This window comes from Anas platyrhynchos, chromosome 4 (assembly GCF_047663525.1).
Source record: "Anas platyrhynchos isolate ZD024472 breed Pekin duck chromosome 4, IASCAAS_PekinDuck_T2T, whole genome shotgun sequence".
In the NCBI taxonomy this organism is placed as follows: Eukaryota; Metazoa; Chordata; class Aves; order Anseriformes; family Anatidae; genus Anas; species Anas platyrhynchos.
Genome location: NC_092590.1, coordinates 8,327,703 through 8,399,144, shown reverse-complemented (window position 1 = coordinate 8,399,144; position 71,442 = coordinate 8,327,703). Strand labels below are relative to the sequence as shown.

General features: G+C 40.5%; 2 protein-coding genes across 8 annotated transcripts; both read left to right on the top strand.

Moving 5' to 3' along the window:
* Positions 1-18,246: 18,246 nt before the first annotated feature.
* On the top strand, positions 18,247-60,234 carry SGMS2 (sphingomyelin synthase 2). Of its 7 annotated transcripts, none has more exons than XM_005019827.6 (6): positions 18,247-18,383; positions 43,491-44,147; positions 44,933-45,050; positions 45,936-46,089; positions 48,546-48,712; positions 49,538-60,234. In XM_005019827.6, exons 2-6 carry the CDS (start codon positions 43,693-43,695, stop codon positions 49,739-49,741), a joined length of 1,098 nt encoding a protein of 365 aa, XP_005019884.1. In that variant the 5' UTR covers positions 18,247-18,383; positions 43,491-43,692; the 3' UTR covers positions 49,742-60,234. The 7 variants fall into 7 exon arrangements, with proteins under 7 accessions (XP_005019884.1, XP_071893032.1, XP_005019881.1 ...); XM_072036931.1 differs by lacking the exon at positions 18,247-18,383 and adding an exon at positions 20,536-20,641; XM_005019824.5 differs by lacking the exon at positions 18,247-18,383 and adding an exon at positions 20,699-20,970.
* Positions 60,235-61,260: 1,026 nt separating this feature from the next.
* Positions 61,261-71,167, top strand: CYP2U1 (cytochrome P450 family 2 subfamily U member 1). Its single transcript, XM_013099877.4, has 5 exons — positions 61,261-61,813; positions 63,760-64,392; positions 66,358-66,519; positions 67,555-67,722; positions 68,149-71,167. Exons 1-5 carry the CDS (start codon positions 61,384-61,386, stop codon positions 68,325-68,327), a joined length of 1,572 nt encoding a protein of 523 aa, XP_012955331.3. The 5' UTR covers positions 61,261-61,383; the 3' UTR covers positions 68,328-71,167.
* Positions 71,168-71,442: the final 275 nt, after the last annotated feature.

The following is a 71,442-nucleotide window of genomic DNA, read 5'->3' as shown; positions in this document are numbered from 1 at the left end:
AATGAATGAGGCGAGCTCTGTGGAACCTGTCATTACAGCACTCAGCGAAAATTACACCAGATGAAAGCCTAGTGCAACTATTGTGGGAAACCACATCAAGAACCAGTCTGTGTATATTTACACAGCAGCCTATAAAGCTTTATTGTGATCTGACATATGACAATGTCCTCCATAATCTTCCTGTGTAATTGGAAATTGTAGAAGTACAGTTTAATGCAGCTTTTTTAGCTCAGAGAACACAATATTCTCAGAGAATTTTGTCGATTTCTTGGAAAATTTCCCAGAGATGTAACTAAGCAGGGACGGGCTCACCTGACATAAACAGAAGAAAAGTGAAGAGAAAGCCATGATAAGTAACTTACATGCTCGTCTTTTAAACATCTCTGTGACTGTTTAAGTGTATAGGGAGGTGTAGATATAGAAGCTGAACTTTTGTGTTCAGCCAAACTATAAAACCAGTCATTTCTTCCCTACAGACACCGTGTCATGAGAGGGCTCGAGGCACAATGTTGGCTGCCAGTTCTTTCCTACAGAACAATTTGTTTGACATGGAGAACACAAACAAACTTCTCACAGACTTTCCCACCTTCCCTGGCACTTCAAACAATACGAGCTTTTCATGCTGTTTACTCAGAAAAATGTAGCCGAGATCCAGCAGGTGGTTTTCCACAGCTTCACACAGGAGAGGAGTCGCAGCGCTGAGAACTAAAAGCGGGATGATCTTCTTCTGAGGCAGCAGAGCGACGTGTCTTCTGACTGAAGGAGACACAGTGATGGTCAGCAGTCCTGATCCAAAGTAGCTCACACACACTTCTCCACACTTGGTACTTTTTAGTACAAAATTCAGCAGGTTTGGATAATTTCCTTTGCTCCCCTCTTCGGCCTCGCCCTTTCCATCTAAGGCCACAATTTTCAGGCCATTAGCTTGAAAGACTCTATAGTAGACCTAACATTTACAGCATCCCTTGTGGTATATCTAGACAAGACAGCCCTCCCTTCAGAATCTGTAATCTCTCACTTCAGACCTTATATTTGAAGCCCTTGATTCACTGTGGTTAAAAAAAAAAAAAAAAAAAAAACATTGAAGCAAAATGAATTCTTTGGCAATATGGAAACCCACAGGCTTGTGGCCTTTTTGATCGGCCTAACTGATGCCCCTGGAAAGAGAGGCCTTCTCCTGCCTTAATAGGCATGTCCCTGAAATAGCAGACATTGACCATCTCTTCACATTTCAGGAGGAATTTAACCAAAAAACATCATCCGAGAGACATTGTTTTCAAAGATGTAGAATAAGTCACTGTATCTCCTTGAATACCGCTGTAAAGGAAGGCATCAGACAAGAAGAGCTTTCTTTGTGGGCCTTCTGGCTTCAGGAGAAACTGCTCCAAAGTACCTGGGGCCAAGGCTTTGACAGTCATGTCACGACAGTCATGGGAGAGTCAGAGCCTAGCGGGACATTAAGGCCTTCCATATTTCCAGATAAATGGTTGCTTCACAGCAATTTTACCTTGAAGTGCCTCCTTTACTAAGCAGAAATCAGATTCCCCTGAAGTCATTACGGGGAATGCTAAATGACTTCATTTACAGAGGATATAGCAAGGGAAAATCCAGTTCCTTTCTCAACGAGCAGGAGTTCAGTTTCCTTCTTGAAATTTTTGCTGTTCTCCTTCACAATCCCTTTCTCCAGCATAGGACAAACAACGAACTTATTGTTTCACTCTGGAATGGTATTTTCAAAATTAGCTTGGATATTGTGAAGATCTAAAGCCCAAGTTTTATATTGCACATAAAATACTAGATATGCAGGAGACAGTTTAAGATGCCCTAGAGATTTCAGTTCTCCGGTGCTATGCCAACACAGAAAAATTCAAGCCCAAATATCTGCTACATGGTAGGATTTGTACCATTCCTTATGGGAATGTCCTGATCTTTGTTTTTGCTTGTGCTCTTTGCAAATTCTGACAACAGTCTCCAGAAAGCTGTTCAGTAAAACACCGTGCAGCTGATGCATCTTTCCTGTCTTGTTTTGGGGTAGGTAATGGGAAAAAAACCCTCCCGTGTTAATTAGGAAATGTATCGGAGAAGGTCAAGATAATATAAACGACTGAAAAAAGTGACATCTTTTAAGAACATAGCATATGAAAGAGACAAATGACTCAAACTAAGCTGATTAGTAATTGTTATGGTAAATCACGGTGACCTCCAACAGCAAAGAAAACAAGCATTCAGGGCATTCAGCGATTAACTTAATTGAGATACAGTTACAGCAAGCCTCCTCTTTTTATTCCCTAGTTTAGATACAGCCCCAGTGGGTTTGCTGACCATTAGGCAAGCAGCCAAATGAGTCCTATTTATGTCCTTATTACCACTCACAGAGAGTAAACTTTCTACCATAACTAATTTTAAAAGAACACTTCTTTCCTAAGTTCCTTTCGGAAAGAAACAGTGTGCTTTAAATAAGGTAGAGGAGTTTCAGTCATTTTTAAACCATTTATGTCATTACCATTAAAGGCAGAGAGTCTGCCTTTAACCAAAATGTAAATGACTGTTTTTATAACTCAAAGTACATGTCTTCTCCAGCTTTTCTAATTTAATTTTGAAATTAATTCACCTTTTTTTAAAAAAAAAAAAAAAAAAAGGAACTAATTTAATAAAAAGAAGGTGAATCTCTTGGATCTCAGACTGCATACATGCTACTTTGAGAAGTATGGCAGAGAAGAAAGTGTTCTTGATGGATTTGTGCCATGTTAGTGATCAGTACCTGCTCACAAAGAGTCCAATGAGCACTAGGACAAGGACAAGAAAGGGACTAATAGAGCTTGGCTGTGAGCAGCTGGGTGGAAGGAGAGAAGACAGCATCAATGGGAAGAAGGAAAAAGGTGGAAGACAAAGCAAGACCTCCCCTGTTTGTAGATAGCAAGATGTTAGAGCAATTCAGTACTTGGGTTTAGTTGAAGCTGAACCAGCTAACCCATTACCATTCCTGTTTTCTGTGCAGTTTAATCATCTTCTGTGTTTTCATGTAGAAACAAGACAAACCAGCATGTGTTAATTCGAAAACATGTCTGAGAAAGATAAGATAATGCAAACAACAAAAAAGTGACATTTACTGAGACCCATCACTCATCGCTCTGCTCCTCCCTCTCTCCTGCCATGTGCACCTATGAGTGAGGTAATCTTTCCTCATGTATTAGCTGGCATAATTTGCTTATATAGTTGTTTCTTTAGGCAGCTCAGTTCTTCTCTTAATAGCATAGTACCACTTTCAGAGCTTATTTTTGGAATAACAATTAAAAAAAATCTGTTACAGTGTCTACTAGTGTTGCAGTGTCTTAAATAGTGAACTGAAAAGCAGAAGGCTGGTTAATAAAGCAAACAAGGCAAGTATTGTATAATATTACTAAAGATGAGCAAATATAGTATGGGAAGAGAAGAGGAAGTAACCCAGTAAACTACAAGAGTATTAAACAGACCTTGATAGTATACAGGGCTTTAAAACACAGCATAGGAAGGAATAATTAACATACCAATGAAAATGTATATTTAAAAAAAAAAAAAAAAAAGCGAAGACTAAGAAAAATCCTGTTATGGGAAGCAGACTGCATGAGAACTAACTAGCTGCCTTCTTTCAAACAAATACAAAACAGCTCTTTATTTTTCTAGTTAAAATAAAAAAAAAGTAGGCCTAACTTTGATGGACCTTGTTAAACCATTTGATATATTAGCCTATGAAAAATTAGCCTAGAATGGGAAAAAGCCTACTCTATAAGAGAAAATAAGAATTTAGAGGTGGGAAATGAACTGGAATCAGATCAAAATTGCAAAGAAAAACACAAATTCCATTGTTTTGGATAGTTTGTACTATCTTCGTTAGTAGGGCAAAACCGCAAAGATTCAACCTGTTGCATTAAAAAGGGAAGTGTATGTTTGGAGGCAAGTTACCAGCAGAGTTCTCTAGGATTAATATGGGGACTAAAAATAGTGGATAGTGTCATAGCTAATTTTGGCACAGCGTAAGTGTGTGCTTATGACATTTTCTGATGACAAAGTTTGGAGGCAATGTCAAACTAGAAAAGGCTTGGAATATCATAAAGGTCATTGAACTTCAGTTACAGCAAGAGGATGAGGTTAAAATGTACAAAGTGCAAGGTTGTACACTTTGGAATTACTAACAGGAATTTTTACCAGCTGCTAATAGTTCACGGTTTAGAAAAGAAACATAGGTGGCAAAAAAAAATTCCTCTGTTGAAGCTGAATTATGTACTACCATGGAGATTAAACTATGAATAAAATTAGCTTTTCCTACAGACAGGCAAGTGTGCAAGATATTATGTAAGAATTTGTTATGACCTTTTCTGAAATTATATAAAATAAATGACAATCTAGATAGAAGAGATTAAAAAGATATAACTTATTTAGCTTATTACCTTGTTTTTTTATTTAAGGAAAATCTGAGAAAAGGTGTATCATTGCTCTCCAAACACACTGGGAATAAAGGAAGATACAAAAAACATCAAAAGGAAAGCTGCTTAAAGAAGAACTCAAAATCAGGATACAGTCACCTGAATATATTGCCATGAAAATTTATTGTGGAAATTAGAAAAGTTTCAAATTGTTAGGGACATTAAGTACTGTAATAGCTTCACTAGAAGAGTATGGATGGAAGGAAGAAAAGAAAAAAAAAACTCTTTTAAGATGAAAGCTTGAAAAATTTATAAATGGGATTATATGACCTGTTTAAGTCTTTCAGGCAGGAGCTGGACTCCATACTCCATGATGCTGTGTGCTGTTTAGGAAAAAACAGACGAGCAGGCAACAATGAGAGTTCAGTCAAAATATAAAGGAATAAAATTTAAACGAAATGCAGCTGTGATCTGATCAACAGAGCCTAGGGTAGCCAGCAATAAACTTGAAATTCTGGAAAACTTTCCTATTCTGTTTCTTTTGCAGCATACCCAGCTGCTCTTACAAGTACTTCTGGGACATTTCCAAAGCTGCTGTGGGAGGTAGATCTGTGTCTTGTCTGTGCACTTCTACTTTTGTTTCTATTACAGCAAATGAGGTGATGATGGTTTTCACTATACCAAAAGACCAGAGCCGGAACCTCTTTTGGGAAGGCTCCTCTATACTACCCCAAAAACCATTTTGCTCCCTAGGGATATTCCCTCGGTAGCAACAGCTTTCAAGTCTTAGCCCAAGAGTTTTCAGCAGAACGGAGTTCTTGTCATTGATGTACCTGTGACACCTTTCTACAGCTGCACAAACTTGAAGGTTTTGTGTGCCCTGAAGCCTAGCTACTTTTGCCAATGGGAGCAGTTGGTCTAATAAAAGCTCATTCTCTTTATAAAACTTTGCTTTGAGCATCTTGCTTCTTTGCTTTGAGCCCCAGGGGTCACGGCAGAGCCAGCAGGGGGACCAGGAGCCGGGGACAGTCAGGCGTGGGGCCACCATGGCCTTGCAAGGAGGCCTGCAAGCTCTGGCTGGGAGCGGGCTGTGAGGGTGGCTTGCTCTGGTGCACTGGTGAGCCACGAAAAGTGTCAATCCCAGTGCCTTAGGATCAACTGATTGCTCATGTTTTATCCCTAGGCTGGAAAAACTCCCCATTTCCCTCTTCTTTCTGGTTAAATCTTCCTATTCAAAACAAAGTAGCCCCACTCTCCCCACAAAAATGGCCCAGTTTATCCATGACTCCTTTCTGCAGGTTCCTGAAGCTAACGCTCTTCCACAGTGATAGTTTGCCCTAGGTCATGACTTGTAAACTCTTCGGGTGGTCTCCTAAGGCAGCCAAACATGCAGGCTGTGCTTTTATTTTAAGGAGAAATGGGAAAAGCATTTGATTACAAAGGACGCACAAGCAGGCCTCTTTAATTTTGATTTCTTCCCACTTAAGGCTATAAATATAGCTGAAGATTACAAAGGGTTGTAAAGTAAATTTCAAAAGACAACATTTACAATTTTCCACACAGTTACACCCTAAACCAATAATATAAGGAAATCTGTCCAAAACTTTGAAGTGTTATTATAGTTTGTTACATGACAAAACACTGGAGTTTCTATGTATTTATTTAGCCAGCTACCACTCCTTCACCAAGTTTTTAAATGTGTTTGTTTGCTACATAGAAGTACATAAGGTTAAGGGGAGTTGTATTTTCAAGATATTTGTACTATAAAAACATTAAATGAAAGCAAATTCTTGTTAACAATGTATCTTAGACTTACATGATGAAATCAAGACCTGCTTTTAATCTTTTTTTTTTTTTTTTGGGGGGGTGGGGGGAAGGAAATCTTTGATCTCATATACCTATTTTCTCCTTAATTATTTTCCTCCCACTGAATGTTTTTCCTATGATTCTAGCAAGATTTAAAAAAATAATGGTTTTGACATTGGATCCCATTAAATAAACAAAACAAAACAAAAGAAGACAGATTAATATTGTTATTTGTGCTCATTAGGGAGTGCACAGAAAGCAGCTGTTGGTACAGATGATCTAATTTAGCCAAATGATATAACAAAGCAATACTTAGGATTAGGATGATTTCCTTATTTAAGTTTTCCATCATCTAAACATCTCATGCCTTCCAAAACCAGATTCTGTAACTGCAGCTGATGGAATTATTTCTGAAGACCTAATTTTATTTTATTTTATTTTATTTTATTTTATTTTATTTTATTTTATTTTATTTTATTTTGAGTTAGGAATCTGTCTGTTTCTATCGCTTGCCATGTGTTTTAACCTGTTTTTCCAAAATATATCTCTTCTGCACTTTTCTGTGATATTGCCACCCAAATCAAAGTTGCAGATAGACATACTACACTGATTTTTACTATGTAGTGCAGCTTCTCTTCTTTGCTACACTTACAAGAAAGCCATACAGCTTATACAAGGACGCTTGAACAGAATCCACTGAAGTCGTGTGTAGTTTGGCTGCTACGGTTTTGAGGAAAGCTAAAAGAAAACATTTGGTTTAACAACTGGATTGCAGTGGTGTGTTCTTGGAACAAGAACAAAAATATTTTGCCATTAAATGATAATATTTTAATTATGGTAGGAACCCAACTGGGTTGGCAATGCCTTCTTGAACCCTTGTCTCTACAGAAATGTGCTAACAGTGCATTTCAGGTGTTTCTATCAGGTGGATGCTATGTGGTGGATGGGATTCTTAGTGCATATAATTCTACAGTGCTATGTAATAATTTCTCCCTAATATTAATAGAAGCTAAGACATTTCATTTTAAACAGTTCTGGCAGTTGTTCATTAAAGCATTATGCACCTAAGAATTAGTCTTAATCCTAATGCATTATGGATAGGTGTGCAGCAGTATTGCAAGGTGTGTGCTCCAGGCATGCTGTATGAAGTGGGATAACTGAAGCTGAAAAGTGTCCTTTGTGTGAACACACCACAAACATTTTTTGAAAGTCAGTATTTATAGGCAAGCCAACCTGAATTCCAGTGCTTCTGCAATGGAAAGTTGCAGTTAGCAAAGAATACACAATTTGTCCCTTCTGTAATTTTAGACAAGAAGGGAGAAATGCTAAACCAGTTAAAACCACAAAGCCAACTACAGTTACTTGAGCAATTTACCAAGACTACCCAAGGGCATAAGTGTGGGTATTTGGGCCTTATACGTCCTATAGGATTCATCATACCCCTCAATGTTCTCACCTCTAAGGTTCAAAAGAAGAGCATGTAATAATTTTCCAATAGCATTGCTTTCCCTACACCACATATTAGACTCAAAACTGGCTTAATGGAATGATGGCATGTTACTAATGCAGCATGTCAGTTCACTGCCTAAAATTGTTGAAGAATATTTGAACTTTTATAATGGTAGCAATGAAGTTGGAAGAAATAAGATGCTCTATAAAGTAGAAAGAAAGGCTTCAGGAAAAAAAAAAAAAATCCTTATGTCTATGAATGTTCCTTGTTAGATGCCCAAATAAGGTGGCTTTTTTGGAATTTCACTTAATACTCCTCCAAAAACTACTGTCTAAAAGCTTCTTGACTTGGTCATCAGAGCAACCAAAACATTAAGTGGTGTATACGTGTGGGCTTCACCACTTGAATAACACTCAAGAGAAAGGCTTTGCATTGGTTCTTCAAAAAACACCATTGACAGCAATCCAGATCATAGGTCTCCTCCCAAAATGTACCAAAAATTGAGTGAGTGCTACAGATTAGGAAGGAAAAATCTCACTAAATATGAAGTGAAAATTTGTTTGTTACTGTTCACTAATTTCAGGGTCAGACTATTTTAACTTCAAGCTGTACCTCATTGCCTCTTTCAGGACACAGAAAATAAACTACCTTTAACATGTTCTTCAGAGAACTCCATATGGTCTAATAGGGTCAGATTCATCTCATTTAATTTTAGTTGTTTATACATGAGAACTAAGTGGTCTAGTCTTCTACAGCTATAAAGAAGAGAAGTGATTTATCAAAACTGTTTTTTTTGTTGTTGTTGTTTGTTTGTTTTTGGTTAGTATGTTAATTTCTGTCTTTAGATCAGCTAAAGAAAGTCTACATGATATATATAAATTACCAACCAAAGTTTTAAAAAAGCTAAACCAATCAAAATGAATTTCATCATCTGAAACTTGTCTGCACCTCTGTCATACAAAGATTAACAATTTTGGAACACAGCTTTAAAAATAACTTAGTCCTTTAGAGTTTATGGGAAAACAGAAAACAGTTGGGTTTCTATTGTATTCATGGAGATAGGTTTTATTAGTCTCCTCTTTACAGGTCTTTTCAGACATGCTTCACTGAAACGGAGGCTGAGTAAATATATCTGGATTTGGTACAGAGTAGCAATCTGAAGTCAAACAGTCTAAACTGAACTCCATTTTCCAGTATCTAATCAATGTACTGATTCAACAGCACACCTTTACTTGTAGCAGCCTGATTTGTAATGTGTTAAATGTAGGAAGGGTTATGCTAGACCTGGAGAAATTCATGACAAGAATGTGCATTAAAAACAAAACAAAACAAAACAAAACCAAACCCACAGGTTTTACTTGCAGACTCTAACCTCTGAAAGACTCCCACAACTGAAAACCTTGGAATGCCTGGAGTGTTTCCTGAGAAGTTAATGGAGTTAAGGCATCTTGAAAAGCACCTTTAAATCCAGCTGGCTTTATATGCTTCAGCATGTGATCCCTCCACAGTTGTCATGGAGCAATTGTGTTTTATATGCAAAGTTTGATATGCATAGCCAAATCCTCCAATATTTTATACACTATGGAAGGTAAACAGAAGTATCTGTATGTGTATATATATTGGTAGCTCAAGCCATAGGCTATCTGTGGTGTTTTGAAGAGAAACAAGAGCTACATTCAAATGAACTAGCTCAGCTACTGGAAGCATTGTAGCCATGGCAGCATGCAGTTCAGCGTCAGCTGTAAAATCTGCCTGTTAAGGTAAGTAAATATTTGGACAACTTGCTGGCAGCGTTCTTGTGCTACAGCAGTTCTACTAGTTAGCTAGCTCATGTGCCACTCGGGAAGGCCTCAGCCTAAGACAGCAGCGCTGTGCCTGTTGGCTGCTTGGTGCCTTGCATGACAGGCTGAGAAGAACTCATGAAACAAAAAAAAAATAAAGAAAAAGAAATGAAAAACTATACTAGTTATTTATAAGCATGTGTGTGGTAATCTCTTAGTCAAAAGTGTGAGACTGTAACAGTTGCTTACGCCCGTCCTCGAGCTCTCAGTTACTTTTCCTCCCCACTACTCTAGTCATAACCAGTGTATCCAGGGAATATTACTTGTAGGTATATGTTTTCCATAAACAAGATGTTTACATATTCATCCAGTTATTCAGTTACATCCATTATTCAGTTAAATGAGTTACAAACTCATTTTAGTTTCTGCACTGATACACTAAGGAGTCCAAGAAGAATTGTGGCTTTGGCAGGATTGTTTCAGGGTGTTCACCGAAGGCCTGACCCCATTCCTCTTGAAAACTGCAAACCTGGAGCATGTCAGGAAGTTGCTTTATAGCATAGACCCAGTTCAGGGGAATATCTATGTGGTAAGATGCTATACCATGTGCTGAAGTGTGCTAGTATCAAACATCTAGGATTGGTCATTTAATATTCACATGGCTTTGTTTCCTGCCCTGGAGCAATAGGAACAGGCCAGCATTTCTGGGGCAAACAGATATCCCACTGAAGTGCCTTCTGAGGCCTGTTACCTAAACTTACTTTTCACCAGTGCTTTTATATGTAGTGTCTGAGGGTATTTTTTACATGGTGATTAAGGTATTATTAGCAATCGAATGATTGTTAGAAATCACTGCAGCTAAGCCAGCTGACTTTAGAGTTCTGCTGCCCTTAAAATGGATTTCGGTAGAGCTTTTTTTTTCCAGCATCTAATTTGTTTTAGATATGAATAATTTACAGACTTCTTTTATGAGACACTATAAAGGATCGATACAGATATAAAACATACCCACTACTGTATATGCCAGCTACTGCAAAATGCCATGCTGTTCTTTTCACAGAACAAATTGCAAACATAAACACTGATTCAATACAGATTATTTTCTTTAAATCATACAAGCTATCCATTAATTTGGTAGGTAAGAGTGATTCTTAGTTCTTTTACATTTCTTCTAATTACAAAGTCAGATACCCCGAAAAGAAAACAAAACCAAAAACAGCTAAAAAAAACCACAAGTGTTGCTTTTCAGTGCTCAGCATAGGTAACAATAATAGGTATCCTTTTCTCAGGATTCATTTCTATTTTAAATGCGTACAAAATCTCTAACTGCTGAAAGTTTCTGCTGGGAAAAAATAGGATAAGCTAAAATAAGGAGCAACGTTGATAGTTAGAACCTGTGTATCCAAGATGGGGGCAGCAGGGTGTTTGATATTTTATCACATTTTAGCATATTTCTGCTTTTAGGAACTTATTATGCACAAATAAAAATCAGACATCAGGAAGTGCTGTTATTTAGTTGGCTTATGCTCGTTCGGCTCTACGATTTCTAGTAGAAATGCATTTGTCTGTGAACATCTAATTTCTGCAAAATACAAATCAGTCTTCATGCTGTTATAGGTAAGCTTCAGAAGCTAATATTGATGTAATTATGATAGTCGGCTCCATCTATAAGGATTTGAAATGGGTCAGATTTGAAAGTTTTCTGAAAGTGCATTTCAGAATTAAGTTATGTACCTGAGGCAATTTACATAAACAGAACTGAGGGGAATCTACAGTACATCAGTGCCCTGGTGTTTAACCTGAAAATTGAATTGGCATTAATATCTAACTGGAATCTAGATGCTTAACCTCAAAAAGTGGACAGAAACCAGTGAAAGTGGTTACTTGCTGTAAACAGCAACATCTTCCATACACCCAGCATTTGTGGTTTTTACTGTGGAACCTCAAAATTGCTTTCCAGAATATGTATACGCAGAGTTTGCCACCCACCAGTACAAGATAACAGAGCAGCCAAGATTTGCCTGGTTCTAAAAATAACATAAAATGTATCTTCTTTTCCTTCTTTAATTTTGGAGAAAATAAATATTTAGAAGTTACGCCTAGTTTATAATCAAAATATAAATTTTGCCAGACTCCCCGAGCCTGACAGGTTCTGCTAGTTCTTTGTTTGCAAACTTGTTTTCGGTGATGAATTAACACAGGATTTACCCTCGGGGTAAACACTTTGTGTGATGTCCAATATGTGGAGTATAATACAAACTTACCCTTCCTCGGTCTGGCCATTATTGTTAAAATTTAAATAACAAAATAATATGCACCTACACTTTCGTTTGACCCTGTCTGCTCTCAGGGTTTTAAACTACATTCCTCCACTCCCTCTGCTCCTGAGAGATTCTCCAGTGCATTTTATAGTCTGGATTAAAACCAATGTTCTCCAGCTACCCTTACAGGGGACTACTCTGTGTATAATATTGGAATGACTCAGCACCCTCCTGTGCAGGGCTGTAAAACCTAGACAGCTACTGGTGGGATTTGGTGATGTGTCTAACTCATCCTTTTTCCTTAAAAACTTAAAAATGTCCTTTAGAATCATTTTTCAATTTCAACTCTTCCCATTATCTGCAGCAAAGGGAAAAATAAAAAAAAGGCCAACCCCACTTCTCTTCACGCTGAATAGTTTCATTTGCAAAGTCATCAGAGAAGCATATGGCTTTGGAAAGTAATTTTTATTTTCCTTTTCAGTGCTTGGGGTTCAGGGGTACCAGAGGCTGTGGAACCAGCAGCAGCGATGGCAGGCTCCTTCTGGCAGTGCCAGCTCTCGTCCCTGTGCTGCACTGTGCACGATTTGGGAATGGCTCACTGACCAAGAGCACTGCACATACCACAGAAATTGCCATTGGAAACTCCTGTTCTAAGGGCAAAGCAGAAAGTGCATCTTCCAATGAGCCAAAATAAAGAATCCCACTTTTTTTTTTTTTTTTAACTGTAAATATTTTAAAATGTAAGATATCAAGAGACTAGAGAAGTCTTCAGTTTACACTGCCATAGTCTGATAGACCTTCAAGAAGTTCCTTATATCTCACTGGAGCTATTACAAAATGTGCTATTTCTAGTACCACAGTGTGCTAAACCACCTTCAACTAAGATAGTTATGTGCAATGCATAGAAGAGTGTTGAATGTCATTTCTTGAATATTAGGGAGAAATAATTTCCTACATTTTCGAACTTTCTGTTTTCTGTGCTGTTTCTGTATCACCATAAGAAGATTTGCATCTCAGGAGCCCCCTATTTTTATTTTTACCTTTACGTTGCATCTCCTTCATAGAGAAGAGAACATTTTCAGCAACTGGCAAAACTTGAGAAACTTGCCAAAGCCCAGCAGACCTCCTTACTGATCACATTTATAATGTATCTAGTAACTGCTAAAACTGAACAATTTTGGAAGGTAAATTGCCTTTCTCTGCCTGTACTACCTGTATGCAAATTAAACACTAAATGCACACAGCTTTGTGTATACTTGCTTTCAGTGTCTTTTTTTTTTTTTTTCATTTATTAAGATTTTCTCCTGCTGTTTGATGTGAGACCACTTCAGGAAACCATGGGATCCAAACAAGTATTTTCAACTTCAATAAGACAACGCAAGAGTTATAAAATGTCAGAAACGTCTATCAGAGGTGTTTTCTCAGCTTTGACTACCTGACAATATTCTTTATATTGTCTAACACAAGTTTATGATCAAAAATGATAAACATTTTCACAGGGGCAGTTAGAATTTGGAGAGGGAAGTGTCAAATAGATAAAAGGAGAAAAATGTCCCACTGAAGTGATTAAACACTGGTACTCCTTGACCAAAAAAGTTATGGATTCTACATCATTAGAGATGTTCAAAACTTGACTGGCCAGCCCTAAGCAACCTGACGGGGGCTTGAATTTAGCCCTGCTTTGATAAAGGGTTGCCCTGCATGATCTCCAGGGGTGCCTCCTAACCTAACCTAACCTAAGCTCTGCTATGATTTGCAGTTATCTGCCTGTGCCCTAAATTACCTTACATTTCAATCACAGGAAGAGGTGGAAATACTGCAGCCCAGACAATTTATAATAGGAAATGAATGCTCAGTATAAATCTATGTTTTTGTTTCCACATGTACTATTTTAAAACTTAGTTCCCAAACTGACTAGTTTGAAATGTATTTTTTCGTGTGTTTATAGGCTCAGCTGCTCTGTATTAACTCTAAAATAAGCATTTATCATGGAAAGCTTGACCCAGAGTTAATTTTAGAGGTGCTAGCAAATGCTGCTGTTATAAAGCCTCTTTTCCTGTTTACAGTGAGAACAGATCTTCTCTTTTCCTCATACTTACTATCTTGCCAAAACCAGAGGTCATTAGCAAGGTGAATCTCCGCTTTTTCAGTGCTTCTGTCAATATAATTTTAGGAAACACGTGCAACACCTGTACAACATGAGTTTTCAAATGGAAACCTATGAAATATTTAAATAGCTAAAGAAACTATGGGTTTGTCCACATTTTTCCTCTTATTACTGCTATTGTTACTTAGTATGAGGGATGTCAAGATTATTTATTTTTTTAGAAACTGTAGGGGATCTATTGTTGAAATGTGAAGAGGTCTCTGTGGTTTTTCATACACAGTTAATTTCTGTAGATTAAGAAAAATATTTATAACAGATAAAAGAGAGCATTTTTTTATATGTTTGACCTTTTTCAAGGGTTTCAAAATACGATCCCAAATCCCCCAAATATTTGACAGAGGAGGCTGATCTCAGGTCCCTTGTAACTGCATTGTCAAAAAACAGTGAAAACCCATAAAATACAGTTAGAAGCAACTTGCCCAATGTCACAATGAAGACCTAGAAATAGAGTTCATCTTCTATTTAAAAATCCCAAGATAAACACTAAACATACAGCATTCCTAATGGCCTATACAGTTGTTTGGTTGGCTGGTTTTTGTTGTTTGGTTTGCATGTTTTTGGCAGGCTAATGAAATTTAGCATAACACTGTGGGTTTCTGTGATCTTTCCTTTTGTAGCATTCTTGGAACAATGTTATAGTATGGTCATGTTAAAAAGATTTTTCCAGCACTTTCTGATTCTGAGGTTCCTTCTCTTGTTTTGTGTACCAGAGGTCTGATCTTGCATCTTTGCAAGTGCTCACACAGTCACTCCCTGTTCTACTACTGTGTTTGCATTCAGGGCTTATTTTGAATTTTCAAGATTTATTTATTCTAAACACTCCAGACTTCCCACTGATAGCCAATGGTATGACCTTGGCTTGCGGTATACAGATCAGTGATCTGAAGTCAGGAATCCTCATCCCGTTACTGACATGCAGCCAAATCTTGGAGAAGTCACCAACTGTACATTCTTGTTTTAATCTTATAACTCAAATGATTGTACATACCTTCCTTTCTAAAAACTAGCCTGGATGTATATGGATAAAAAATACTGAACATTATATTATTAATAATCGAATGCTTAGAACAATCAACTGAACATCCATTACACATTAATCTTTCAAGTTGGATTGAAAACACTAAAAATATATAAAACTGTCATTAACACTTAAAAAAAAAAAAAAAAAACCTTATGGTATGTGAAACATAAGTATTTATTTTATTCTTACTGAAAAGAGGCTTATTTTGGTTCAAGGAAATATGTTAAAAAGCTTCTTTTCATTGATTACAGTTGACCAATAACTCACTGGGCATATTGTTGTCAGGCCCGTGGATGCCAGCACTTTCTCATGGTGGTTACCTATCAGCAGTGTTGCCATAAATTATTGCTGAGTCAGAAAGGAGCAGTATCTCCAATCAAAGCATAATGTGCTTTAACTTTCTTCACACTATGAAAGGCAGCTAAGAATCCTCATATTCCTGGTTCCAGCGAGGTCCCTTCTGCAAAGCCTATCACCCTGTAGATCTTTCATACTTTCATACTTTTTATGCCAATCTCTGAACTGGCACAATGCGAATTCAGCTCTGCACATAATTTATCAGTATTGATTATATTAATACTAGATGCAATAAGCCCATCAGCCTCAGCTTGCACAATAGTCTTCCACTGCCATTGTACTTTCTACTATCTTTCCTGGTGTGTGCGGCCCTGGAGACATCTCCATTTATGCCTCCTTGTGATTTATTTATAGGAGAAGAACAAGAATCTCCCCTCTTCACAATGAAGACATCCCAAAAGTCTGCCTACATATCGACTCACAGTACCTGAAGTCAAGATTTTGCTGTGGTGTTTTCCATTGAGAGGCTTCATGGAGCACTGTCAGCCCCCTCATCTCTTCTAAGATCTGCCCCTCTTCTCAAGCTAATTTTCTCTCAGTCTTTTTTCTCATCAGATTATAGGAAGAACCCTTCTCCTTGTATTATGACCCACCCTTTCTGCATCCTCCTTCAAAACGATTTAAAAATACAAATCAAAGGAAAAGACACTTTAGAACACATTTTTATGACAGTAAAGTACATTTGTCAGGACATAACACTACCCAGATCCCTTTACTTTGGCTTCATGCCCATCATAAGCCACCTAGTTACATCACATCTGTGTGATGATACATACCAATTGGCATAGAGACTCTTCAGCAAGTGTTTTTTTCAGTCTAGAAGCCCATCTATCAATCAACTTTTTCTTGGCTGGGGCCTTTACACCAAATCTCTTGGCCATGCCTTTTTGTAAGTAACATTTTGCTCCTACGTAAGAATAAGCTCAAAATTGCTTCTGGTATGTTTTAGATATGGTGGAACAAAGGCTTTCGTGCATCTTTTCACTAACCTCACATATCTTTTGAATCCTCAGCAAAAGAAGACATGCTAAAGGCCTGCTAATCCATAGAATAACATCGAAAGAAGCATGTCATATTTGAAATTCAGAACTGATAAATGAGTCAGCTCTGTCTTTTGCTTCTTCATATTTCTGTGGTTCATGACTCACTCACTTGAAGGATATCTGTCACAATGTCTTTAGCCGTTACTTCACTTTCAGATTTGATTCTACAGGTCTGCCCAAACTAATAGTAAGATTTCATAGCAGAGTGTTTGTATATCTTCCAGTATTTCCCCCCACATCATTTAAAATTATTGGAGAAATGGGCATAGGACTGGGTTAACGTCTTACATTTTGAGGAGCATCACACTCTACACACACACACAAAACAATAATAAAGAGCAGCAATCTTCTGCTGTTCAGTGCATAACTTCATTAAGGTGGTTGTTGGTCCTTTTATTTAAAGGGAAAAAAAAATCTGGTTTGCAACCAGAAAGAAAACAAAACTTGAGTACCTGACAAAGTAAGCAGATAAGCTGCTAGAATAGATAAGCAGCTAGAATATTACTGTACAGCTTTTGAAGCTTCTTGCATTGCCTGCTATCAGAGCCAGGGCAGCACATTAGATAGGGTGCCCTGGTATGATAGTTCTCACTGTGTGTTTCATACTGGGTTTACATTCAGGTGATAAGAGCAGTCACATCTTTTTAAGTAGGCCAATTGTCCCTCATGCAATTGTGTCAGCTGCTGGGGTTTAAAAATAATTTTGACTAAAAAAAAATAATCTTCATACTAATAGAATCCTTAGACGTAAGATAATGAGATAAAAATTACACAGCTTATATACTTCAATGGGGTGTGGTAAAGCTTAGCACATTTGGATTGCTCATTCACCGTTCAGTCTTATTTCCATTTCCCTCTTTTCTTTTTCTCCTTTCCTGGTTGAATAAGAACAATTTGTCCTTCATAGAAAAACCACACACACGCAGACAAAAAGAGACCATATAGCAACTTCTGTGTTCAGCTACCGCTAGTTTGTATTAAAATGTAGAGGTTTTTTGTTTTGCATTACTGTGGGGAAAAAACAAACAAACAAACCCAGTATTTTTTATTTTTTGTCAAAGAGGACGGTTGCTAGCAGTGAAAGCTTTAGCAACACTGTTCTGCTTCAGATGGGCCTGCTGAAAAAAAGTAAAACCCTAAGGCTGAGAAATGAAAAGAAACTTACTTGGAAAAGATGAGACCAGAGAACCACTCTGGAGCATGATGAGAAGATAAAGTAGATAGGACTGAGTATCGAAGAAAATAGGCTGATGGAGCTGCCTGTTGACTAAGCGGTAGTTGTTACAGCCACACAGTCTTCTTCTAGTTTTCATGCATTTAATGTCATATCCAGAAATTCTTAGGATGCTAGAGAAGAGCATTAATAAGCCTTTTCAGCTGCCTGGCATTATTCCTCTGATGTACTGTTTGTTTCCAAAAATGTTATCTCCTTTCCTAAAGAGGCTGAGAATATTTCCTACGCTTCTGCTTGACACAGTTTCCTAGAAACATCTTGATCTTCTGACTTGCAAATACAGAAGATAAACTAGAATTATTTTTCCTCAATCTCCCGTTCCTCCTCTACACCCTCTATCAAGTCAGTACCTGCACTCGTACTATTTCTTCCAAGGCTCTCTTTCATGCACAAAAAGTGTGTCTTCAAGTGATATTTTGTACAGAAAGTGCTCTGAAGCCGGAGCCGGTGATTTTGGATGCGTGTATTTTTAGATAGACAATCAATTTTTGGCTTCAGCCATAGGGGAAACTTGTTTATAGAAAGTGAGACAATCGCTTTATTTTCTGACAAGATCCCTGCCCTCTAAACCAGTGCATTCCTCACTGTCCCATGAGCTTCGGCAGGGCAGCAAAGCTGCAGCACTTGAGCTTTCCCAGGAGGGTTGCCCAGGGGCCGCTCCCCGCCGTCTGAGGGCAGCGGGCGGACCCCACCGGCCTCGAACCGGATTCGCTCCGGATTCGCCCCGGGGCCGTCCCACACCTGCGGGCGGAGCGGTCCCGGTGCCGGCCGCGGTCCCGCCCCCGGCGGACACCGGCCGCCTCCTTTGAAAGCCGGGGACGGCCGGGAGGGCAGTGCCAGGAGGGAGCTGGGGCTTGTCTGTGAGTTTTGGGGGCTCTCTGCTCGATGTTGGGAGGTGATGGGAGTCCCTGGCGCTTGTGTGGTTAGTGAGGAGTGGTTGGTTGTCCTCGTAACCTGCTCCTTGTGGGGCTTGGGGGCAGCCTCTCCTGGCTTGTTGGGGTGGGCTTGTCTGAGCTTCTGGTTGTATCAGTTATGGTAATGGGTAAATAACTACAGTAGTGGATAAATAAATACTTCTTACCGTGCTTGTAGGGCAGTATGGTGTGCTTCTGAGCTCTGGTGTGAGTGGTGATGGAAAAAACTCTTCTTACAATCTTGCTGGTGGGTTATATCTTGGTCTACTTGCTTGCTTGACAGAAATAGTGATATTATTAATGGTGAACCTACAGGTGAAAGGGTTTTTTCATTGTTGTTTGTTTTTGCTTGTTCTAAACCCCTTGATGATAAATGAGAACTAGTGAACTGATTTTTAAAAAGTGGTGGAGACAGGATTTGTGTCATCCCTGAAAGGTGTTCAGTTCCAGAGCCATGCAACTTACTTAGCACTATTAAGTACTTTGTGAGTGTGTGCTGTTGAAGAATCTCTTTGGGTGCTAATACTTTACATGTTCTTGGCTTTTATGTATTTATTCCTAATTGCTTAGGAAAAAAAAAAAAACATTCAGGAATTTCTTCACCCGTTTCAAGGTAGGAGTCTCAACTTGTACTTTCTGAGGCATGAGCTTGCTGTGAGAACCAGGGTGTACAGGACAACAGCAGAGGAAGTGCGCGGGGTTACCCAGAGTATGTACGTACGTGTTCATGCATTTCACTAGTTCCAAAACTTCCTTCCGTAGGGAAGAGCTGGGTATCTGCTTGGTATATCTAACTCCTGTGTAGATGTCTGCCATGGCTTGGGTATGCAAGTAGGCTTTCTCTTTCTGTGCTGGTGCTTACTCTTTCTATAAACTCTATAAAGTTAGCTTGAACTAGAAATTCCAAAGTGGTTCTTACTCCTGCCTGGCTCCATTAACTCCCTTCTGCAGGTTTAGCTCTGCACCATGGCTCTGAGCAGGGTTCTGGTGGCAGCTGCCTTTGAGAACTGCCTGGGTGTCTCTTCAGAAAGAGAACTTTAATGCATGGGCTGGCTGTGTTCGTTTATAGAATTACTGCTTCCAATGATATCCCTGCTGATCTCATGAAAGAGGAGAAAAAAAAAAAAAAACAGTAATGAAAAAGATGCTGGGTTTGTTCCAGCTGAGGCAAACAGTAACTTTTTCCTCAAAACTCCTCTCTTCCCTCCCTCCCTCCCGTCACCCTGCTGGGGGACAGGAGGGACGTGGTCTGAACGCTGTTCTCCTTGTGGACTTCTAGTGTGCAAGAGGTTTCTTTTCCCTCATGAAACTGTTCCATATGAAGTTCTCTTCCTTAATATTCCTGTCCAAAGAGAGCTCTGTGAAGGTTACTCTGTTATGGCCAAGCAACGTAGCTGAGATGTGTGCTGCTGACTCCTCGCTGAGTTTTGTGACTTCCTGAACGTGCCACTCACATTGTGACAATCTTTTTGGGAGCAAGACTCCTGGACACACGAGTGATGTCGGGCAGACCCTCTCCTGCAAGCTGCTCTGCATGAGCGAGCCTCTGGAGGCCACCAGGTGCCCTGTGCCTGAGCCATGGATGTGGAGCAGGTGGGCCCTCAGACGTGGTGCTGCAGAAACAACAGAGGAAGGAGAGTGTTTCAGGTGGCTGTTATGTCTGGAGTAATTAGCAGAATGGCCATAATTCCCCTTTTCCCTTTTTTTTGAACTTAAAGGGGTGTGGGGGGCACTCTGCCTACAGCTTGCCGTGTGCCTGTAGGAGCGACCTTTATTATTACCTCATTATTACCCTTTGCATAACACCTGCAACCCAAACCCCCTTCCACAGAGCCCTCTGTGTGGCGTGAAGCGTGTGTGCGCGCATCCCCGTGACCGGTTACGGGCTCTCTATTTCTTTCTTGACGGAAATAAATCTTTATATTAATAACTTTTAATATTTATTTTGGAGAAAAGACGCGTTCCTGCGTGTGTGGGGGGGACCGAGCGGGCACCGCCAGCCGCCTCACGGCGCTGAGGGGAGCTGAGGACACCATGGCGGGGGGGGGGGACCCCGATGGCCGTTGCCGCCGCGCGCGCGCAGAGGCGGCCCCGGGGGGCTGCCGTTACCGGCCGGGGGCGGCCGTTAAACGGCTGCGGGCGGCCCCGCCGGTTCTCCCGGCCCGGCCCCGCCTCGCCTCGCCTCGCCTCGGCTCGCCACAGGGGTGAGTGAGTCACGGCGCGGCGATGGCGGGGGCGGCCGGGGAACGTGAGGCCGGCGGCGGCGGCCCGCAGCCAGCGCCGCCCCCGCCGCGGAGCCGCCCTGCGGCCGGGGAGGGCCGGCGCTGAGGCGGCGCCGCTGCCGAGTGCGGGGCCGCTCCGGGAGGCTGCGGGGAAAGCTCCGGAGGAGGAGGAGGAGGAAGGGAGCAGGGAGGGTGCAGGTGGCGACGCCGCCCGCCCGTTGGGGGGCTGTGGGCGGGCAGCCCGCGACGTTTTCCTGCTGAGGAGGCCGCGTCGTGAAGGAGAGCAGCGGCTGCCTGGGGCTGGCTGGCAGGTAGGGGGGTGTGTGAGGGTGTGGGAGGGGGGCACCTGCCTAAATGCTGCCCCCAGCACGGCGCAGGAGGCTGCCAGAGTGCTCCTGAGGCTCCGGGGGGTTAGGAGATGTGCTGAGGGTCGTCGTGGGGTGAAGGTGTGTTGCCGTGGGTCCGCTCCTCGAAGCCAGCCTTCAACTCTGAAGTGCAGCTCAACTTCTTGCTGAGGGACCAGGTACTTTTCCACTACCCCGCACAGCTTCTGCCTTCAACCTAGCTCAAGATCCGTGTGAAAATGGGGCTTCTGGCAAGACTTAAATCCTAAGATGCAATATAGGTGAGCAGTTGTTCTGCTTAATCTTTCCAATCCTTTCATTTATTTTTATTTACGAGACCTCAGCAAGTTAAATAAATATCTGTCCTGAAGCTACCTAACCACTTAGAAGCAGGTAGCTGCTCGTTACCCAGGAGAATGGCTCCAGGGTGGCACTGTCACATGTACACCTGTTTTGGTTACGCTCCTTCCTGAGTCGAGGGGCTCCCAGCAGTTCTGGCAAGCTTTACTCTGCTGCAGTTATTCATCGGTTTGTCTAAAACCCAAGCTGTTTAGTGTTTGTTTTTAATGAAGTTGCTTTTGTTTATTATTTGTTGGTGGGTGTTTTTTGATGCCATATAGCCTTAGTTACTCTTGAATGAAGCCAGTAACTTTTTTTATTTTGACTTAAATGATCCAGGATTCGATTTACTAGAGGTCAGTGCAATCGCTTCCTTTTTTTTTTTTTTTTTTCCTTCGAGATAGGACTTACTTTGATTTTTCAATTAAAAAGATGTTATCAGAATGTGATCACAGAGAGAAACACAACTGTCTCTGTCCTTCTGGAAAGCATTGTTCAAGGGTACAATGTATAATGTGTGCAAAAATCAAAGGGGGGGAGCTTTGAGTAAAATTGTAAGGTGATGACAATGGGATGTAGACAATGGTCCCTAATGAGATTGATTTCTGTACTGTCCTTGTGGTGAACATACCCACAATGGAGAAATGAGAACTTGAAGTGGGAAAAGAGAGTTTCTTCAACTCTGAGGCTGGCAATCTGAATCCAGAGTAACTTTATGTACCCCTATATTTTAAATCATGAGCCATGGCTTGCACTTTGAGCATCTGTTTTCTGGATTGTGAAAGCATTTTGTATTTCACAATTCTACAATCACAAAAGTCATTGTCAGGGTCTAACAATTCTGTTTTCATGAACTAACTAGCTTCCCTCTGAATTAAAACTGTTCTAGGTAGACACCAGAAATACTATGTCATGTATGCAGTATTATGAAAGACTTCATATTTCTGTATAAATAATAATAATTAAAAAACAAATTCACCTCCATGTCTCTAGAAGAGCAGAATAAGATTTCCTGTAAAGTATTTTAAATTCTAAAAAGCAGCTAATTCTTCGAATCCTGTGTGCTCGTATACCTAATTGAAGTACAAAGACTGAAAAATATTGTATTGATTTTTGTTTTTAAGGATTAGTAAAGAAAAAGTTATTAAAACAAGTAATGGGCTTTAAAAACGGAGTAGTTCCTCCCTTGCTAAGGACCAGGGAATGCAAGAAGGCTTTTAAAGAAATAGCTCTTTATGACTTTTCCTTCGTGACTTTCTTTCCTACTATAGAAACTCAGTTTGAAGATGCAGATATTTGTAATAATAGTGTATACTTCCTTTAATTTGGATTTGCTTTCTAATTCTGATAGGCTGTCAGCCTACAGTATTATTTGATATTGTTTGCAGGGAGTGGACAATACAGATGCTGTGACACTTTTATTTAGTATGGGTATGGTACTGCAGTGGTCTGAGCAGATGCTGGGAAGACCAGTGCAACACTAGGTCCACTGTCCTCAGAGCTCTCTGTCTGCTGGGAGAATTGTTTGTACCATGGGCACCACTGTCCCAGAGGATGCTGCAGGACGCTCAGTGTGTCGGGCACGCAGGCACCGCGGTCCCAGCAGATGCTGAGGACCTTATGAGCTGCTGAAGGGAAGGGTTTGTGTAACACAGATCCCTCTGTCCATGTCGCTTGCACCTGTTCCGATGCCATCTCCTAACTGCAGACTGGACCCTGCTGTTTTAGTAAGGCTCTGCAAGCCTCTCCTGTACCAGGGCGCTTGCTGATGTTATCACTACTCCTCCCCGAGATAGCTGCTGTGTGGGGATGCGTAATACAGGGAGACAAGTACTTCCAACTGATATAGTTGAGCTTGGAAGTCTGTCATATATTTATTGAATTCTAGCAGGGCTAAACCTCTTTATAAAACCAAATCAGCCTCAGGAAAACCTGCTGCCCTCTAGGAAATGTATTTACATGCCTCAAACAAGGAGATTGCTGTGCCTTGAGGCTGTGCTTGTAGCTGGGTTAATCTTCCTGCCTTACCTTGTGCTAAGTCCCTTTCAAAATATGCGGTGTCAGTTGTGGGTCCTCTTGTTTGCAGCCTGATGGTGTGAAAAAATTGAAGTTTAGTCTGCTGTATGGATGAGGGAGTTAAATAGTTCGTTGGAGGTTTTGAAGTTGAGTTAATCGTTGCAAATAGAAAAGTTCTTAATAAAACACTGTTTGGATGTAAATCCTCCAAGGAGGAAATGCTTCAGGATGACTACTTGGAGGAGAACCTGCTTGCAATAATGAAGCTTAGGCAAGACAGCATTATAGTAAAAATAAATAAATAAAATAAAAATAATAATATTGAGCAGCATAACTGTCCCTTCCCCAGACGCGTAACTGCCAGGAACATCCTGTTCATTTGAAGGCATCCGAACAAAATTGCAGTTCTCTTGCTTTCCCTCAGTTTATGTAGGTTAACTTGCCACAGCAGTGTCTGCTTCAAGGACATCCCACTAATTCTTTATAGACTTTGTAAACAGAAACTCACTTGCTGCTATCAGTGGAACTGTGAAACTTCCAGAGGGTGAGTTTCATTGGCACACAAAACAATGCCTTAATATTGCTGACTTCTAATTTCTGGCTGCTCTCTCCTGTAGTATTGTTTTCTTTCTATATTGAGACTTTCTTAGGCTCAATCTTCCTGTAATTCTAGGTGATGCAGTAAGTTTCAAGCAAGGCTTTGCAGTGTTTTTGTGTCTATGGTTACTGATACAAAGTGGCCTGGTGTGGCCTTGAGAAAAGGTGCCAAGCCTCTTGGGTACAGCACTGAATGTTTTGGAAAGTTGCATCAGCTTAAATGATTTAAACTGAACTGGCGCAGAGCATATATGGATGCTTGCTTAAGAATGGGTCAACTTAAAATAAATTCATTCAGAATTATTTTTAATTTAGCAATAGTAAATCTGCAATACTGAAATAAAATGTGTAGGGTTGAATTCAGTTTCCTAGATACAACCCAAGCATGTTATGGCTGAACGGAGAGTTGGGAGTACAAGTAGTGGTTCAACGTATGCCTTCAATTACAGTAACGTTAATGGCAAAAGAGGCGGAGATCGTGAAAGAAATCAAAGGAAAAGTGAGCAAAACAAAAGCAGGAAACTAACAAATCTCTTAAATCATTCATTCTAATCCGCCATCTGAGAATTTACAAGCTGCCTACAGCAGTTTGTAATCACTACTTTCCAGAAACTCCCCTGGCGATTAGTAATGTTCTTGGTGAAAATGAAATTGCAGAGGCTGGCTTACCTGTTCCTTCTGTGTAAAGCATTTTGTCCCAGATAAAGCAATGCAACTTCCAGTGTTTTGGGAGAGGAGATCTTTTTGCTTAGTGTCTCTGATACCTTAGGCCCGGGTCAGTCTTGCTACCGTCATGAACAAATCTTCCAAAATTGAAACTTTAAATACTAGAATGCTTTAGATGTGCTTTAGGTGCACTTACTCAGTCTTCTCTCTGCAACACTGCCATCAGGACTTGCAAACCTAGCAAAACTTGGTGCGGTTTGCATTTGTGACTCAAACTCTTTTGAGTTCAGTCACAAATCTGTGGCACTCTTACCTCTAAGTGGAATTTAAATTTGGTTGGTTGCTTTTTTTTCAAGTCTTGGCTACCTATGAAATGGCTTTTGTGACTATCAGTACGGGATTCCCTCTAGCCTCCAAGAACAAGCCTCTGGCAGAGATTGCCTGCAACACAGGTCCTGTAAGCTCTACCTTAAAGCCACAGCAAAAGGTAGTATCTTCTTATTGAAGTGCTGTTAGAAGTCTCTTGCCACGTTGCCTCCCCAATGTATCTTCAGTAAAACACCTGTGTGTAGAAGTCATCTGCTTTTTACTGTTTCTGAGTTCAAACATTAGTTTGAGTTACTTTTACAACTACATGCAGCACAGTATTACTACACTAAGTCTCTTAAGACCTTAAGCTGTTGTGTGGTGAGTGACTCACTTTTCACAGAAAGCAATGTGAACCGTACCTAACGGTGACAAAATGTTTGCTTATGCACACACCCCAGTTCCTGCTTATGCTTACTCGAGTGCTGAGCAGTTGCCTAGTGCAGCAGTTGTACTGATTCTCCTTGTTTAAAGTAACAAACTTTGGTGAAGAGAAACAGCAGTAGTGAAGCTCATACCTCATAGCTGTTAATTGTTTAATTACAGAGGGCATGATACGTTGTATATCTGGTTCGTAGTTCTAATACATTTCTACAGCAATTACAGCTCATCTGATTCTCGTCCTTCCCCCACATCAACCTTGTAAATGGGAAACAGCAAGTGCTGTTTGTAGATGCTTTATAAAAGTGCCAAATACCACTGCCCATGTTTCAGTTTGAGACTGAACACAGACTGTATTGAGGCAAACTGTTCCCATCACTGCTGCTGCCTCTAAAGGACGCTTTAAAAGCTGGAATGCTGTGTTACTGTCTTAGCAGTGTTGAAAACATACTTGATGTAGTATTGTAGGATTCTGTCATCTGATCCTCTGCCAGTTATTCTGGTTTGAATTTATATTGAAATTATAATGCACAAAAATAAGCCCTTAAACTGAAAATTTGAAGACAGCTGTTGTTGCTCAACGTTGAGAGAAATTCACTGCTATAGACCTATTTTGGATTAGTTTGTACTTCGTATTTTTGGTAACTTATCTGCTTCAGGTGTATATAGAAGCTCTCAGTATCTTACACTGGTACTTGCACTTAGCTTAAAAAGTTAATGTGTTCTTTTAGTTGCTGTGTATTAGGAGCCTGACAAAATCCCTATCCAAGTTTATTTCCTATTTTCATAATACTGCACTAATCTGTGAGGATACTGTGTAAGAGTGTTGTAACTTACCCTTGTTTTGCAGTGCCTTTCTTGGACACACAACCTTGTCTTCATTTGATTTCAGTCTGATTCTGTACATTGTTTTGAGTGTGTCATTTGACAAGAATTAACTTATGTCTTCTGGTGTAGCACCTTGGCCTTGTAGAGGCTCATTATGAGCACAAAATTTGGCCTTACTTGACAAGTAACAAGGCTGGCTTAAGATGCTTCTTCAGTGGCAGTTACTGCAGAAGTGCAGATGCTCAGTCTGCTCTATCTTCACAGAATGGTGGTGTTACAGTCCTGATGTGTACTGTGCACACAGCTATAAGTGATTTGGAAAGTGTTTGAAAAAACAACTCTGCATGATGTAGGAAACATGCCAGCACGCTAAAGCTGGTCCTCCAAAGTAGAGCTGTGTGTCTTCCCGTCCTGTGAGAAAGAACAGTGACTGAAGCAGTCAGAATCCTATATTTACTAGTAAAAGCAATCAGGTACTAAAATGGAGGGGGAACTTCTCAGTGTCTTGTTTTTCCCAGAAATATGTGAACATCCATGAAGAACTTCTTCCTTGAGAGGAAGGGCCGTGCCGTCCCCTTTGGGTATGAAGCAAGGGGTATTAAAGACGCTGCTCCTCCTAAGGTGCCATAGCAGACTTAGATGTCAGTATGAAGACAACTTCCTGAAGAGCTGAGTGTTACAGATGTATGCTGCTGTACCCTGCAGTGACTGGATCCTGAATTTGCAGACCCTTCTAAAATTCATTGTTTTCAGTGGTGTTTACCAAACAACTGAAACTGAACACTACACAACCTACATAGCTGCACAGAAAGCCCTTCTAACTGAGGGTAGCTTTTTTGTGGTAACCATGGTGGTTAGTTTCATCTATGCAGTTCCTAAAAATTGAATAAGCTGTTCTTATATGCACGAGAAGACATAACTATGACCAAGTTGCTTCCTCAGTGTAGTACTGGTCAGTGTAAAGTAAGATGGAGTAATGTATTCATGTATGGTAAAAGTTAAAGTAACTTATAGTGACTACTAAAAGTTGAAGATGAATAAAATTACACCTCAGCTGATAGTCACAGGGCAAGGCATGATGCTTGTCAAATGCCAAAGCTAAAGTACTTAGACTAAAGAAGCTCTATTGATAAAGATAAATAATTACAGTTCTTGCTCTAAAAATATTTTTCACTTATATATAGGGCTTCTTTTTTAAAAAGAGTAATTATTCTTCTGATCACAGGCAGCTTATGCTTTCCAGTGTACATCACACTAGTCACTGGATGGTCCCAACAAGATAAGTAGCTGTCTGGCTTAGTTTTACTCTGCAGTATGAATGCTTCCACAAGTGGTTTCTGATTTTTATTTCTTTAACTTGGACTTAGAGAAAGCTTAAAGTAAAGTCTTTGACATCTTTGGTTTCAGACTGAACATTTTAACTCTCTTCCATCTGAGTGGCGTTAGTTAAACTGAGACATCAGTAGGAGATTCTGGAGGGGGAGTGGAGGAATGTAGCGGGGAGAGGTGCTGTAGGAAAGCATGAGCGCCCTGTTCCATCTTGATGCATTAAGGACAAACTCTTGAGCCTTGTGTTTTTTCCTTATTTATGACTTGAAGTATGTGTATTTATTCCTGTTCTCCCCCTACACCAGTGAAATCAAGCACAAATCCTTAAGCACTGCAAGCCTTTTTAGAACATGTGTTTAAGGCAACACAGTTTGTTCAAAACATGATTGATGTGTGTAATGCACAGGAAAGAGCTGTTAATTATGGAAGTAATTGTACATTGAGTAGTTGATAACTATTGCAACTACTAGGGCAGATGCAGGAGGAATGTTGTAATTGGGGCTGAAGTAAGTGCTACCTCAATTAATCTTCCATAACACTTAAAAAATAGTTAATCCAGTTTTAATAGGTTGCATTACTCAGCAGGTGTTGCACTGATATTATGTAGCTTATGCTTTCATTACTTGTTGCTAAAAATGAAACACGAAAAAAATCTGCTTACATGTGCATTTATAGTGATAATCTACAGTGTTTTCAGTCAAAATCACGTTATAATCATTTCTCCTTTCATCAAAAGGCCTGTAAATTATAGGACAGCATTTTTATTGGATATTTGCAGTAGTGTGATGCAGCAGATGAAAGCCAGTCGTAGTGCGTAAAAAATGTATTGTTAAATGGCTTGTGTTTGTCCTGTTGCTGTTATGACTAGGGCTTTAACACACACTGTTTTCACATTAGTATATGTGAAACAACTAGCCTCTTACCAAGCAGTTCAGGATGGATTCATGCCTTAGGGAAAGTATGTAAGTGTGTGAATACCTTGTCTTGTGCTGTGCTGCCTCCTGAATGTGTGGTGATGCCCTGTAGTTAAACAGACTAGTGACCTGTTTCCTAGACCAAGTTGTCACTGAAGTCCACGTTTCAGCTCAAATGTTGAGGCTTAGTAGAAACTGGAGTTCTTGCTGGGGAATATCTCTGTGTGTGTGTAGGGCATTCAATGCTCTGGTGTCTGAATGTGCTCAAGAAACCTTACTGTGAGTTGTGACCCAGGCCCTTGGGATGACTGCCTCAACTTCTTGCAGAATGAGAGAGAAGCCTGTGTGATCTTGGTGCTTATGCTTTTGCCCCATAGAAGCAGAGGTGAACAGGCCTCTATTCTGCCCAGCTCGGTTTCATAAGTCTTACTGACAGACATGAGAGCTTTCAGCTTCCTAAAGCTTTCTCTGAACAGTCTCTCTTTAGACAGCTAATTACTCTGTTGGAATGGGACTGTTTCAGTGTTGAAGATGCTACTACTCTTTTGAGTTATGTTTTAGCATAACTGTACAAGGAATGTAGGAAGGACTCTTGGCTTTGGAAGATGTCTTTCATCAAAAAATGGGATGCTTCTTTTCTGTGTATGACCAGCACAGCTGAGTCTACTCTAATAATTAAGGCAGCTCACAATGTGCATTATTCCAAATAAAAAGAAATCAGTCTCGCTCAGGGGATGGAGATGATTTTCAGGCCTGACTTGCTTGCCAGTATTTGCTGGAATGCTGACATTGCTGTTTCTTGTGTATTTTTCCCTCTTGAATGGGACACCAAAAGATGGGAAGTCATCTGGGAAGCTTTAAGAATAGATTATCTAGCTGCTGTAGAGCTTGGAGCCTGCTTTCTAGAGGACCTAAGCTACTTAACTCTAACTCAATTTGTATCTTGTGCCTGTGCAGCATTTTGCATTCCTTGTGGTATGAAGACTTTTTTTAGATGGCTTCTTTAAACTTTTTTTCATATCTGCATGCTATTAAAAGATCTTCTGGTTATTTTTATGTATATAAAAACAGATTCTCTGACTTATTAAAAGTAAAAGTATTAGGAAGGGGAAAAATAGATTGGGTCTGTGCCTTTTAGATGATTCTATTTAAAAAAAAAAAAAAAACACCCAATGACCCTACACATGAGTAGTTTGTGTTCAACTATCTTTGTACAGACTTAGGGCAGAGATAACTGTACCTCATGCAGTTGAATGAAATCAACACTGACCTGCAATGAGTTCAATTTACATAACCTAGACTTCCTGCAGGAACTAACTCTATTACTACTGCTTTGGAAGGAGTGGAGCAGCATAACACAGGGTGGAACTTGCTATTATCCCAGCCTGACTTCTGCTTCCAGCTAAATAAAAGATGCTCTTGTGGGTGGCAGCTTGTATGACAAGTCCTGAACCAGTCCATGTTTGTATCTTGTCTTGATGAAACAGTTTTAAGAGAGCATGAGCAGGGATTAGTGCAGAATGCTTTAGGCTGTCATTTTGGGCTGCCCAGCAGTTGTTAACATCTTGGTACAACTCTGAAATGCTAGCATTGCAGTCCAATGTGCATGGGTCTTGTTTTCTTCCCAATTTGTTTCTGCTAGTCTGGAGAGCTTCTGCCTCTAGACTTTGTGGTACTGTAACTGCTACTGTGGAGGTGCTTCTTATTTTTAATGCCTGTCCTGGAAAGGCAGTTGGTGTTAACACATTTGTTGTTATCCTTGCCAGGTTGTGTTATAGCTACACAACTGGAACACAAAAGACAAATTTGACAAGCTATCAACTTCTTGAAATGGTGACTGTCAGGTGAAGTCATCCCAATTCACCTTTTAGATCAAGTCTGTGTGTGACTTCCTTCATACTGTTTGCTACCTCTCCAGAACAGGTGTGTGTGCCTAACGTAGCTTTGGCTTCACTGATATTTGGATGCACTGGCCTACCTGTAGCAAGATACCCTGCCTGAGGAGATTAAGTAAGAGCAGAGGTATGTGCAGTGGCTGTGTAGGCCAGCACAAGGGTGTGTAGCATCAAGCCTCCGTGTTAGGTGTAGGTAGGTACCTTAGCAAGTGGGCTGGGTTGCTGTAGTGCTATGTTGACAACAGATCCTGAAATGGAAACCATTACGAGGTCTAGCTTTCAGGTTCTTCTCCAGACAGTAACTTATTATTTTGACTTGCCCTGAAGTTATAAGGTCAGTTGCAAGGCAGCATGGGGACTGCCCTTGCTGATGCATGGAAATATTTTGCCATAATTGAGATTTTTGAGGAAGATGTGCAGGAGCACAACAGAAATGCTAGTATGTGGTCAGATGCCCTTCCTCATGAGAAGACACCAGCTGGGAGACCAGAATAATTGTTTTTTTTTTTACTGTGTCCTAATCTTGCTGAAGTACTTTCTCTTCTTTTAGAAGAAGTGATTCAATAATTTCCAGTTGAACACTGAGTTCTTTCTCTTGTTACACAGCTGAGATTCACCACTTATTTACTATCCGCTGTGGTTACTTGGCTCACATGCACAACATCACTTGTCTTGGTGAGTCTGGAGATGACATACAGTTTTTGTCAGCTGGAGCTCTGGCTGCTGCAGTGCCTCTTCTGGGGGATAACTTTTTCCAGAACCATGTTTGTCACCTTGTTTATAGTTACTGTCTTTCCATGTTTCAGCTAGTCTACATAAATCCTTCAAGTCTTCTCTTCTTCCCAACTCAATGCACATTTAGATGTCTGGTGGGTCATGGGATAGGATGCTTTTTGAATCACTTTCATAAAATGCTTTCTATCCAGAATGAAGTTTGAGAGCTCCAGGACCACACATGAGAATGTGGCTGAACTGTGAGATGTAGTTGTAAATATACTTCTCCAAGTTTGTTTTCTCAAATTTTTGTTTGCTCAGTCACAGATTTCTTTATCTTGACCTTGCTATTTTTCTTTGGCCAGAACTGGGAGTATTCTTCATAGTTAGTAAGATGAATGTCAGAACTAGATTTGGGTTCCAGCTTGGTTTTGTTTCCTACTGTGGAAATACTATCTTGACTCAAGTTAGTGACAGTCATGTTACTGGCCAGGTCTTTAAACAAAGAAACGGAAAATGAACAATATACACATTTAGTAAACAGGGATTCAGAGTGAGCATCACGAACGTGGTTCTTTCAATCCTTTCTAAGAGCTTTAGGCAGTAAACTTCTCAAACTATTAGGTGAGAAGGGGAAGGAAAATAAATGAAAGGATGAAATGAAAGTCTCACGAGGGGCTTGACATAGAAAGATTTCATTACTGCAGTGATGTTCAGTGTGGGGTTGTTAAATGCTAGAAGACAGAAAATACTTCTTATCAAAGGCTGCAGTATAGCAAGGAATAATGGAGAGAGGTTTGTATTATTTTGGAGATGTTTAATTACTTAGGCAAACAGCTCTGAGGGGCAGTAAAAACACGTTAATAGTACTCTCAGCCTTCTCACTCAACACCTGCCCACCTCTAGGGTGGTGCCTCAAAAGGAGATGGCGAAATGTCTGGGAAAGGTATTGCAGAAAGATTTCAGTGGTACTTGTGATTGCTGCCCCACTCCTACCATCCATTAGAAACCTTATTTTTCGCTACTACCCCGTGCTGTGGGGAGATGTGTGACAGGCAGAAGAACAGATAGCCCAAAGGAAGCATGTTGTGCTCATCAATCTGTAGAGGAAACAAAAATGAAGAAGGAAGTGTTGAAGTACATAGCACTTCTAAGCGTTTAAAGCCAAACAGTGTCATTTTCCATGACTAAATATTAAAAGGAATTATTTTTTCTTGTCAGCATAATGTGGAAAGTATGTTCTTCTATTAATAGAAAACCTTGAGCTAGTGGAACAGTTGAACAAGTTTAAGGAAGACCATGGGATTGGGTTAAAAATTTAAATTGTGATGACTTTAAGTTTTAACTCTATAGTACTTAAACATGATGGGTAGCATTTTGGTAGGGGGAAAAAATAATTATGGCAGTTACAACTTCAGTTATGACAAACTGGCAGCTAGAAAAACAAATCAGCACAACAGCACAGATTCCTGTGAATTTCCTACATAACCATTTGTGTATATTAATCATGGTATTTGTTGTTCAGTAGTCTTAATGTCTGTGTTAGAAATAAAACCAGATAACTGCTGAAATACCAGGGCAAGGGAAGCTGTGAACATGAGAGGAAAATGGTGGTGGGGAAGCCAACGGGAGCGCGGCCATGTCGCGTAATGGCGGCCACGTGAGGGGCTGGGTGTCGCGTAATGGCGGCCACGTGAGGGGCTGGGTGTCGCGTAATGGCGGCCGCGTGAGGGAGGAGGTGTCGTGTAATGGCGGCTGTGCCCCTGAGGCGGGCTGGGAAGCGAGACCTGTGTGCAAGGGAGGCGAGGGCTGCTGTGAGGGCAAAGCCCTCTTGTCCAAAGTTAATTGGGTGATGGTGGTGGTAGGGTGATGGTTGGACCAGATGATCTCGAAGGTCTCCGATCTTAATGGTTCTATGATTCTATCTGGTGTGTGTGACCCGGCTTGACAAAGAGGGCTGAGAATTCCCGGCTCTCACTGGAGCTTTGGTTGTGCTGCAGGAGCCTCAAGCTGCTGATGGCAGGTGGGGTTGGGAGCCCCTGGTGGTAAGGGCAAGGTGAGGAGATAGAAGGGGGGACTGCAGCAGGGAGCAGGTCGTGGCTCATCATCTGTGCCATCTGATCTCCATGTTTACTGTTAGTGACAGAGGATGTGCTGTGGATGTCATCCCTCCCAGATACTACTCATGAGGCTTTCTAGGCAGCTGGACCAGAGCTGATCACATTGAAAGCTATTTAGGATATGGGTGTGGGAGAGGGGAAAGAGAAGGTGTTCAGGGTATTCCATGACACACACACCCTTCCAGATTTGTTTCACATTGGTGTGATATATCACACAGGGTACAATGTGTCAGGATGCATGTGTGGGATACCCTCAAATAGGGAAGGAAAAAGAGGTGGGATGTTTCTGTTTCTGAAAAAGGATGTTTTCATTGCTTGGGACTTTACAAGTGTTGCTCCTATGGAGGCGTCTCTAATTTGTAATGTGGGGTGTGACGAGAACTGAGGGATATGTGAAACTAACTTAAGGTATGAAGCTAACCACTTTTAAATGTGTCCTGTCCTCAGATGTGGAGTCTTTCTGCTCTCTCTGGATGAGGACTGTAGTTACTGGATATCTTTCCAGTCATATGCCTTGCAAGGACTAATGTCTGTACTGCATCTCTGTTAAACATGACCTGTGAGGGATGAGGCTCTGTATACTGAGGTGCTAAAATAGCTTTTGTCTGGGCTGTACAACTTGTGCATGTACTTCTGGCTTATTACCTGCTAACACTGTAAAGTGCTCCGTGGATTTAAGCAACTGCTATCCTCTTTAAACTCTTAGGAAGAGGGTTTTTTATTGCCTCAGGGAATATTTGGGAATGTTCTCATAAATGTGACCTCTTACTTTGCAGCTGGTGCTATGCTTCTATTTGGGAGTAGCACAAGGGAAAAACTTGCCAGGCGTTATCTCTTTAGTAGTCGCCGAAATATTTTTAGGATGTATCACCGATAAGTTTCCCCTAAGTGTGTGGCTTTCTAGCTGCCTCTCGCCTGATAAGCTGTAGCAGAGTCTCTTTAAAGCACACATTAGTCAGTGCAATTGCTCACCACCCTGTGATGAAAGTGGTGACTAACCTCTCTCTCTGACTTTCCATGGTGAAGCACAACCTTTACCCTCGGTAACTGGGTGGAGGATTTTATAAAACATTATGAAACATTGCTGCCTCCTGTGCCGCTCCCGGTGGCTGGTAACTGCAACTTTCCTGTGATCTAGAGAAGACGTGGGACGTCAGATGCACTGCTAGGCTGCCAGCAAGTCTTTATTGTGTCCTTTGGGGAAGGATCTTTGTTTGAGTAGTGGTTCCTTGACAGCATCAGGAGGCTAGAGCAAAATAAAAGTGATCAGTGCAGAGAACGCTGAAACACTCAGACAGTGAACTACATGTACATAACAGCATGATGATCCTGAGCCTTATTTTGTTATTTTTTCCTATGTTATCTTTTGCCTGGTAAGACAGAGGTAGTACAGTGACTTCTACTCTTTATGGAGTGTTTATAATAAGTTTTCCTTTAACGAGCGGAAAAAAAGATGCAAGCCCAGTGCTGCTTTGCAATGTTACAAAATAGGCAGTCGTTCAGTACCTTTTTGTATTTATTCAAGAGCAGCTGATTGGGAGCTAAAATATCAACTCAGCTTAGCATGCTGTTCTGTCCAGAAGCATCCATTAAAGGGCAACAAGCTCTTGGTCAGAGAGTAGGATCCTTTGGAGTCTGGGGACCAAACAGCTGAAGATCTTGAAGATGCCTTCAAATGATTAAGGCAAACTTACTCAGTGATGTTCAGAACGATAGAGCTCAGATGTTTTTCCTTTGTTCGCATTGCCATTGGGGTCCTGGTAAGTGCTTCTAAGGAAAAACCAATATAGACTCGCAAGTGACAATATGATAATCTGTTCTGAGAGTGTTTGAATGAGCAGTACTTCTGTAGTACAGCTTTATCTCGTGCTTCTTCAGAATCACGAGTGACAAGTGTGTTGGCAGCCTATCAGAGAATGTAGATAAGCTTCCGACTTCCAGATAGTCAAACTGCAATCCACTTCTTGCATGTGTTTATGTAGTGCAAGCATAAACATTGTACATCTGAAAGATGAGCTTGGCTCTGGGAATATTTTTTACTGTAGCAAAATAGGTATAATAAGCTAATCTATTAAGCTCAGTCCTGTTTTTCATACCGAAGTGTACTTTGCTCAGATCTGGTTTAGCAGTGTTTTCTGTGATCTATGTGCAGTTTGAGGCATACGTAAAGGATGGAGAAAGTGCTACTGTAAATCTGGAGACCTGGAATACTTAAAATTAAGTCAAATCTTAAATTACTGCTATCAAGATAGCAGAGAATACCCAGCTTCTTTACTTGTTCTGATCCCCAAAGGTAATCCTAAAAACTTAGTTGACCAAAGACAGTATCAACTACTAACACTTGTTTCCTGCTAACTGTGATATAGGTAATAATATGATATAATAACCTGTGTTATCTCCAGCTGCTTAATTTACTTCCGGAGTAATTTACTTCCTGATCCTCCTATGGTGACTACCAAAGACAAGAATATATTTCAGTTGTATCAAATGTTTGAGCCAAACCTAATAAAAGTGAATGAAGCTTAAAACTACTGCTACCTAGAAACTGGCATCTTGTACGTGAGTGTGTGTATCTTTAATGATAGAATATATCAATCTTATTATTTTGAACACTTCTGTTCAGTATGAGCATTCAGTTTTGGAACAGCATGTTAAGAACTACTTATTTGGAGAGCCTGCTGAAATTGTGACAAATAAGTCCTTGATAAATCCCAGAAGCTAAAATGTTTTGATGGATGTTATAAAAGTTCCAAATATTGGGTGAGAGATAGTAATTGTGAGCTAACTTTATGTGAAAATGATCTTTATGTGAAAATCATGTGACTAACAACCTAAATAAAACTACCTGTTAAGCTCTACCAGGAAGAGCCAAATGTAGACAAGCCTTCTTACACTTGTCTTAAAGCTGTACGCTCAGTCCAATAATTTCTTTAAATAATAATTGAAGATTGTGGGGGGAGGGAGTGGTGCAGAAAACTAAAGGAGATGTTGGTATGGGAACAATTAGAAGCCCAGGAAGAAAACTCATTAAGATTCCCTGCTCTCTGTGTTTTTTCCCATTTATATTTTTCCTCACTGTATTACAGAATCATCCAGGTCGGAAGAGACCTCCGAGATCAGAGTCGAACCTTTGACCTAACACTAACCAGTCCTCCACTAAACCATATCCCTAACCTCTACATCTAAACGTCTTTTAAAGACCTCCAGGGATGGTGACTCCACCACCTCCCTGGGCAGCCTGTTCCAGTGCCTAACAACCCTTTCAGTAAAGAAGTTCTTCCAACATCTAACCTAAAACTCCCCTGGCGAAACTTTAGCCCATTCCCCCTCGTCCTGTCACCAGGCACATGGGAGAACAGGCCAACCCCCACCTCGCTACAGCCTCCTTTAAGGTACCTGTAGAGAGTGATAAGGTCGCCCCTGAGCCTCCTCTTCTCCAGGCTGAACAAGCCCAGCTCCCTCAGCCGCTCCTCGTAGGACTTGTTCTCCAGGCCCCTCACCAGCTTCGTCGCCCTTCTCTGGACCCGCTCAAGCACCTCCATGTCCTTCTTGTAGCGAGGGGCCCAAAACTGAACACAGTACTCAAGGTGCGGCCTCACCAGAGCCAAGTACAGGGGGACGATCACCTCCCTAGCCCTGCTGGTCACACTGCTTCTGATACAAGCCGTTGGCCTTCTTGGCCACCTGAGCACACTGCTGGCTCATATTCAGCCGACTGTCCACCATCACTCCCAGGTCCTTCTCTGCCTGGCAGCTCTCCAACCACTCATCTCCCAGCCTGTAGCTCTGCTTGGGGTTATTGCGCCCCGGGTGCAGGACCCGGCACTTGGCCTTGTTGAACTTCATGCAGTTGACCCTAGCCCATCGGTGCAGCCTATCCAGATCCTCCTGCAGAGCTTTCCTACCCTCGAGCAGATTGACACACGCACCTAGCTTGGTGTCATCTGTAAACTTATTGACGGTGCACTCAATATTTTATTCACTCTAGCAATTGCTACTTCTGTTCTAACATGCTGGTTGAAAAGCTGTGCTTCTTGATGATGGTATGTGTCTATCTTTAGAAGATATTAAACTGGTTCCAAAAAGAAACCTTGTTCTTAGGACCTGGGTGTGTGCCTCACAGGAATTCCAGTTATCCGTTCGGGTTACTCGGCTGTCTTCAAGTCTGAGTCATGTCCCCTCCGCTCCCAGCAAATGTTCGGTAGCTTTGAGTAACTGTTTAATTTTTTTTAATTGATTTCTCCAAACCCTGAATATTTTCAGGATGACCCTGTAGCTAAGCAGGTGTTTGCTGCTTAGCTACTGAAGTCGTCTTAAGTCTACCCCTAGGTGGTTTATGGGCACCTTCTATTTCTTGATGGGGAGAGTCCCAGGTTCCACAATAGAAGGAATAGGGTATTAAATTAGTATAAGGGCAAGGCAGAAGCCAAAAGGAATACCCCCTTTTGGGGGAGTTGTGGATATGAGTTGTGGGAAGGGGGCTAATGGTGTTTGTTTTCTTTTGGACTAGAAAAAGTATGTAGCTCTGGGGAGTTCCTTTCACAGCTCGTATCAGAGAATGATTACACTTAGTCCTCACTGTCACTTCTCTGGGCTGTCAGCTTGGCAGAAAGGGAGCAAAAGCATCTAGCAAGGGTGGGTTTTGGTTTTGTTTCTTGTTTCCTTCATCGATACAGAATATGAGTACAGAATACTTCTATATTCTTTCAGAATATGAGAAAAATAGCTTGAGAAGGCACTAGGAGGGAAAGAAAGCCTTTGAGTTCCTACAGACCAGATGACATAGCACCTTGAGCTTTCAGTGCAAACAAAGTTTTGACCACAGCATGCACTCAGCTGGAAATAATCCTGATGAGACATCAGAAATGGTGGATCAATAAACCTTGCAGTCCTGTCAGAGTACCAGGAAGGAACACTGCTCTTTCCTGCAAGCTGTAGGTATAATTGCTTTTGCTTAATAAGTTAATACAAAAACCTGGAGACTGCTCTGCTGCTAGGTTGTTATGTTACTGTTCTCTTGTTATTCAGATGCTGTTTGATATTTAAGGCTTATGTGGATGTCATTAAATGTTTGAAAACAGTCTTCCTTTATTTAAATTACTAGTGGCAGTAACTAGTTTCCTCCTCTTGCCCACAAATAAGTCAACTGCATACTGTGAAGCACTCAATATTTTTCATTAAATGCGTCATTCTTCAGATGTTCCAACTGTTAAGGGTACAAAATGCATCTGGATTTGATTGCTGATCTCCCCATCAGTGCCTGCTGTGACACGTGTTGAGAAGGGCTGCACGAACTTAGGTGATTATGAACCAGTTCTGTGGAAGTCTATAGATACAAAAATTAAACTGGGGCTCTTGTCCATCCAGTGGAAATCAATCTCTTTATTTGGGAGAAAATTGATCTTTTCATTTCAATGCATTCTCATTGATGTCATTTTTTTAGGAATTGGAAAAAATAACTTGGAAGTATAAAAATTGAAAGAAAAAGCTGAGGGTAGGTATGTGGTAGGGGAATGGTATTAGGTACTCTCCAAGACTGGGTATTTTATATATGATTTTTAAAAGAAACCCTTGAGCACTGCGTCTCTCTAAATCTCTTTACCCCTGGTTGGAGGGGTGAAGCTAAAATCTGAGTTGGAGGAGAAATGGCAAACAAACCCTCCTTTGTAAACTGTTCTGCAGCATTGGGCACAAAGCGAAGCAAGCTTGAAACTGGGAGAAGAGATGAAAATAAACCATAAGCGTGACAGAAATAGGAACACTTTTCTCAGTGTCTTCTTTTCTAGCATAATATTTACATCGTGTCAGCTGACAACAAGGATAAGCATTTTCAAAACCTGGAGGCCTACAAAGAATGGGGTGGCTTGTGTGGACTTGAATCTGGGAGTGAGAATGTTGCCTATGTTCAGATACTTCTGATGTTGAAAGATGCTTCAAGAAGTTACGTTTGAAAGAAGATACAAATCAGAACCTTTGCTGGCATGGCAGTGGAATATTTTGACTTTATCTTCTCTTTCAGTGAAGTGGGACTGATGGTTCCTTCTTTTAAAAAAAAAAAATTCTCTTCCTTGTAGAGTCCCCAGGTGCGTGTAATTCACTGGTGAAAATGACTTGTGCAACAGTTTCGTTTGGTCTCTGCAGGAAGTGAGGGTCATGGAGTGAAACTGCAGGTGTCTGTTGGTCTGGCTGGAGCTGGACTTTGCCTGACTCAGGGACTGTTTCGGCAATACTAGGTTTTTAATCCATAAAGTAAACAAACAAGGAGGACTTGGGTTAGCAACCATGCAGTCACTGCTTTGAACTTTGAGAAAGTGTACTGCAGCTCACGCTGTAGTTACAGGAAGCCAAGGCAGAACTTTTTTTTTTTTCCCTGCTTTTAACTGAGAAGCTTCTTGAGGATCTCTGTACCCTTCCCACTGGGGGATCCTATTGCGCCACGGTGCTAGTTAAGAGAAATCCCAAGACAGGTTTAACAGGAACGTCTGAACATCTGAGTGCTTCCTGCTTGTCCTAACCCCTTCTGGGGAAGCAAGAAGCGTTTGGAGGTGGGCTTCAAGGCTGGCTGACCAGCGTGCTGGGGAGGAACGAGGAGTCCAGCCACATCATGCTGCTTGTCGCTCTTGCTGCAAGCACTGAAGAGGTACCATGAAACAGGTTGCTTGTGTTTCCTTAGCTGAGTCAGGGAGTGCTTTTTTCAGTTCTAAGAATTTTGTGGTATGACAGATCTACCTGTTAAACTGACTGCTTCCATCGTAGGATAGCTTCTGAAGTGAACCTGCCAAGTCAAATGTTCAGTTCTGTGACCTGTGACTCTTCATTTTTCTCTTCAATGTGTTGAGTTCGAGACATTCTGTTCTTTCTAATCTTCAGTGATCAAAAGGAGCGTGACTTCTTGCAGTTTGCGGAGTAGGTTGTGTGCAGTGATTTAGTGATCCTTGAAACAGGTATATGAGATGAAGATTAAATGTTAGGAAACAAAAGGGTGACTTCACTTATGAATACTGCATTAGTGTAATGCTCCGCTAATGCCTGGTGTTACCTTAAAGCTCTGAAGGGAAAAAGCTGGTGCTGAATGACTGACAAAGCTTTTTAAGAAGCGTAATCTAATGTTTTATTTTGGGGATTAAAATTGGTGTTTTGGGGGGAACGCAGTCTTCCCACGCATGTTGTATGGTCTTAAATGAATACTGATGTATGCTTTGTATCTTCAGGTTGGGGATGTGCATGTTTTTCAGAGATGTACATGCATCTGTTGGGAATCAGGAAGGAACAGTCATCTTGTAAGATTTCATAAATAAGGCTTAAGCTCTAACTCTTCCGTCAATAGAATAATAAGTCTATCATGCCTTATACTTCTGCTATTAGTAAAAATTGTGTGAGCCTGGGAGATCTATGATCTCTGCTCATTAAAAGAGAAGATTATTTTTTCATTGCTTTTGATATGGAGGGCAACAGTTAGCATATGATTTCTTGTTTTCCCCCATCCATTTTCTGGGAACACAACAGAAATCATTGCTTGGGCTGTGATGCTTGCAATTAAATCAAGAATCACGCAGGAGCAAAACGTCACCATATCTATCCCCCAGTAATTTTACTTAATGAAACTCAAACTGCTTTTTCTATGAAATAAGGCTTTTTGGAGCAGAGCATATAAAAGCTTGTTTTTCTTGCTGGTCTTCTGATGTTAGCCATTGGAAATGGACTGCTCTCTGTAACCTGTTTAATTAGAGGGCAGATATGTAGGAGGTGAACATAAAGGAACCTGCTGGATGATGACCAGCCTAATTGGAGCTAGGCTTCTTTGCTTCTGGAATCAGATCTCATTAAAACCAGGAAAGCAACAATAATAAACTTGAAACAGGCATCAAGTAGGCTGGTTTTTCCTTTGTCCTCTCAAGCTTGATTTTAATTTTTTTTTTACTGTAGCTGGTTCCTGTAAACTTAATGATTCATAACAGGCGATATTTGTTTTGATCAGAATACACATACAGTGTGAACTTAAACAGGGGGCAGTTGTAGCATGCTCTCACAGATTCCTCCCTAGTGAGCTTGCTCTTACAATTTGAGATTTGGACTGTGTGTGAAGACCAGGTTTTGTTCCTTCCTTTCAAATGCTCACCCATGGTTCCAAAAACCTGGAAAAACTTTTTCTGCTTGGAATTTGGATTTGAATACAGAAGAGTACAAGCCTTACATAGAAATTAAATGTTAATAGTGAAATGTCTCTTTGCCTTGTTCTTGGAAACAGCTGAACTGAGGAAAGAGCTTCTTTGTGTGCTTGTGTGGCTGTGATAAGACATCAGCACGTTTCTGTACCGTTACATGCATATGCATGCAGATTTGACCAGTCTAAAGAAATAGTTATGCAAGGGTACTACTTTCTAGGTATTATTTAATTACCAATGGCATAAGACTTCTGAACACTGAAGTAGCAAAGGTTTAAGTCTAGCTGTATCTCCATTTATCTGTGTGTAGATGTGACACTACAGCAGAAGTGTTTTTTCTGTATTGTCATTGAAGTCCTGGGTCTTATGCTTGTCTTTAGCAGACAGGGAAAGGAATGTGTCCAGATGAGTATGCATGGAAGTTGAAATGCTCTCCTACTCTAGTATGACTGATTTAACATCTGCTCTGAAAGTCTTAGTGATAGTCTTAGTTTTGACAAGCACCATAATGAAGTTGTTGCCCAGCTGTTGGCTTAAGCATCCCCTTCTCTTAGGAAAGCAGAACTTCTTGTCAGAATAAGAGGGAGGAAAAAAGCATCAGAAACCATCACTTGTCTTCTCCAGGTTGTTGCTTCTGCAGGTGGGGGAGTTTGCTTTGCATGTAGTTTCTCATGCACTTAACAGGGATTTAGAAAAAGCCAACCAGTGGCGGTGAATTCTAGAGACGCCACTGAGAAGTTAATTTAGAAATACCTCTTGAATACTTTTTGAATATTTTGGGATTAATTGTATGAATCTTATCTGGCACCAATTAATTAGCCATTTTGTTGTTAGGCTGTAAGAAGTGTAGATAGAATATCAGTAGGATTTATGTGCTGACCATGTTAAATACCTTTCTTTAAAAAAGACACAAACATCAAACCAAAAGCTTCCAGACTGTCTTGAGTTTAGGTTCTTTCCTATAAAGAGATGAATTATTAAACAAGCTTTTCCTAAACAGCCTGTTTTCTCCTAAACAAGGTCTATGACAGAACGGGGAGATGGGCAGCTCCAGTTACCATCCTAATCACAGCACAGCATTACAGCAGCAGCCTGTTTTGGCATGCAGGTGTGAGGTGGTGGTGGTAATGTTGGGCTCTCCTCTTAAAGAAGCAATAAAAAAAAATTAGCAGGTAGACAGCGAACACTTTGTATATTATTTCTTTTGTAATGGGAATTGAACAGAATAAAAACTGTATGCTACAACTACAAGCAATATCACAGAACTTTAAAGACAAAACTTGGCTATTGATTCAACTAGAACTACTTTGGCTCTGCAGAGGTGAACTACACTTTCTTTCTCTGCAGAGCGTAGTATAGAAAATGGCTTTCACTTACCTAGTGAAAACTTTAATGGGTGCCTTTAACTGATGGGTTTTCCTGAATTGATAAATACAGCCTGAAATAAATCCTGCACAATGAGTCTTGCTACTCATTTCTGTTTAAAACATCTATTTAGACCCCTTTCTATGTAAACCAATGGAAAAATACAGATCGCTCATACTTTATTCTACATATAGGTTACCGTAACTAAGAATCTAATCCAGAAGTATTTCTCAGTTCTCTGAAAATCCAGATGTTGTTTAGTGGGTACTACAACAGCTGTGGTTGACATACTTCTAGTTCCAAGGATATTTAATTGAGCTATCCGTGAGTGAATTTCCTAGATAATCTGATTTTATGCCTTACAAGATGAAATCCTGTAGTGGCTTTCTCTTTTGTCTCATCACCTCAACTAACAAGATTGGCTGACCAATCTATATGGATAAACAGTGTTAATATACAGTAACTGTATTGTCAATCAGGAGTGATTATTTTGTACAAAATGCCCTGGAGTGATAAACCTCGGAATTGCTGCACATGTGGATTAGTCTTAGTTCTGACAACTGAAGTGAGAGCTGTGATGATTAAAGGCTGTGCATCTTCTCCTTTTAAAAAAGAAAAAGCCTAACCTGTAGCTTGATAAGTCTAATCTTGAATTATTTTACAGTATCACCTTTAGTTTCTTTTTATATGTATATGTAAAATGGATGTAAACATATATAATAAGCCTTTCTAAGATTTGTTCATTGTCACATTAATAGTTCTGAAGGTCCTGAATATTTTTTTTTTTTGCAGATGATGCAGCTCTAGAGAAAAAGTTGTCTCCACAACTCGCTTCACAGTATCTTTCAGCACAATGGACTCATCTTAAGAATTTTACCAGTAATCAAAAACCATCTAGGAACAAGAACACTGGACTTTGAGGAGCAAGAGACTTCAAAGAGAGCCTGGAAAACAGTCACTGAAACTCACCTGGTTTGGGCTGTACAGCTTGGGAATGAATACCATTGAGACAGCGAAGCTTGAAGAACATATGGAGGGTCAAAACAATGATGCTTCTAATGGCTACACCCGACCTACTCTCTCAGTCAGTGAGGAGAACAAAAATGGCAATAGCAAACCCAAGGGCTTGTCCAATGGCTTGCGAAAAACAGCAAAGAAATATCCTGATTACATCCAGATTGCTATGCCTGCTGAGACAAGGAACAAATTTCCTCTGGAATGGTGGAAAACAGGCATTGCCTTTGTCTATGCTCTCTTCAACTTGATTCTAACAACTGTCATGATCACTGTGGTCCATGAGAGAGTACCTCCGAAGGAGCTTAGCCCTCCCTTGCCTGATAAATTTTTTGATTATGTTGATCGTGTGAAATGGGCTTTTTCCGTATCCGAAATAAACGGAATGATACTAGTTGGATTATGGATATTCCAGTGGTTATTTCTTAGATATAAGTAAGTAACTGTTTTTTTCTCTGTTTCCAAAGCGTTGGTTTCTGTCACTTAACTTGGGTAGTAGAAGAAAGCTTACAGTACGATCTGTAGTTTTATGGTTGAAAAGACTCTCAGGTCTGGCAGAAAATGATGAAGGGATGGCTATTAGAAAATGCTCTGGTGTCCATACTGGGTACAGAGATGTGGCTTTCTTCTGTCTATCATGTAGTGTTTTTGAATTGGAATTTGATATGCACTTTCACTCCTCAAATTTACTATGGGATTGGGCATTCCAGAGTTGTGATTACTGAAATGGCTACATTTAAACAGGAAATCAGTGATACTTTAAAAAAAAAACAAAAAAAAAAAACAAAAAAACTTTTATGCATCTGAGGAAGAAGCCACTGTCTTCTACAGCTGGGCTAGAAGCTTGTTCTCTTGTCTTGATTTGTTTAAGATAAACATGTACTTCACTTCCAAATATGAGAAAAGTCACTGAGTCAAGGGAAACTACCTGACAGCATGCCCGAATTTCGTGCCTAAATCAGACTGAGACCATGTGAAGATAGCTTTGCTGGGACCTTTGTGGTAGTTGCTGTATCCTACTATGATCAAGGAAGGCTTTTTAGTATTTGACTTAAAGTAGTGCTGTAGAGAAGTGTTGAGGCAAGGAGCAGTGGGTGGAGCTGCTCTTTAATTCTGTGTATTTAGCTATCTAATGAAGCTAGAGCTCTGTAACTCTTACGTGTGTATCCTGCATGTGACCTTTGTACATAATCCTTTTTTCCCTCTTCCCTTCCTTTCAGATCAATAGTGGGACGCAGGTTTTTTTTTATAATAGGAACTTTGTACCTGTACCGCTGTATTACTATGTATGTTACAACTTTACCTGTGCCTGGAATGCATTTTCAGTGTGCGCCAAAGGTAAGAGCTGTTACTTCCTAATTCTTGTCTTAATCTCTGCCTGAGTCATTATGGCTCATTAAAGCAAATACTAAAGTGAATTTGTCACCTTTTTGGGTAGGATCTCATCAACCTTAAACATGTCTATTCAGTTCTATGCTTTCCAGTTGGGAGAACTTGACTTAAATAGTTCATCCACTATGTTCTTTTGTTACGGAAGAAAGCTTCATTTACATCACTGTTGTAGAGTCCCTCAACTATTTTGCTTTAATAGCTTGCAGGATTACTTTGCCTGCAGGCTTTATCAAAGGGTGGGAAGAGGCAAACAAAGGGAATCTTTAACATCCTTTCAGCAAAGTCACTTTGCTGCCATTGAAACAAGAGGGTTTACTCAAACTCTGAGAAACTTGATAGCTCTTCATGATCTTTTTGTCCATGTGAATATTTCTCTGATTTTGAAAAACGAAAAAATCCCTTTCTTTATGATACTATTGGTTGGAACTAGATGATCTTTCAGGTCTCTTTCAGTCCGAGACATTATATCATTTTTTTTTCCCCTAGAATTAACCTTCACTTTAGGTGAAACTGAGTAAAAGCAAGTATTTGCCAAACAGTTGTCTGAAATAAAGACCTGATCTGAATGCTTTTTTTTTTTTTTTTTAAAAGCCTCTAAATCTGAGTAAGTTGTGACTGAGATTGTAACTCAAACAACTTCATATTTACTAAGTTTAGAGATTTTTTTTGGGGGGGGAGAACACAAAGAAAATAAAGATAAATGTGTCCTTTTTCTTCCTGTCTCCCCCAACTCAATGTAAGTTTGCATAAGAATTTTATCAACAAGTGTTTTCAGGTAATTTACACTCTATCTTAATTTTTGTTTTACTTTTTTTTTTTTTGGTGGTCTAGTTAAATGGAGATTCTCAGGCAAAGTTGCAGAGGATCCTGCGACTGATCTCTGGTGGTGGTCTGTCCATAACTGGATCTCACATCCTCTGTGGAGACTTCCTGTTTAGTGGTCACACTGTAGTGCTAACATTGATCTACCTGTTCATCAAAGAGTGTAAGTTATGGTGTATTTAATACATTCCGGTTTGTATCTGTTGCACTGGGAAAGCATGTGATAGGAGTACATGTAAAACTACCCTCTAAAAGTTACTGAACAACTCCACACAGATTGTGTGCTTAGATGCTTGAAAATACGAGTCATGACTTTGCAGAATGAAAATGGAACATAGGTATAGTAAAAGTGGTGTGGATTTTTAGGGCTTGATGTGACTAGACGGTTCACTTCTAGCTTTATATGAAGTGATTGGTTGAAGCAAGCCAGCATTTAATTATTCATTGATAGGTTACTCAAATTTTGGCTAAAACACACTGCTGACTGCTGTAGGTTTGAAGCGATTTTTGTGGCTTGAACGTACAGTCATTGCACACTGCTTCTACGTACAGAAGCAATGTTCTTCTAAGCATGTAGTATGTTTGTTACATCAAACAGTGGAAAGTGATGTGGGTTTTTTTTACTCCTCGGATGTCTTCTTCTAGAGTCTCTTCCTTGGGACTTCAAATTTAATAAGAGTTTGGTAAGCGCACAGGAGATAATAGGGTTACAGCTTCCCCTTCTGCTTTATAGTGTTATTGGGTGTGGGGAGGGTGAGGAATCTCTCTGTGCTGCCCACACAGCATCAGCTGAAGTTCTGCAGAACTGATTGCCAGCTTTGGAGTCTGATATATGGTAAGCAGTGCTTCTGTCCTTGTAACTTGTCTGCTTATAAATGAGGAGTGAGGAGTTTCCTTTTCAGTTGGCATGTTTGGAACTGGAATCTTCTTAGTGTTACATCCCAAACTACGCAAATGCTAGTGTAGCTCATGGAAATGTATGACTTTTCACTGAAACAAATAGGACTAGCTAGCATCAGTTGAATGCCTCCCTCTGTTAAAATGCTGAGGGAGAGGTGTGTCGCAATGCTGCGTTCTGCCTTCAAAAACATCTGAAAATGCCTCTTTAATATTGTAAACCTAAAACCGTCTTGCACCTGCAGATTTCATAAGCTTTTATAATAGAGGTTTAAGATAACTAATTCGTCTCCTGACTCTTAGGCCTTGGTCATCTGTGTAAAGTGAATAGTACTGAGGGAATGGCATATGCAACTCATCAAAATTACCAGTAAAGTATTAGGAAAAGGGCGTAAAACCAAAATTATGTCTTAGTTTGTGGCTGTAACTGCAGCTTAATGCTGTTCACATACTCTTCAGTGTATTTAGTACAAGGACAGATGCAGGTAACACATTATTTAGTGATAGTGTAATTCTTGCCCTTTTATCACAAAGGGCTGGAAGACTTGTATCATACAGATTCTTGTAATGAGTCTTTTGCTGCCTAATTATTAAGCACACATTTCTGTGGTGGTGTGCTCTATAACTGATTCTCTCTCGATGAGATGCTCTCTCATTCTTCTGATATGAGAAACTTCAGTATCAGATGCATTATGAGGTTTTTATTTCCAGTTTAGTGGATTTGTTTGCATTTTTAATCCTTTGTTGTTGCCTCATTTATTTCCCTCATACTCCAACTTTTTTGCCTAGAATAGTAATTTGTATTTCTAGCCTTGTGCGTATTGCTTGGGGTTGGTTTCAACTTCTTGAAATGACTTGGCTTCCGATTCTTTTTTTAACCAGTAAGTATGAATTTGTAATGTTTAGTGGAACGTGAAAGCTTACTTTCCTGGCATATGCACCAAAATTGAAGTCTTACAGCCGCTGTTCTGCACAGGCCTATATCAAACTAGCTGGGTAGGTTTGAGATCAGTAACTTGTCTGCTGGTGTGTAAAATTAAAAGCTGACCATAGTTCCACAAGGGAAAGGGTGCCAAAACCTCCCACTGCAAGTGAAATGAAGCCTGTTAGCCCGTCAGAAGTTATGAATGGTCTTTGTGACACCCAAGACATTTTTCAATGGGGAGAGAAAGCGAAGGGAACTGTGCTGCTGAAGTGGCTTAAATACATTTTGAAGAATAGCTTTGCTCCCACTTAGACTTTTTTGTTAAGATGAGTAAATTTGCACTGTTCTTCCCCATACAGTGTAGTGTTTTGCAGAGTAGAGATCTCAGTGAAGTAGCTAAAACCTAGGAGCTTAAAGTACATGTGTCTTTTTCCTGTTTCATCTGATTTTGTGCTCAGTTTACGTCAGTTCTAGACATTGGACTTGAATGAAAGCTACCTCAAGTATAGAATAAAGAACGGAAGATTCAGAGCAGCCAAGTAAAATAACTTTTTATAGGATACGTGGAAAATAAAATTGGTGTTAACTGGAAAATTTAAATTGACTACAAAACAGGTGATGGTCTGTCTGCCTCTAGTGGCAGTTGGTATTTGGTTTGCTTGGGTTCATCATAAATGTTTTATGCTTTAAAATTTAGTAGTCTTATATCATTTTTTTTAATTTCCTACTTAACCCACTGTGGATTGCTGTAGTAATATGTTTGCTTTTGTATTCCCTTTACCTCCCTGTTCTTACAGATTCACCACGTCATTTCTGGTGGTACCACTTAATCTGCTGGCTGATGAGTGCTGCTGGCATAATTTGTATACTTGTTGCTCATGAACACTACACTGTAGATGTCGTCATTGCTTACTACATCACCACACGGCTCTTCTGGTGGTACCACTCAATGGCTAATGAAAAGGTGAGTCACAAATAAGTTTAGAATCAATGTATTGCCTGCATTTGTTAATTCTGCTCACTGGCCAAAATTAGTTCTTAATTTTGAAATAAAAATTAGAAGGTCAGTATTGAAGTTTTAATTGAGTTTGTCAAGGAGCTTGACTTTACTATGGTTTAAGTAAATGTTTAATGCTTTGATAATCTCTTCTTAATCTGGGGTTTAAGTTCTAAAAAACAATTCTGATATCTTGGCATAAAAACACTTTTTTTTGAACTTCAATGTTTTGTTGCTGTTGTGGATGTGCAGAATAGCCCTTGATTATGTAAGTTTATGAATCAACGGTAGATAATTTAGGTTGCTCTAGGTAAATGGTATTTCTCACCATCTTGAAATTCTATTGGCAGTTCTGCTGTAAATGTCATTTGAAAGTATATTATTCGAAGATATTTTCATTTACTTCAGTGTTTTCAAGTAGGAACATAAAAGAGCTTGAGAACTGACATTTTATTCTCGTTTTTAACTACTAGTCATTAATGGAAACATGACATGCCTGAAAAGACTCTCCTTCAAAAAGACTTGAGTGCTTTATCTCCCTGGAGTGCTTAGAGTATCCCTTTCTGTAGGGTGCTCAGTTTGTAGTATATGTTTGTACTGTAGCCTACTTGAGTACTCATCAGTCTTTTTTCCATGCTAAATGCAATGTATTTACCTGCATTTTTGCAAGACAACATGCCTTTGCAGACATGCATGTGAATATTGCTTCTTTTGGTCTTAAATGGTTATTAGTGCTTTAAACTGATTGTCTCTTTGTGTTCTTTTTCTCCTTACCTACTTTTGTCAATACAGACTCTGAAGGTCTCTTCGCAGACGAACTTTCTTTCTCGAGCATGGTGGTACCCAATATTTTATTTCTTCGAGAAGAACGTGCAAGGCTCTGTCCCTTGCAGCTTCTCCTGGCCAATATCTTGGCCTCCTAGCTGCTTCAAATCTTCATGCAAAAAGTATTCACGGGTTCAGAAGATGGGAGAAGACAATGAAAAATCTACTTGAAGAAAAGCATCTGCTCTTTTTTTTTTTTTACCAAAACGTTAATGCTGTAACCAAAGTTCTTAAGAGGACTATGCTAACTGAAGAAGTGGACCAAACTTCTGTGCAATTGATTGGAAAGACAATTGTAGATGAATATATTGTTGTTTCCTAATGTTTTCCTATCATCATACTGTACAGACCTATTCTACTCTTCAGTGCTAGTAGAATGCACCACTGATGGGACTTTTCCTGAAAGAAAATGGAGCAGGACTTTGCTTTACTAATGAGATAGAGGTGCCAAAGACCCCATTAACACTTTTGTTACTAACTATTGCTCATCCACAGAAGCACCCAAAAATGTCATCTTCAGAGATCTGGAGTGTAAGGGCAGACATGCTAAGCTGTAAAAGCACGATATCAGTGTATTGAAGTACACAAATAATAATACAATTGTGGGAAGTGGTTTGTTGCACTATCCTTGCTAATGAAGGTAAGACCTTTTACGTGACTAGTAGAGCTGGAGGCAAGTCTTGAATATTTTCTACATGCTGTGGGCATGAATATCTTATGACCCTAAAATACTACTACCCCTACTATCTTCCATATACTCTACTATATATCAATTTTTACATTTTTATTAATATTTTATATTTAAACTGTTGTGCTACTGGATAGCTTTGCAAATTAGGAATAGCTGCTACCATCAGAGCTCAAGGAGCCTAAAACATTATTTTTTAAAAAGGACACAATTTCAAAGTCTAAGTCTCTATCTGCAGTTTGGCCTTGTCTATAGAGCTATACAGTGACTGTTGGTGTATGTATTTGCATATACACAAAAGCACACACTGTGTAGTTAAACATGTTAACCAAAACTACTCAGCTGGAGAGTGATCGTACTGTTGATAATTCAGGCAAAGTCCTGTTGATCTCACCTGCTTGAGAGACCGGGTTTGAAATGGGGCTATATTTAAAGTGAACTTTTAATTTTAGTAGCTATTTTCTGCTGAAACTATGTAGCAAGTTTGCTTGGGAGTCATAGTTCTGCATCAAACTTATTTTTTTTTTTACCTGTTGGCACATATTTCTGTGACTTAATTGGAGAAAAAAAAACCAACGAACTAAATAAAAAACAACAGTAGCATTTCTTCAATTACTACCTAAAAACATTTCATAATAAACTTCACTGGGGTATAACTCATGCAAATTCTGTGGTTTTCCCCCTGGGGTTTTAGTCAAACTAAAATGGGTGTATGAGCCAGTTGGCTGAGAATGTAGGAAACTACCATGGCGTGAACATGTAACAAAAATACAAATTGACAGCTACCTGGTTCTTGTTGCTTTTTTGTTTTGTTGGGGGAAAAAAAAGTAGGAAATTGGCATGCCATGCTTAACAACCCATTGTCTGTATTCATTTCTGCAGTTAACTCAGTTTCATTTCCAAGTCTTCAGTTAATCCTGATAGCAAAGCAAAAACTGCATTAAGAGTTGAGGTGGAAATGGTGTTATTTTAAGAATGTCTTGAACTGAGTAACAAGTGTGAACATAGTTTAAATAATGACAACTTCTTTAAAAAGAGTCCAGTTAAAGTATTAAAATGCAATACAGAGTATTCAAATACAATTTTTTTAGTTAAGGGGATCAATAAGTTGTATATGAGAATTAATGTGCATTTCAAATATTTTTGTGCGTTATTGAAGTAAAATACAATAAACAATGTTCCTTACAATATATTCTTGGCAAAACTTAGCTAAGAAAGAAATTCTGCTGTTTTGGTTTTATTTTAAATAAGCTTCTCAGAATTTTCTAACATGCCCCTGGAAGTTATGTGTGTATGGACATACCTACGCAGTCATTTGATTGCTCCTTATAGATCTTGAGCTGCTAAAAGGCTGGAATCAAAACACTTGCATAAAAGTCCTTTATTGTACTTAGTTCAATGACAGTCTGTAAATCTCTCAAGATGCTTGTTGGATCACTATAACTTCATAGAGCATAATATCTTTTTGAAACTGAACTCTAGGCTTTGATATCTCAAATATGTTCATGATCAGCCACTACTAGTAATACTATCTTCTAGAAAATCGTGAATGAATTTCACTAGTGTTAACCATGCCTTGAAAATAATACGATGCAAACGTTCCAATAAGGAGCTTAAACAGTGGCTTTCATCTGGTGGCTGAATAATAAAATGCTTTGATAACAGGTAACTAATCATCTGCATAGCCATTACTATATCTCTGAGTTTTCTGTAAAATATCTGCTGAGTAGAATTTCTTCATGCAGGGTTAGGTTTCTTTTTTTGCACAGGAAACTCCTATTGATGGAAGGAGAAAACATAATACAATGAAAAGGTTTTGCTTTTATTGGTCAATGTGAGCTTTCAGTCTGCTGCTCAATCTGATAGAAGCTTCTATGGTAATGCAGAAGGAAAGTAAGTGGCAGCCCTAGCGCAAAATACTTGGTTCCTGTTCTGGCTCAATTCCACCTTAAGTGCTCAACTTTTCTCCACTGTATCAAACACCTCACAAGGGTGTGTGTTTACTTTACAAAAAAAAAAAAAATCCTCTATGGCTTTAAATTGTTCTTGCAAACTTAACACAGATGTGCTTGAAGACTTTTGGGGCCTATATATATGGTGATGAAATGGGGTAAGTAATGCTACATGGTAGTGCTTACTGCTGTAGTAGTCTATCCAATCCAAAACACAGCTGGTATGTATCTTCGAGAACATAGTGATCGTTGCATATGAACTGTAAAGCTGAAAACAGTTTCTTTCCAAGAGGAAAGGGGATTGCAGTGGGTGAGAAGAACAGGAGGGTCTTGGGATCCATGTAATTTACTGGTCACTTGATTCTAGGCAGATTTGGGCTTCGTATGCCCTGCTGATTAGCAGTATGTTGTTTATTTTTCCTGGGGTTATGATAATCTTAGAGATGTCATGAGCTACACCTGTACTATGGCTATAAATAAAACGCTCCTTCTCTCTACTGAAGAGCATCTACATGTTGAACTTTCTAGGCACTTAAAAAAAAAAAAAAGCTACACTTGAACACCTGGCTTATCAGCATGCTTTGAATGCTGCTGGGTGCTCTGCATTGCCTAACTAAAGTTAACCAAAGTTTATTGGGAATTCAAATGCCAGACTGCATTTAACAGCTTAACCTCAGCGTTTCAAGTGTGCTGCTACGTTGTGATGCTGCAGATGCTTAGTTCCGATGGCAGAAATGAGTAACACTTGAAAGCCCTGTAAATTGAGATGTCTGCTAGGTGCTTAGCACTCCCTTGTGGATATAAACGGTACTAGATGCTAATCATTCTTCGCTGTTCTTGGAAAGATAGCTACAGTTGGGGTAGTAGCAAAAAGCTGTGCCAAACATTTACTGTCAACTGTAGCACTGGATTTTTTTTTTTGTAAAGGAGGGAGGAAAATCAAGACTCTTATGTTAAGAAAATACAGCCTTCAAATAACTGAGAAACAAAGCTCAGTAATAAAATACTTGTGAGTTCTGGAATACTTCTAAGACATGAGAGAGAATTCTGTTAATTAGATCATTGCAAATCCTCTTACCCACATCTTAAATCTCAATCTGTTCGAACTCTGACTTTCTCCCATCACTAGTATCGGGGTAGATAACTTACCCTGCCTGAGTTTGGTACTGAACCAAATCACTTGTCTCTTTTCAGCAGAGGTGAAATATGACTTATGGCTCTGGAGATCAGCTCCATTAATTTCAGGGCAAGATGGAGTCTGCCCATTTACTATTAAAGGAACTTTCCCCACATCTTTTTCTTAACTTACCAAAATTATCTTAAAGATTCATGGGGTAACTTTAGAAACCTGCTCAATCTAATGAGTGTACTGAACAAATCTTTGGAACTAGTCTTCATTTCTGGCTGACTTCAGAGCTGTAAAGCTCCATTGGCATCTTTATCCGTACAAAATGTTTTGGACTTGCCTAGGAGGCTTCTGTAGGTGCACAACACTAAAATGATTACTGTAAGACTGAACAATTCCAAGTCAAAGTGCTCTCCATACTGGGCACTCAAATTAATGGGACTTAAATTCTGTTACTGAAAAAAAAGGATCTTAAAATAAATACTTCTGTTGGCCACTATTCAAATGTGTTGCTGGTTAAGTGCACATAAAAATGTCCCAGCATGCCACCGAAGTAATTCTGCTTGTAAGTTAAGCTTCTTATGTTACTTTATGATGCTTTCCAGTGCAAGGGAGAGTGCCAAAGCACTGAAACTGAACAGAAAGCCTTTGTGTTTTAGTATTTAAAAAGAAAAAGTAAGGAAGATGAATACATCGGAGTGACCGTATTATTGCTTTTTTTACAAGAAATTGAGCTACCACTACAACCAACTTTCAAGTAAGGTAGAATTATATGCAATAGTGCTGTGAAGAATGTATGACCGGGAAGTAACAGGCACTATAAAGGGAAGTGCTTAACAGTAGAGATGCATGTCTGCTGTCAGCTGTACTGGTTCTCATCTGAAATATCCCCTATAAGAAAAACGATGAGGATAAGAGATGCTTGGAGATCTTAAAAAATAAAATAAAATATTAATTTTTGTGAGCAGTTCCTCCAAGATGTCGCTAGTAGTTCTTGAAACAAGAATGAAGTGCTGTGATACTTACCATATACTGAACCTTGTCCTAGTTGGCTCAAGTTTCTCCGGATTTAACTATTTGTTTAAACCTTATTAACCTAGAAAGTATGTAAGCTATCTCTGCCTAGCCTGAAATAATCACAAAATGCTGCAGGAGAGCAGTTGTGCTTCTGAACTCATCTTTTATTTCACTAACCAATCTTTCAGTTATAAAACACTCAATGTTTTTTAAGATGCAGTAAATTATGCTGCTTCTAGCATGGATCTGAAATAATTCTTGGTGTTGAGGATTCTTTCTCTCCTGATGAATATTATTGCTTAAAACCAGAAGACAACTCATTTTCAGTGGAAGTGTTTTAATTCCTAGGGACTTGGAACTTAGCAAATACTCGAAGCTCACTTTTTGTGGTTAGCTGCTGTGGGCTAGCACTTAAAGATGCAACCCGTTAAAGGAGGACAGGGCAAAACAGCTGTTGCTGGAAGAACATTTTAAATTCAGGTGACTCTTTGGTTGCATGCTGCAGGTGCAGGTAGTCTTAACTATACCATAGAAAAATGCTGTATTTATACTATTATGCTTTGCTGTGTTCAAATGTGGCGTTCTCAAATGATGCTCTACTGCTTGGCACTGCCTTTCCTCTAGATGAGCAGTGAGTATTTTGTCCTTCACTTGCTGTGTGGTTGTTCCTAAGGGAGTTTAGTTCTGGTAAATGTCAATGGAAAAAATGTGGCTCTATTATATCTACAGTGCCTGAGGTGTTTTTATAAAGTCTCTGTGTGAGTTTCCTCTAGCAGAAATGCTCATCCTTCAAGCCATGGCTATATAATGTTAATTTCAGGTCTTGTATTTGCCTTCTCTATAATAAGGTCTTTTAGTGTTGGTGAAACTAGGAAGACTTTACAGGGGAATCTACTTTGTGCCAACTGAGATTAATTTTCAGAAAGTATCTTTGCCAAAATATATCTGAAGATGACTTTTCTATCAAATGTGGTCAGAAAAAATTCTGAACTCAAGGCGGAAACGTCACGCAGGCACCAAGCACGCCTGTGCAGGGTGCTCTGTTCTGCATACATGATACTGGAGGTGGAACAGCCTTATCTTTTCACTGGGGAAAAAGTCTGGGTTTTACTTGCATAACAGGCTGAGCCATCTTTGCTTGTCCTTTGGGGATTCTTTCAGACCAAGGGCCCAGCACCAGAAGTAGCAGCAGTTAGAAAGCCTAGCAAAGATCTCTTCAGTCCTTTCCATGCTTTTCTCTTCTGTCAAAGGCAGCCCACTGTAAAGCCAGTTACCGGAGAGCTGTGTTTTAAGTCTGCAGTGTATTTACGTTCAGCATGTGAGCTGCACTTGAAGCGAGTGGGTCTGTTTGCATACTACTTAAAAGATTAGGGGACAGCAGGAGTGCTAAGAATGTGGTGGGGAAATTTATCTCCCTGCTTGCTTGCATCTTCCACCCAGAGAATTATAACTGTATGGACCTTATACAATACAGCTGAACTTCAGCCTCTCCTCTACTTTGGTTAACTTGTTATCAGGGCTTCTTTATTACTGTAAAAGCTGGTTTTACATTCCAATTTTTCATAGTTCGTGGCCATTCAACATGCTGCCTACGTTTAGCATAAGCTGCCTTGAGCTTCTATCTTTATTCACTTGCTTCTATTAATTACCCTCTAAGTGGTGTGGTGCAGAAGAATGATTTACATTCAAGAAACCTTTTGGCTTGATTCGTAATTTTGAAGCTATCTTTGCTGGACACATCTTTGCACTACTTTCAACCTGAAATTATCTTCAAGTACAAAACCTATCATCCTGGGGCATGCTTCTTTGTCAGAAATCAATTGCTTTGAGAAATTCTTGCTCTGTGAATGTTTAGTACGTTCATTTTGGTTTACTGACTGATCCAGGAGGGCATGTCTGAGTGTGGTAAAGATGAGTTCTGGCTGTTTCGTAAGGCACCCAGGAACCTGAAAGCAAGAGGAAATAATGATCTGTGGGCTGCAGATCTTACCATTTCCATCTGACTTTGAGGAGAACTGTGGTGAAGTCCAGAGGTTTCTGTTTAAAAACAACACAGGACATCACTTCTGACTGCAATATGGTTCTGTTGTCACCAGCCAACAGCTCTTCTTGTATTGCTTCTCCTAGGTTGAATTCCTAGCTTTGTTAATTGGAGCTACGTATCCAGCCTAGGAAAACCTATGCCAGAAGTGTCGTTGGCTGCTGAGGAACCAGAGGTGGTAATACAGGAATGCTGTGGGGTGTGCATGCTTAGATACCAATATATGGCCACTTTCAATTGTCTTTTTTTATGGCTTTGGGATCCAGTTCTACAAACACATGCAGCATAACCCTATTTTAAAATACGGTACTACTTTAGGCCTTCTGTGCCGCAGTTTCTACTGATGTCTGCAAACTGGGCATCCTTTTTATGCAAGTTATTTCAAACTAGCAAGAGTTAGCTCTCAAACTGTAAAATTTTCAGGATATTGTGACACTTTCTAGCATGTCAGCAATTCAGGTTAAGTGGGTGACAACTCAGTGTTATAGTTTGCTGTATGCCATGAGATACTAGAGTTGTGATTTGTAAGACGCTGCGATCTATGTTCACTGTATAAAAAACTGTTGCACTAGCTGTACTTTAAAAAAAATAGCAATAATGTAAGCATCTTATAGCTTATCTGAAAAGGTGCTATCTGTCATGATCACTTGCACTGTTGACCATGAATTTGGTAAAAATGTTGAAGAAATTTGTCCATTGTGGTTTATTCACTTTGCACGTAAGAGCTGAAACTTTTTATGGTCAGCCTATGTACAAAACAAATGCAATACTTTGGACTACTTACATGAACACACATCTTTTAAAATCAAAAATCTATGTCCATTTATGGTGCTAATAATCTCCTATCAAGAAAATTATCAAGAGCTGGTATTCTCTTCTCACCCATGAACATTAAGCAAAGCTGTTTTGACACCTTTTTCAATAAAGCAATTTCTCTATATTTTAAGCTTGTTCCAAATGCTTTTTATATAAATATGACCCTTTTCTATTTATTTTATATAAATAAAAATAATTGTAAATATTTTAAAGGCAGGAAGAAGTTAGGAGTGTATATGGGTATAGACTAGAGGTCTGAGACTGAATTTTCATATGTACTTAGGATGGTTAATCTTTTGAAGCTTGGTCTAAAATGTAAAAACTATTGGGTCGGGTTAAGGCATAGGCTAATAATTTAAGAAAAATGTTCTCTGGTTTCATCACTATTGTTGAAGCCTTGAAGACAGAAAAAGAATATGAAATGGACAAAACTGTACGAGAAGAACACTATTACTCTCTAGCATAGGTGCATCTCTTGCTGAAGGTTTTGAAAAATATTTGTGAAGGGAGATGACCATGTAGCCATATCTGAAGAGCAGAAATGTAGCTTGACAAAATTGTCAGGGCAATTTATAGTCAGACTTTATGAATAAAGGTGAGAAAGTCTTAAACTAAGACTGTTGAGACTATGGAAAAGTCAAGTCACTTTTTAACTATTTTAAAACTTCACGAGCAACCTTTTAAGATTAAAATTAAGAAAACTTTCTTGTGCCTTCTGTTGCAGAATATTTCTTTGTTATTGTTTTGTTGCGTATAAGGAAGGGTAATGTGCTTCCTAATCACTTTCCATCGAATCTTCAGGCAGCAGTATCTATGTTTTCTCTCTGAGAGAAATCAAACCCTTTAGCTCTTGTCAAAAGCTCCTTACTTTCCAACTCGCAGTAGTGAAAGCACTGCCTGTAATATTTAGAAACTTTACTATAGCCAACTCTGAAATAAGTGAGATTTATGTATGAGAAAGTATGGAATAATCATTCCACTTCTGGATGCTTGAACATACAGACTGGCTAAAAATTTCATCCGCAATGCGCGTGAAGGTTGCGCCATAAGGTCTTAATGAACTGCTCTCTCTTATATACTGGCATAAGTTCTCTTGAATAATTTCCTTTTGTTACTTCAGGAAACAAACAAGCTTCTCTAAGATTTATTTTAAGGGACTTCCGTGTCTTTCCGAAGAATGTTCCAGCAATTTCACTTAAAGCTGAAACAAACAATTTAGGATAAAAGCAGGGTAAGATGGGTGACCTAGTGACAGGAATCTGCACTGTCTCACCACTTCCCTCAGGGCTTGCTTTAGTAGTAGGAAATTGGGAAGAGCCAAAGAGAGAACGAAGTCATCTGCAACAGTTTTAAGCCACAGTGGAATATAACTTTCTTATCTTAACTACAGGATGCCTCGGATAAAACTAGTTATCTTTTTCATTTACTAAAACAAGTGCAATATTTAAAAAATATTAACAAATAAATGGCTGCATATATAAACACCCTGCAAAATGAAGCCTTTGTGAGCAAGTGACATGTACTTGACTAGTTAGTGCAGACTTTTAGTGTTAGCACCTGCTGTGAGTTACAGGAATATTTGCCAGTGCACCAGTCTTACTCAGAGAACTTTCCAGTATCTTCAATGCGCTTTTAACAAAGGTTTTTGCAAATAAAGTGCCTATAAAAATAAACATCCAAAGGTTGCCTACAAGCTGAAATGAAGCATATGAAAACACAGCCCAGACTTAAAGAAAATAGGTGTTAAGACAGCAACGACATAGCTGTTGACAACGTAGGCTGTTGACTGTTATATAGTCATCTACTAAGTGTTGATAGGATTCAAAGGCTAAGATAAAGTTTGGGAAAGGAATATTATATTGGTTTTGAGGGCTTACTTTAAACTTCCAGTTCTGCTTTGGCCTTAATTCTGTAGTTTGGTTATCTTTAGTTCAAATCAATTCATATTTCTTTAAGTACTTAATGATTTTTTTACTCTGGTGGGGTTGTTTCCTTGTTTCAGAGAGATTTTTGCCTGTTAAAAGCAGAATCAGCAAATGCTTTGATTACTCAATCAAGGGCAAAACAGTTTGAGGAATAGATTTTTTCTTTAAGCATATAAGCACATGGGAGTTTATTTTTTTTTTTTTATCCCACTCATAGTGGGGCTGGGGAGGATTGATTTCCAAGGAAAGCATTATAGTGCTAAAGCTTGTACATGTAGTTTGTAGGGGTATAATAGGTTATTAAGAAAGTAATCAGTTATATTTTGCTGTTAATTTTGTTTTAAAATGAGGCAATTTGGTTCTAATCTTATTTGGAACAACATTGACTTTATTGTTCCAACAATTGTTATTTTTAAGTTTACTACATCCATTTAATATTTCAGAGTAAAGTTTACATTTGATTAGTAAAGTCCCTTGAAATTACAAATATGCTTTATCAAAACTCATATAAAATGTAACCTCTGAGCAAGCTAGAAGTAGCCGTGTGCTACTGAAACCAATCTTTCAATTGCATATGGGGTGAAGGAGAATTTCTTTAGTAACTTCTTGAATGAGAAGGCTGAGAAGGAAGTGAGACTAGATTACTTTTATGTGAAGAAAACTAATGTAAACAAATGTTTTTTCAAGTATGCTGAATAGCTTAGCTTATTTTCAGACTGCAGAACATAAAGCTTTTCTTGAGACTGATTCAAATTTCCTTAATTCAGCTAAATTTTCATGTTACCTCATGTTGTATCTTTCTAATAGATGACCTTTTCTTTTTGTGAATGTTGTAACTAACCACTGAATTTCTGCCAAGTACAGATGAAAAAAGTCTGCATTCTGTTCTGCTTTATGCTAATTTAAATGTGATCTTAGTTTCCACTTTGTTTCCTCAGTGGCTAGTAAAACATATGCTTGCTGTTGATATTAAAGAGATTACATCCACTTGCCTTAATTGCTGGGAGAAAACCTGACCTTGACCCTTTGAAGCTTTACGTATGTCCAAAACTCCTGTAACTTCTGTATTATTGCAATAAAACCTTTTTAATATAGTCCAGCTGTTGGCCAAGAGCTGCTTGTCATCTTTTCTCAAATGTTCAACTATTTAAAAAAAAAAAAAAATCGAGGGCAAGCACTGCTTTTTTGTTGGTGGTGCTAGTCACTTTTAAAGGTGGTGTACTTGTATTTTGCCCTGTTTTCCTCCTTGTCGTAAAGGAGAATGAAGACCACTTACTAAAATCACTGATGCTCCTGCAGATGGTTTTGGAGAGCATGCATTAGCACCTTTCAACACCCACCTCCCTTTGTAGGTATTAAATATTAGTTTGGAGAAGAAATGGGATTGAGGTGTAACTTCAGGGGGACAAGGGCACTGTCCCCTTTCCCTTCCCCAAAACCCAGGTTCTTCTTGTGGGGAAGGCTGAGAACTAAAGGCACCTTCCCTCTAGTAGGACTGTGTAGGACCACGGAGCCTTTCTGTATGGGTCTGCGTCCATCAGGAGCAGTTATTTGGAGCGGTGCTCCTTGTAGTCCTTGGCTATACAAATACAGGAAAAATGTGGTGTATTACACAGGACCTACAACCTTTAGTATCTGGTGAGGGAAAGAAGGATGATGTACACTTCCACATTTTCTGCTAAATCCCAATACAAAATAGATTTAAAAAAAATGCCACTTTGGATAAATGGTGTTTGTTTGGACGTGAGTAACAGCAACTCCCTTCTCACAGCTGTGGAGAGTCACTGCCTGTTTGTGACAGACCTGCTGCCATTTATTCAAACCTGACTTAAATTATAACAGCGGTGGAGGAGGAAAACAAGAGGGGAGCTACTCCATTGCAATAGCTGCCCTGAACCTCCTGGGGGAGATTTTGGTTTTATTCTCCTGAACGCTTTTGCAGCCACCCCCCTCAGCGCAGCGCGCCGCACCCCCCTTTGACTTGTGAAGCGGGCCAGCTGCTGTGCTCCCCATCCAACCTCGGGGGCGCCTTTACACACCCTTTTCCCCCAAAATCCCCACCTCAGCCGCCAAACCCTAACCCCTCGGCCCCATTCCCGTCCTTTGGGGGCTTTGCTGTCAGCGCACGGCGGCGCAGCCCGGCCCCGGGGCGGGCGCTGTGAGGGCGCCGGGGGCGGCCGCGCCGCCTCAGGCCTCGCCTCCGCCATCTTAGGGGGGAGCCGAGCGCGGGCGCCTCTCGAAGGGAGGGATGGCGGCGGGGCCGTGGCTGCTGCGGGTGCCCAGCGCCACCGAGTTGCTGCTGGCGGCCGTGTGCTGGCTGGGCTGCTGCTGGCTGCTGCGGAGGAGGCGAAGGGGGGAGCCGCAGGGGCTGCCGCCGGGCCCCGCGCCCTGGCCGCTGGTGGGCAACTTCGCCTTCGCCCTGCTGCCGCCGCCCCTGCTGCGGAGGTGGGGGGTGGAGGTGTGGGGCCGCGGCCGGGGCTCCCCCGTCTTCTCCCCGCACGTCTTCCTCACCGGGCTCACCAAGATGTACGGCGGCATCTTCCGCCTCTTCGTGGGCAGCCGCCCCTTCATCGTCCTCAACACCTTCGGGGCGGTGCGGGAGGCGCTGGTGCAGCAGGCGGAGGTGTTCAGCGACCGCCCCTCCGTCCCCATCGTCCTGATGATCACCAGAAAGAAGGGTAAGGGGCCGGGGGAGGCCCTGATTTGGGGAAATTAAAGCAGAAATAAGGCTCCCGAGCGACATCGGGGGCATCCAACGGATGGGGCTGCCTTTAATTGCAGCGCCCACCGCTTAATGAGCGCGCTGACATTTAGCGTGGATCAATTAAGATCAGAGGGACCTAGGCTGTATTGATTAAAAAGCAACCAGCTAGCATAGCTGCGGTTTTTAAAATTAATTTTAAAAAGGGATAGACTATTTATATTTAGCAATATAACATCTTACTGCTGTGCAATTCTTACAGGGCATGAATATTGCCAGGTCCCATAAATTCAGCAAGGACCGAGGGAGGAAAGGGGACGAGCAGCTAGAGACTGGAGCAATTTGAGCTGTGCTGCTGCTGTAAGCAAACAAAACCACCCCAGCCCCAATCCCTGGAAAGCCAGGTTGGTTATTGACACGGCAAATTCAGCCCCAAATAAACCTGTTCCCGCACAGCCCTTCCACGTGTCTGATGACAGCAGTGCTGCCTGGAAACTTTACAGGAAAAAGGGGATTTGAAAAGTTTTTGGTTCTGTTTTTAAAGTGCCAGATAATGGGCATTTGAGTAGGTTTTCTGTTTGTACAGAGAGGGGGAAATGCAGCTGATTCTCAGCCTGTACCAACTCATCCCAATGTCCTGCTTTAGGACTTTTGGAACTGGGTCATGTGTTTATATTTTTTAGTCCATTGTTAATACTAGGAATAATGTAATCAGACAGCATGGCTTTAAAGATTTCCAGCTCTGTGTTATATTGAGCTATTATACCTCTGGGACTGCACACCCTTCAGGGTACAGCTGTCTCGCGTTTCTGCAAATTTCTGTGTTTCTATCTACAGATTTCCTATTTGTTTATTCTCCTTTTTGTCTTAGGGGTTATGAACGTGAAGCCTTAACAGAAACATAGGTGACATTAAGTGTTGAAAAATGGTGCGTCTTCCTGCTGCCAATTTCTTGTGGCCATTTCTCTTCCATTTAAGCTTAGCAGTAAGATTTGTAGTTGACAGAAGAATTGATGTTGCTTTTATAAAGTAACGTTTTATTTCTGGAAGAAAAAAAAAAAAAGCCAAACTGATGATGTCACTACATTAGGAGAACAACAGCAAAACTCTCCCTTGTTTTGGTGACTTCAAACATTATCGGGTTGACCAAGGAGTCCATCAGAAGTAGCTGGCAGTGCATTTTGGTTTTGCGGTGGTACCTCTGGTGTGGTCTGTTAGGTTAACAGGAGATGTTTCTGTTTGTAAGTGAGCAATATTTACACGAAGGGAAGGAGTTGAATAGTGTTTCGTAATGATATAATTACACAGAACGCATGCCTAGAGGCAGCAGAATTGTGGAGATGCAAGTCAGGTTGGCTCTGAATCTGGTTTCACCTTCCCTGGGTATTTGCAGCACGTGTATCCCTTACTTATATAGATTATAGCTAAAGAAAAAGCATTGGTTATGATGAATATGTGGTGCTTCCAGCCAGCTGGGCAGCTGAGCTCTGCCACAACAGCTCTCTGCCCAGCAGTCCTTCCCAAACCGAGCCTGCGGGGGCTGCCCACAGGCAGCAGCTCTTCAAGCACTGCTCCCACACGGCTCCGTCCCACGGGGTCCATCCATGCCCCAGGAGCAAACTGCTCCAGCACGGGTCCCCCACGGGTGGGCGGCAGCTCCCCCCAGCCCTCCTGCTCCACCGGGGGCTCCTCCATGGGCTGCAGAGTGGAGATCTGCTCCGTGTGGGACCCATGGGCCTCCCAGGGCTGCTGTGAAGAAGTTTTGGGAGAGCTGTGGGCCTCCTCTAGCTCCTAGCCCAACACTTGGGACAGAGTTGCCCTGTAACTTTTTCTTCTCTTCTGGCTTAGGGGTTGCTGGCCTGGGTAACTGTTTCCCCTTGCAAGCAGAGCGGAGTGGTTTCAGACTGTTTCTTTCTCCTCCAGGTGTTATTTTTGCACCTTACGGCCCTGTCTGGAAGCAACAAAGGAAATTCTCTCTGTCAACGCTGCGGCATTTTGGAGTGGGAAGGCACAGTTTAGAGCCCAAGATCATAGAGGAGCTGAAGTTCATAAAGGAGGAGATGCTGAAGCACGGGAAGGATGCCTTTAGTCCTTTCCCGATTATTCGCAACGCGGTGTCCAACGTTATCTGCTCCATGGCCTTCGGCAGGCGTTTCAACTACGAGGATGTCGAGTTCAAGACGATGCTGAAGAACATGGCCCGCGCGCTAGAGCTAAGTGTGAACAGCTACATGATCCTGGTCAACATCTGCCCGTGGCTGTACTACCTCCCCTTCGGGCCTTTCAGGGAACTGAGGAAAACAGAGTTAGACATGACTGCTTTTCTAAAAAAAATAATTGCACAGCACAGGGATACGCTGGATGCAGCAAATCCCAGGGACTTCATTGATATGTACTTCCTCCACGCGGAAGAGCAGAAGAACAACAAGGAGAGCAGTTTTAATGAAGACTATCTCTTTTTTATCATTGGTGACCTGTTCATCGCAGGCACAGACACAACTTCCAACACGATCTTGTGGTGCCTGCTCTACATGTCCATCTATCCAGATGTGCAAGGTAAGACTAAGTTCATTCTAGGGGTTTTATTCCAGACTAAAAAACTCCAGATGGATTTTCAGAAGCAGAAGCAAACAGCTGCACTATAGAAGTCATTAGGAGTGCTGCTACTACACATGCACGTGCAACAAATGTAAACCAGGAATACTTTCATCAAGTACCTGAGATTTTGAGGTTTTCAGGTACTTCAGCTGCTTTACAAGTTAGCAAATTGATAGTGTTTACAGCCCCTATCTGTCTGGAATAATCTGTTTAAATAGGTCAAGATCATAGTTTGTTGTACAAATAATCTGTGTCAACACAGGTTGTTGAGCAAAGGTTGCAAAGTAGGGTATCACTTCAGCAAAGGTTCACAAAGGACAGATTTGAAACAGTATCGCATGGGCTCATTCTTCTGTTTTTTTAATGATCCTGGGTTATCACTGGGTTATATGACTTGATAGGCAGGTACAAGAATGAGATATGTTCTAAATTACACAAGTGATATCTGGAAGGGTTTTGTGTTGTGTTTTTTTTTTTTTAATCCCTGTCAATATATTTGTCTTGTTTCCTACAGAAGATACAATAAATGCATAACTTCCAGCAGTAGCAAATGGTGCAGACAGATACTTTCTGGAAAGGCAGACGAAGGGCTGTTTGGGGTGGGGGAAATCAGGGAGTATGTATTTGTCTGCTGAAGGCAGTTTTCATTTTTACATGGGAAAGAAGCGTAGTGGAGCAGGTACCCAAGGGCCACAGCATTAACAGACCTCCTACCGTTCAGGTAGTTTTTGTTGTGTGTTCTTCATAGGAGAACTTGTTTTCCTAGCAAACCCAATAGGTGGCAGCAAATGTTCGTTGAACACAGCCCATATGACATTTTGGGGTGCTTCTCTGCCTCTGAAACCAGGAAACTTTTTGCACTGGGCTTTTATTTAATCTGGAGTCAGCACTAGGGAGAGAGAAGAGCAAAACTTTGAACTCTCAGAAGCCTGGATTCCACATCTTGGAAAAGGGAAGCTGGACCACCACAAAATATTCAGGATATCAAGGGTGGAACCTGAAAACTGACTTCTTATTTTGGATGAAAGGCTGATTGTGGTGTCTTCTCTTTCAAGGTTATCTTTTGCTGTGTAGCCACATTCCAAGTGCCCTGGAATAAAAGCAGCAGAATCCAGTCCAAGGGCGAGGGAAATCTTGCATCTTGGAAACTTGTTTAATAGAACTTTTGTGCTGAGCCTTCAGAGAGAAGAAAGGGAAAAACGAATACTTTTGACCCTTTTTGCTTTATAGGACTGAGTGTGGAGATCAGCTCATTAATTTATGTTTTCCCTTTGCAGAAGGGCTGTATGGGGGAAGGAACATCCTTCCTGGGGATCTGGGAAGTAGCTGAGTTTGGGTCCTGTGAGCAGAAAGCAGGAAACAGCAAGAGCGAGTTGCGTGTCTGTAGTGCATGCAGTAACAGCGCCAGAATGCCTGCTCCAGAGCAGAGTTCCCAAAGCAGCTACCTTGACATCTTTCCCATCTCTTCACCACCTTTTCCAGTTTAGAGAACTGACTTTTTTATTTCAGGGACCAGAGACCAGCTGGAGCATGCAGTGCATGCAGTCTGGCTTTGTTCTTTTTTAATTCTGGTCAGAAACTTGATGCTTTCACCATTCAAGTTACCATATAGTTAAATGGCAAACTGAGGTTGGATCTGGAGCAGAACTTTTCCTATACTTAAGCAATGCAGCGGTGCTGTCAGTGTCTGTCCTGCCAGTGGCTTTCCTCTGGACAGTTGTCAAGATTGTGCCTGGTTGTTTTTTTCTTAAATGAGGCTGTTCTGTAGGCTTCTGCTGGCATAGCTATTCCTGCTAGGAAATCATGTCTCGCAGTCGTTTTTGACAAATCTGTGTAAACAATGAAGCATAGACAAGTGAAATTGAGGTCATGCCTTCTCACATATTGTGCATCTCTTTCATTTTTCTCACTCCCTTTGAATAGAGAAGGTTCATGCAGAAATCGAAGCAGTTCTGGGACGTGACAAGGTTCCCTCTCTCACCCACAAGGCTCAAATGCCCTTCACAGAGGCAACCATTTTGGAAGTGCAGAGGATGACGGCAGTGGTTCCCCTTTCCATTCCTCGAATGGCTTCAGAAACCACTGGTAAGCATTTGCAGAGACTTGTTCATACAGTGTTTCCTTGGTGGGTGAAAATCTGATGGGACATCTGGTGAGAATTTACAAAGGCCTCATTTATGCACTGGGACATGTAACTTCAGCATGGGAAATGCCATTCAGAGAGTGGGTGGGCTCAAGATATCCACCTAGGTAAGCAGCACGCCTGACCTAACATCCAGAAGTTTTCTAATGTAGTCTCTTTCCCAGAGGTCAGTTTGTGTTAACTCATGTGCGTAGTGGTAGTTAAAAGCTGAGAGCCCACCTTTGCATCGAACAGCAGAGCTGGTTTTGGCTATCAGACACAAAACTCTGAAAATACTAATTTCAAGTAGCTGCTTTGCTTTGCTGAAAGGCATGTGCCACAGAGAATACTACAATAAATATTCTTTTCAAAGTCTCTTTGTTGGCTGTGTTTCTGTAAACATAGCTGAGAACTGGTTGAAGTCAGCGGGAGGTAGCAGCACTTGGCTTTCAGCTCCAGCACCGAATTGATTTGCTTTTCTAATGTTTTTGCTTGCAGGACGGTGAGGTGCAGCAGGCTGCAATGAGGCTAGTCACTTCAAAACCCTTTTGTGCTTACAGTTCAAAACCCACCCCTCTTCCTTATCTCCGCCTTCGCTGTGCTGGGGCTCTGTGGCAGCACAGGATCGGGAGGAAACTGGGTCACAACGCCTCCATGCAGCAGTGTGCCTTTCTGACTGCTGCTGCAGCTGTCCTGCTGGCACGCTGAGGGAGGCCTCGGAGAAGAGTAAAACGTGGCTGAGGCTTCTCCGCTGCCTTTTCCCTGCAGGGAGCTGTTGCCCTGGCTTGGTGTCTCTCTAGCTGCTCTGGCCTGCGTGATGCTGACCCGGCGAGGCTAGCAGCAGTCACCTTTGCCTCAAGCTCCTGCTACGTTTGCAACCCACAGCTGGGGTTCTGTCTAATTGTCGTGGTGGTTTCCAGGCTTCATTTTTTAATAAGTCGTCTGTGTTTGCTCCTGGCAGTTTGTCAGATCCTCTGTCTTTGTGCTTTTGTTCCAAGTGCTGCAGGGATACACTATTCCTAAGGGCAGCGTGATCGTGCCCAACTTGTGGGCAGTGCACAGAGATCCTAACATTTGGGAGAACCCGGATGACTTTCAGCCAACAAGATTTCTGGATGAAAATGGCCAGCTAATTAAGAAAGAGGCTTTCATTCCTTTTGGAATGGGTAAGATATCCACACGCACTCATGAGCTGCTTGGGGGTGGTGGCGTTTTTCAAGCAGAGGGCCTCAGAGGCACGAGATTGACAAGGACTCACGGGACTTTCTGCAGAGCTTGTTTTATTATTTCATTTGGTGGCTTGCAAAATGGGTCGGGTTCCTCAGAGCTCCAGTTGCCAGGCAGAAATGGGAAGTGATGAATCTTACTTTGACACCACTTTTCCTACAGATGTAAATACTGTTTATACCAGGCAGTAAACCTGAGCAAAATTCAGGTTCAAATACTGGAGACCAAAGCTTTGGAAGTCTGTAATTTACTCATGGCTTGAGCAATTCTGTGTTTGGGATATGCTAGACTAGGAGTTGCATGTGTGTTAACAGCTGGATCAGCAGCATCACACAGTAACACATCTCTTTCTAACTGTTCTTCAGGTAAACGTGTGTGCATGGGAGAGCAGTTGGCGAAAATGGAGCTGTTCTTAATTTTTGCGAGTCTAATGCAAAGTTTTACCTTTGTGTACCCTGAAAATGCTACAAAACCATCTATGGAGGGAAGGTTTGGTCTAACGTTAGCTCCGTGTCCGTTCAAAATAATAGCTTTGAAGAGATGATACAGCGTCACAAACGATGAAACAAAGAAATACTGCACTTTTTAATTCCAGCTTTATTTTCTTTCCAGCTTATTTTGATAATTTCTTACCAGAAAAACGGTGACTGTGTAGGCTTTCATTTCATATCAGTGAGAAAGATCCATTTACAGTTCTGGATAGAAAACATTCTTTTGGTTAGCTGTTGCATTCCACAGAGGAACTGACTGTATAGTTTGTAATTTGATATTAAAACTTGCTGGGCTTGAGCCCTCTGTCTGTTAAGCTAATGCTGTCCATTTGTCAGATGTTAATTATGGAAGAATGGTCCAAAACATCTGTTGCTACTTTAATGAATAATGATTATTATTTTGGTAAAAGCAGAATGTGAACATTTAACCCACCCAACATGTGAAGGACATTGTCTAATATCAGAAGAATTAACAATTAGCAGGGTATTAGCCTTTTCTGTATAAAGAAACATTCTAGCAGAGCCTAAATAACAACAAATATTTGTTTCAAAGGACTAAATGACACTTGCTTTAACCTTGGAGCATTCTTTCTTGTGAGAAAGTCATAGGTGTAGACTGGATCAAATCAGTCCCAATTCTTGGATCCAAACTTCCTTGACTATCAGGGCTCACTGTAAACACGATATGCATGTACCGACTCAAAAAAATAATAATAATGCACATGCCAGGCTCACTTGGAGGTCAGACAAATCTGGACATGCCACGTTCTTAACCTGGGGGTGTGAAAGGAGTGCACAGCCTCTGGGCACAGATGTTTTATTCCTAAACATCAGAGCTGATTTCCCTAACACAAAGCAGAAGCCTGTTTTCTCTGGTGCCAAACAGATACTCAAGACTACATCTGTGCTTCACATTTGCTGTTTTCCCTGTGTCAGAAGTGATGGTTTGTTCTCTGGCAGCAGCCTGGGTGAGACCAACAGTCTGCTCACCAGGGAGACCTCTGCGTGGATAATCCTGAACCTGGGGCTTGCACTCAGGATTTTCCTGTACAGGCAGTGAGGATAGTACTGCCACAACCTTTTTGGCTTTGAGAACTGGAGTCTTGCGTCAAATGCGCATCAAAATGACACTATGGACATAGGTCTTAGACATATAAAATGAGGAATCTGACAAACTTGAGGTCTGACTATAGAGGATGTTTCTTTGGTATCTCCCAAATGCCGTAAAAAGATCTGCCGTATGTATAAAAGTAATATGACAGGACCTTACTCTTTTCTCATGCAGAATTTTGGTGCTGTTGACCTTTGTCAGAACGAGCGTCAGGGAAACCTGTTAGGTATTTCAGAACGGGGCACTCAGTAAAGCCATTTAAATAAAAATGTCTCTCAAATGTCTAAAGTAGTCTTTGAGAGATGTGTAACAATTAACCTTTACATAATTTTCTTAACAATCCTTAAATCTCTTTATATACCTTTTGAGCTATCAGAGTTTCGTATTAGATAAAATAAATACGTATGTATTCTTATAAGGAATTTTTGTCCTTATTGGAAATACAGAAAATACTAGCAGTGCTCCTGATGTCAAGTTTGCAAGACTGGAATGTGAAATAGACTGTAAAGTGAAATTGGGAATTCTGTAGCATGAAACCTAAACTGCAAAAGAAAATTCAGTCCGTAAGCTTTAAATTAGCTCTGTTTCTGTCACTTTTTAACTCAAAGTTTTAAAGCCAACTTGTGCCTAGCAAAGACTGTAAGATACTTTGGGTTTCAATTAAGCTTTTCCTTAGCTGTTACAAGTAACACAATGGCTTAGTTTCTGAATAATGAATTTGGTTGGTCTGGTACCCCTCTGTTTTTTGTGAGAACTTCCAGTTCTTACAGAATCCAAGTTTTTACTGTATAGGTTAGCCCGTGCTGGTGGATGTTTGTTTGTTTGTTTTTTGGTATGAACTTTTTGAAAACCAGATTGCACAATAAGAAGTTGAGTTTGCTACCATTGCTAATTAACTTGCACTAAAAGCTGACTTCGTTGGAGTGATAAACATTTATTTCTTTAGCTTTATATTTTCCAATGAATAATATACAGTTGGGATTTTTGACTGGAAATCCTTAAATGCTTAATTTGAAAGCTAAAGTGAAATGCTGATAATATTTATCTTTCTGTTGAAATGCCTCTATAAACACATAATGATGTTAGTGTGCAACTAATGACTTATAAAATATCTGTCCTTTTAATCATGAGGACGTATTTGAAAAGCACTTTAGTATTTTATTGTTATTTTTTTAAAGATTCCAAAGAAGAGATGATTCACATAATCTCCTAGTATGGGGAATTGTATATATTTGTGCGTGTCTTGCCTGCTAGATTTAGTTTAAAATGTCAGCTTTGAAAATTACCCTCCTACAAAAAGCACTTTAAAGGTGTAATTTCTGGTGATACCTATAATCAAACACTGTGTATTGTGACAAGCTCAAAATAGCGATGTGGCGGTGCAGCCGTGTCAGTGTCTGCCTGAATCCAAGATGCTGTTGGAAGTGATGATACAGACCTGCCTTTCATCGCTTCCAGATGCACTGAAATTGGTGTAGGATGCCACAAAAGTAACTAAACAATAGCAATGCAATGTTTGTGTTTTCAAAACCCTGTTGCCATCTTTGGTAAACTGTAAATAAAGTGGCAGCAGATGTGGTTTGTATTGTAAATTTATCTTTCCCTTCCTTTTTTTTTTATTGGAGGAGGAAGCATCTCAAATGCCTTATTGAAAAATGTACATTTATATAAATGGATGGCTATTTCTGAATGATGAAAATGTCTTTATTTCTAAAAATTACTTCAGAATTTGCTTCAATGTAATTTTATTTTTAATAAAGTCATTCCTAAGTAAGTGCTTGACAGCTTTGCACAGTTATTTTAATGAATTCCGTTTGTTGGCTAAGCTTGCGATATTTGGCATTTTACATGTTATGTAAAACAAAAAGCTTTTGAGTGAGAAGATGTTACAGAATGTTTTGGATGGGGAGTCAAGGAAGTAGTGGGAGGGTGGTGGTGGGGTGAAACTGGGAAAATATAATAGCAGGATGTTATGAGCAAGTAATAGAGTATGTCTCTTCGTTCTCTCCATGCAGTTTTACAAACCCTGTTACTCCAAAAGAATAAAAGGAGGAGAG

Excerpts from the sequence above, each read along its gene's own strand:
- SGMS2 (XM_005019827.6), top strand. The coding sequence starts at position 43,693 with ATGAATACCATTGAGACAGCGAAGCTTGAAGAACATATGGAGGGTCAA. Across the intron at positions 44,148-44,932 it reads TGGTTATTTCTTAGATATAA|ATCAATAGTGGGACGCAGGT; the intron begins GTAAGTAACTGT and ends CCTTCCTTTCAG. Across the intron at positions 45,051-45,935 it reads ATTTTCAGTGTGCGCCAAAG|TTAAATGGAGATTCTCAGGC; the intron begins GTAAGAGCTGTT and ends TTGGTGGTCTAG.
- CYP2U1 (XM_013099877.4), top strand. The coding sequence starts at position 61,384 with ATGGCGGCGGGGCCGTGGCTGCTGCGGGTGCCCAGCGCCACCGAGTTG. Across the intron at positions 66,520-67,554 it reads AATGGCTTCAGAAACCACTG|TGCTGCAGGGATACACTATT; the intron begins GTAAGCATTTGC and ends TTTTGTTCCAAG. Across the intron at positions 67,723-68,148 it reads TTTCATTCCTTTTGGAATGG|GTAAACGTGTGTGCATGGGA; the intron begins GTAAGATATCCA and ends ACTGTTCTTCAG.